Source organism: Equus caballus, chromosome 22, assembly GCF_041296265.1.
Source record: "Equus caballus isolate H_3958 breed thoroughbred chromosome 22, TB-T2T, whole genome shotgun sequence".
Taxonomy (NCBI): domain Eukaryota; kingdom Metazoa; phylum Chordata; class Mammalia; order Perissodactyla; family Equidae; genus Equus; species Equus caballus.
Genome location: NC_091705.1, coordinates 44,749,489 through 44,817,737, shown reverse-complemented (window position 1 = coordinate 44,817,737; position 68,249 = coordinate 44,749,489). Strand labels below are relative to the sequence as shown.

The 68,249-nt window shown below is 55.4% G+C and overlaps 2 long non-coding RNA genes across 2 annotated transcripts; one reads left to right on the top strand and one right to left on the bottom strand.

Moving 5' to 3' along the window:
• Positions 1 to 15,249: 15,249 nt before the first annotated feature.
• LOC138920156 (uncharacterized) lies at positions 15,250 to 17,949 on the bottom strand. The gene is made up of 2 exons (XR_011430874.1): positions 17,564 to 17,949; positions 15,250 to 16,878 (listed from the first exon to the last, which is right to left on the bottom strand). It is a non-coding gene; the product is annotated as an uncharacterized lncRNA (long non-coding RNA).
• Positions 17,950 to 18,028: 79 nt separating this feature from the next.
• Positions 18,029 to 20,377, top strand: LOC111770042 (uncharacterized). Its single transcript, XR_002802957.2, has 3 exons — positions 18,029 to 18,596; positions 19,805 to 19,960; positions 20,094 to 20,377. It is a non-coding gene; the product is annotated as an uncharacterized lncRNA (long non-coding RNA).
• Positions 20,378 to 68,249: the final 47,872 nt, after the last annotated feature.

Below are 68,249 nucleotides of genomic sequence, written 5' to 3'. Positions count from 1 at the left end.
CTGAGGTCGGAGTCACAGGAACCCCCGACTTACTGCCAGGTGCTCAGAGGGACAGGTGTCGAGCTGGGACTCGGGACTGGCGTCTGCAGTGGGGCAGACTTGTGGGCTGAGCCCCTAACCCGCGGGGTCTGCACTACCTCCAGGCAGTTAGTGTCGGAACCGAACTTGATTGTAGGACGTCCAGCTGCTGTCTGGAGATTTGGAGAACTGGCTTGTGTTGGGGAGAAACCCACACATTTGGCGTCAGAAGTGTTGTGACTGAAAACAGTTGATACAAAGTAAGATATGTCACCTTTTCTTTGTTTGTTTGTTTGTTTTGAGGAAGATTAGCCCTGAGCTAACATCTGCCAATCCTCCTGTTTTTGCTGAGGAAGACTGGCCCTGAGCTAACATCCGTGCCCATCTTCCTCTACGTTATACGTGGGATACCTACCACAGCATGGCTTGCCAAGTGGTTCCATGTCCGCACCCGGAATCTGAACCGGCAAACCCCGGGCCGCTGAGAAGCAGAACGTGCGAACTTAACCACTGTGCCACCAGGCCGGCCCCTATGTCACCTTCTGTAACATAACATGTTCAAGGTTCCAGGGTTAGGATATGGACATCTTTGAGGGCCTTCCGCACCTGCACCCTTTCTCTCCCCTCACATACTCTGCTCCAGCTGCACCACTCTCCTTGCTGTTTCCACACCCCAGCTGCTCTTCTGCCTCAGGGCCTTTGCACTGGCTCTGCCCCAGGCCAGGAACGCTGTTCCTCCAGACAGCTGCAGGCTGTCCCTTAAGCTCCTTCAGATCTCTGCCCCAAGTCACCTTGTGTGTGAGCCTCCTCTCACCCCTGATGGTTATGCACTCTCCCCACCGCCCCACCCTGCCAACCTCCTCCTTGCCTCTTCTGTCCATAATACTCATTGCCACCTGGCAAAACAAATGTTTTACTTATGTATGTGGCTGTTGTCTATCCCCCCCCGGGGGGCAAGGGCTGCTGTCTGTCTGGGTCACTATGGTCCCCAGTGTCCAGTCCAGGGCTTGGTACAAGGCAGAGCTCCCTTGACACGTTTTGATGGTAAATGTCGCGATTGTTGCTAACAGGCCTGGATCAGGAGGCTGGGGGCCTGCTTCAGAGCTCATGAACTTGGAGGGGCTCCACCCGGCCCTCTGGGTGTCTCCTCTCAGACCGAGGACAGAGGGGGGCTCTCGGTCGGTTCCAGCTCCGTGGATGGGCTCGCTGGGTGGCGGGAGAGCGTCAGGTTCCTGGGTACGTGGTCTCCTCAGGGTGCCCAGGAGGGAGCCCCACGGAGCGGCGGACCAACCCGCTGGCTCTCACCCCGAACCCTGGAGCTGTCTTTGCCCCCTTTCCCGCTCCAGGAAAGGAAGTGGCTGGGGAATTAGGAGTCATGAATCTGACCGTAGGTCCGTGTTCTCCCAAACTCGCGTCAGTATTTAAGACCACAAGCCAGCTGCCGAGTAACAGACTGCATAATTCCCAGGAGAAGCGTGTGTATGTGTGTTGGGTTGCGGGCGACAGTGGGGGTGAAGGCGGAGGTGGGCGGGGGGCCGACACGTTAGCCAGTTTGCTCAGAGGCCGCGCCCCTGTGCTTGACCCTCGGTGGGGCACATCCAACTTCATTAAGTTACAGACATGCTGCATAAAAGTGGCTCCAATTGCTGAAGCCAACAGAGAAATTGCGTGTTTGAGCCCTGACCCTTTCTAACCGAATCCAGACCCAGAATCCCTCTATTTAGGAAGTTTTAGCAGAAATCATCTTGTGCATTCTGTGCAGCCCAGAGTTGGAGACACTGGCCTCGCTGCCCTGCCGCCCCGGCACTGCCCCTGGGCCTGCGGGTGGGCGCGTCACCCAGAGGTGCTATGAGGGGGATGGAAACAGTTGCTCCGAGCGGATTCCTTCCCCAGCTGCCTTTGGGGAGGAGGATTTTCCGCTCAGTGGAGCCTCTCCAGCCCCTAAACGGGCGCTGGTCTTTGTTCCGCCGTCGTTTAGCGTGTCGATGAAGGAAAGGATGACAGATGATCTGGGCTCCCTCCCGTCCTGTCCTCTGAGTGGTGCCTAAAATAATGCCATCAGTGGGGCCAAGTGGAAGCTCCTTATCTTCGGAGCGGGCCTGCTGATAATGCTGAGCGGGTGCTCGTGGAAGCCCAGGGCCCAGACAGGGTGGCGGCCGTGCACTTGGTGCGTTACAAGGGTCTGAGCTTCCCAGCCAGCCTGGTGACATTCCAGAGGTATAAATAGTCCAGTGGGCTCTGAGCCTGACTGCGCAGGCGTGACGTCGCGGTGGGGCCTGGCCATGACAGCCACCGAGAGTTGTGTGGGCACAGAGAGATGCCGCTGCTTTGCCCACGTGTCCTCAGCCAGAACAGGGCCTGTGAGCACCGGGCATGTGGGGTGGACTCATCCTGGACGGCCTTCCTCCCAGCCTCTGCCCAGCTGTCACCTCCTGTCCCCACCATCGGCTGTGGGTGCTCACTGTCACCGTCCTGCCTGGCACCTTGGTCTGGCTGCCTGGGGCTCATTATCTGAATGCCCCTTTGGTCAACACTGATTATTCCTGACCCTGGAGGTGGCAATAAACAACAGCCCCCAGGAAAAGGTAAAAAAAATCACTCACAAATCAACTTTCTCCTCTCACTGGATGTAAAACACTGCTCACATTTCTACAACTCTGTCCTGCTGACAAATGTCTGAATGGTCCATTCAACATCCAGCGCTTACGAGGACGTCCTCAGCTCCGACTCCACGCCAGGCACTGTCCTAGAAACAGGATGTGCAGCAGGGAGAGAGGGGGACAGGACCCCACCTTCCACGCTTGCAGGCTGGGAGGCAGACAGAAAAGAAACAACCAACCACTGGAACCAAACAAGTGAGTGACAACCCACCGACCCGAGCAAGTGGCCCACAAAAGAAACAGCGGCCAGAGAAGGGCAGAGTTTCTGGGCTGTGGGGGTACCCATGGCTGGTCAGGACAGGTTTTCAGAGATGGCTCCTCTGAAAAGGTGACGTTTCAGCTGAGACACGGTAACAAGGGGAGTCACCCAGTCCCCATAACCCCCTGAACAAGGGAAACACTGTGAAGAGTGTGTGATTGCATTTATTTTTAGTTTTCTACTGAAGTGTGATATCCATGCAGAAAAGGGCATCAACTTGTCAGAGTGAATATTCACAAAGTGAACAGAGTGACGGGCTCTGCACCTGCAGGAAATCAAGAACCAGCGTCCCAGTCCCCGGAGTCCCCTTCTAGCCATCGCCCTGCCCCCAGGGAAGCCACTGCCCTGAATTCTCACTCCGTGGATCAGTTTGGCCTGTTTTAGAAAGTTATGCAAACAAAATAGTATAACCCATATTTGTTCCTGTGTGTCTGGCCTCTTTCTCTCAACATTATGTTTATAAGATTTACCCAGTGTGTCGTGTTTGTAGCTGTTCATTTTCATTGCTGTGTAATATTCCATATGTGAATGTAGCATATTTGTTTATCTGTTCTGCTATTGATGGGCACATGGTAGTTTCCACTTTCTGGCTGATAAGAAAATGCCTCTGTGAACATTCTCCGTCTGTCTCTTGTGAACACATGCATGAGCCTCTGTGAGTCTAGTCCCAGGAAGGGAAGAACAGAGGTGGGTCACAGGATTTGCAAACCGTCTGCTCTAGTCAATTCTGCCAAACTGCCCTCCAGGGCGGCCACCGCCGCATCCTCGCCAGCAGCACAGGACGGTCCCGTTTGCTCGACATCCTCACCAACACTCGATATGTCCGTCTTTTTCATTTTACGTATTCTGGGGAATTACTCCCTTGAATTTTGAATTTTCTGCTCTGAATTAATTTTTTCGAGGGGGATTCACAACCTCACAAAACTATTTAGGGGCAGGACCAGAAGAGAGGAAAGCTCTCTGCTAGTTGCTGCTCCAGCATTGAAACCTCCTGCGGGCCTGCTGCCGGTCTGGGCATTTCCCCCCATCGTCCCAGTCCAGCTGGTCAGGGAGATGCTGTGCTTGGCTCCCCAAGCTGTGCAGAGGGCCACATCCACCCAAAGGCGCCTTCTTCTCTGCTCACACAAAGGCGCTGGGCAGGCCCAGAAACAGCCCCGGAGAAAAGGAGTTTGGCCCAGAGAGTCAGTAACTTGCCCCCTTCACACAGCCGGGAGCAGGGCTTTGAACCCAGGTCTGTCCCACTCCAGACCGGGTTCCTCTCCCCATCGCTATTCCCCCCATCAAGGTGCTCCCCCTGCTGAGTGAGGGAGACCAGGACGACTCTGCTCCCACAGACCAACGATTGTTTCTTGGTTCTCTTGTCATCTGCCCCCAGCCTTGAACGTCCCAAGCGTGGAGACCACCATCTGAGAACTTGAACTGGAATCCAGGAAAACAGCTTCTTGCTCAAACCTGTATGTGGATGCATTGAAACAAAAACTAGGGACCTCACTGGTCATCTAGTGAGCACAGCCAAAGAGGGGACTTGGCAATCATTCTGCTCACTGACCACTCAGATGAGCAAACCCCACAATTCAGGCTGAAGAATTCTCCGGTCTCCGACGGTCCCAGCCCATCAGGAAGCCGGGCAGGTCCACTGTGGACGCCGCTCTGGTCAGGACAGCTGTGGAAAGGAGAGTGATGCATTTAATTATTTAGGACTTGTAGATGGACTGCTTCCCAAAAAAGGTTTTGTGGGAGGCCTCACAAAAAACTTAAACACATGAAAAATAGGAAGATCAAATAAAATTGGAGTAAGAGGTTTTTAAAAATGAGCAGTGGGGTTAATGGAGGTGGGACCTGAGATGGGAGGACCACACGGATGTTCCAGGGGCCACCTTGTGGGATCTGAACATGAGGCTGACCCATGGAAGGCAGATCAGAGAGAGAAAAACTGGACCCTTGCTAGGGTGGCCAGCCATCCTGATTTGTCTGGGACTGAGGTTTCCTCAGGGTGTTGGAATTTCTGGGCTAAAACTGAGAGTCCTGGCAACCTGAGTCGAGGTGGCCCCCTAGCCCTTGGTGACATCACTTGAGCTGCTGAATCCAGCTGTTCCTGAAAGCCGGCTACTTCCCTGCCTTGCAGATGTGTATACCAACGAATTCCTGTTGTTGCTTTCTTTTTCCCCATAGAAAATTGTCCTTTTGCTACTTTTAAACTTTACTTCTATTTGTGCAGAGGCAAATAAAGGTTAGACTTGACACATCCTTTACAGGGAGGAGCTGTGCTCCCTCCCCCTCCAGCACTGGCTCCTACTCCCAGTGAGGACACAGACTGGTACCCATCGTTCTGAAATTTATTGTACTGAGCACTCAATGCACTTTAAACCTGGACATTAGTGCCTTCTAGAAGAAACCACTTTTACTTTTTTAGCTCTTTCTTCTCATATATCCCTCTATATGGCTAAATAATATGCTCAGACTGTTCTTTCTTGGTTTCCTATTTCAGACATTATCCATTGAATTCTCATATGGAAAATGAGGTTTGAAAACCTTACAACACCTCCATGTATAGACTTCTCCTCCTGCACCCTCTTGATCTTTTGATCCACATTTTTGGTTAAATGAATATTTGGTATTTACGTGATTATGGCCTTATAAATATCGTTCACCTCTACGTCATGTAGTAGATGATGGCATCGTTTCCTTTCTTGTATGACCATTTGTTTTTCCTGGAGTTTATAATCGCCTCTAGAAAATAATTTGCTTAGTATTCCGTGTATCCATCATTATGTCTTTCTCCACTTCCCCAAAAGAATTCTGCAGTTTTTCTCAGCACAAATACAGCAGGTGGTCTATTGGGCGAGTTCCTTTCTGTTGTGGCTTTTCAGTTATTCCTCCTGGTTCCCTCTCAGTGGCTTCCAGGTCTGCTGCCCTGCTGGGACCCCCTTCGCAGCACCCCGGGACTCGCCCTCACCTCCCCCCTGCAAGGGGCCCCCGTTCCTGGACACCGCACCTTCCTCCTCCCTGGTCTACACTGTCGTGTGGTTGAAACGCTCTCCAGGAGCTGCCTGGGGTGACACACGGGAAGCAAGTTTTTCAAACTTCTAATATCTGAAAACACCGTTATCCTATCTCACACTTTGATGGTTTAGCCCAATATAACATTCTTGTTTGAGAATAATTTTCTTCCAGACATTTGAAGGCTAATGAGGTTTGGCTCCACACTCTTCAAAGCCACAGTATTTCCAGTATTGCTATTAAACAGTTCGGGGCTGTTCTGATCCGGCTCATTTGTGCGTGAACTTTCCCCCGCTTTCTCTTTGAAAACTTGAAGAGTTTTTTATCTCCAGGTTTCTGAAAATTTTTAATGCTACGCTAATTTCGTTCTATTTCCTCTTTCTAAAACTGGAAGTCAGGCTCCAGGATGGAACTTCTTATCTCTTACTTCTGGTTTTCCATCTCCATGTTTTATGCCAGGTTTTGGGGTATTTCTTCACTTTTATCTCTCAATTATTCTGTTGACTCTCTTATTACAGTTTTACAAGAATGCATTCTTGTTTCTCTGAAAGTTCTTATTTTCTAAAAATAAAAGTAGCAATTTCTTCCCGTTTCATGAGTCTGATCTTTGACCTCTGTGAGGATATTGGCCATGTTTCTGGGTTTTTCCTCTAGTGTGTTTCTTCTCTGCATAGTCTGTGTTTCCTCTGCGTTCTGTTGTTTGCTGCCACCGGTTTTGGTGTCTGGTTTTGCTGTGGGGCGTCCCTAGGACGGGAGAAGGGCGAGGTCACCATTTCCCAGGCTCACGTGCGCATGGGCGTCCCTTTTCACGTCAGGGCCGCCATCCCTGCCGTGCTGGCGTCGCTGGTTGTGGAGTCTCAGCTTTGACCTCTCTGCAGGGTAGCCCTCCCGTGTCCTTCGGGAGAGAGGCCCGACTACGGAGCCTGACGTCTGGGCCTCCTGCTCTTGTCCATCTGCGCTTCCTAGAGCTCAGCCTTCCTGCTGGTCCTGGGGGATTGTCCCCACCCATCTGACTTCCACTTTAGAACATTGTGCGGGTATCCTTCCTTTGCTCTTGCCCCCCCTTCTGTCCTGTCTTTCTAGCTATCCTATTGTTCTTCAGGTTTATGTTAAACATTTATTTGTTGCCCTTTTAGAAAGGTCTCTAGATGGAGCAAGGAAAAATGTTTCCATCTCCTGGGTTCACCAGGAACAGGGTGACCAGGGGGTCCTGGTTTGTCCAGGACTTTCTTGCGTTTAAAACTGAAAGTCCTGCATCCCAGGAAACCCCTCGCTCCTGAGAAAACTCTTTTTCTCCAGCTGCAGCTTCAGAGTCTCCTTCGCCCCATCGATTGTCTGAACCCTGAGGTTAATGTTCCCTAAACAGCCGCTGAATGTGTCCCAGCTCATCCGGGGCGTGAGTCCTCACGGCCTCAGAGGGCAATGCAGACGGAATCGCTCGTATCACAGACACGCATGAGTGTCTGGAAAAGTCCCTGTATTTCTGGAAACCCCAAAGATAAACGGCCGGCATGACTATCATTACTGAAATTGCTGGCTGCAGCAGAGACATGCAAGTCCGACGGCCTCCCGCCGCAGCCCCCGCCCGCTCGCCCTCTGTAATTATGAGAGTCCAAACAAGACCTGGAAGGGCAGAGAGCAGGCTGGTGGTTAGGGCTGGAGGCTCACGGCCGCCATGGAAGGGCCTGGAAGGACTTAGTCACGGCCCAGGGCAGGGCTGGAGGTGACGTTCTCACCGTCTCTGCTGCAGCGGGGTTTGCAGATGGAAGGGGAGCCAGCAGCTCTTCGTCAGCAGCCCACGGGAGTGCGTAGATGGGAGGGGCCCTTTTACCTTGTTGATGTTTCTCTACATTCCACCAATTAAGCACGCGTTTGGATGAACTAGCACTTAAAATAAAAAGCCAAATATTTTTATGATGAGTTGAGCTTAGCAGTCACTCACACATTAGAGTAAATTAGTTTACACAAAGAGGGAGGGAATCCCAGCGCAAGACAGTGGCGGAAGGGCGGCAGCAGAGGAGGGGATGCTGGAGTGTGGACCAAGGTGTGTGCCTTGATGGGGACCCCTGTGGTTAAGTCCCAGCTCCACTCACTTGTTCACTGTGTTATTTGGCCTCCCTGAGCCTCAGTTTCCTTAACTGCAAAATGGATGTAATTATAGCACCTACTTCATAGGGTTGTTTGAAGAATAAAAAGAAAAATAAATATCCCGTGCTTAGCATATTATGATAACATGGAAGATAATAAGTGCGCAATGACTGGTGTTATTATTGCTGTTATTAAAATGATCAGGCTTGTTTGGCCATTCTTCAAGGGACCCACCTGACTCTGCCAGCGGAAATGATCCCCATCTTGCCGTATGTCGCCACCTCCTGACGTGGAAGGCACGGGAAAGAGCAGAACTTTAGCCAGTCTTCAGCTAAGCGAGACCACTACTAATTGGAACTCAACTAACCAGCCTGCCCATTTAACGAGATCCTACTTCCTCCAGCACTGACACGTCTACACCCCATGACAGGTGGGGAACAAACGAGGACTTTCCCAGCAGGTCCCAGAAGAGGGCGGAGCCCAGCCAGTCTCCTAGAAGCATCCCCACCCGCCTCCATCACTTGAGGCGATGCTCCAGGCTTTGTCAGAGCACAGGTGCTAAAGGGAGGGCCAGTCGAGTTCAGGGGCCCCGACCGTGGAGGAGAATGGGACCAGGCAGCAGGACGCCAGCATCAAGGGGTCATGGAGAAAGCTGAGCAGGAAGCTTCATTATCTCTGTCTCCTCCAGCCCAGAGGTTTCTGATTCACTGAGCTGTTCCCAGCCAGGGCCTCCCCGGGAAGCGTCATGGCACAGGGCCTGCACTCCTTCATTTGTCTGACAAGCATGCGGCACCCCAGACCCCGACCCTAGAGGGCCTCAAGGAGTCACGGTCACATGTGGGAGAGCGACACGTACAAGGCAATCACATGACAGCCTGATGAGCGAGAGAATGAATAATGAATGAACTGAAACACTGATACGGCTGAGCGAATTCAGGTTGGGCAGAGGCCCACAGGGCTGGAGGACTAGAACCACACGACATCCAAGACTCTACAAACGAGCCAGCCCCTCCTTCTCTCCCTCCTGTGCCTCCTGCCTCACCTGTCCCTCTGCCCCAATTAAATCGCTCTCACAAAAGCACAGGAACAACCTGGGCTGTATCAGAGTACGGGAAAGGAGAGAAAACCGAGCAAGAAGAACATAGCCTCTTTAGTGGTGGTGACTCTGGGGTGCTTAGGGAAAAGAAGGCGCATTCAAACATTTATTGACTTGTGTCGCTGTCACAGATATCTGGAAAAAATATTTTGAGGCATTGATTAGTATTCCTTCTGCATTTCCCTCCTGCCTGGAATATGGGCATGATGTCTGGAGGCATAGCCACCATCTTGCAACCATGAAGTGATAAACATGAGGATGAAAGGAGAAACGGGGAGAGTTAGGAAGAGAATCAGAGGATCAGAGAGGAACACACACACAACCTCTGGGGGGCAGAGGGGAGGAAGGAAAGAGAGAGAGGGAGAGGACTCCACATGAATCGCCACAACTTTATTTAAATGTTGACTGCTCTGGGGAGCCCCCCATCTGGGCAACACCGTCCTGAGCCCTCTGTCATCTGCAGCCCAAACCAAGGCGAGAAAGCTCTTTCCCGACTGGCAAGGTCAGAAAGCTGTCCCTGCCCTGGGGAAGGTCCAGAGGGTCCCCAGCACGTGTTGTCCCACCAGGGCTCCTCCTGACCTCTGTTTCTGCTCTGGAGCGCAGGACGGAGTAGCCAGCGGGAGGAGGCATTCCTCCCGCAGTGTGTTTATTCGGGGCCTCTCCCCAGAGGACTTGGCAGCAGATGCGTTTTCCCAAAGATGAAGAACAAACACAGAGAATCCAGCAGGGGCGTGGTGCAGGTCTGGCACACAGGCGGCCAGGACCACGAGTGTGACTGTGTGTGTGCCTTGAGAGTGTGCACAGGGGCGTGAGTGTGTGCATGTGTGCACATGTGTGAACATGCATGTGGAAGCAGGAGTGTGTGTGCATGGCTGTGCGTGCACATGTGTGCATGTGGGTGTGAGTGTGTGCACGTGTGTGGAGGTGTGAATGTGTTGCACGTGAGTACATGGGGTGTGCGTGTGAGCACATGTGTGAATATGCATGTGGAGATGTGAGTGTGTGTGCATGGGGGTGTGAGTGCGTGCATGCGGAGATGTGAATGTGTTGCATGTGAGTACATGGGGTGTGCGTGTGAGCACATGTGTGTGGGCAGGGGCACTGGGCTGTGATCATCATGACGGCCATCATCTAGCACTGTGGAATTTGCACAGCACCTTTTCAAAAATATAACATCCACAGAACTCACCCACTTATAGTGTACAAGGCGATATTTTTAGCTCGCTCACAGAGCTGTGCAACTATCAGCACAACCTCTTTTAGAACATTTTCATCACCACAAAGACAAAACTCAGACTCAGTAGCCGTCACTTCCATTTCTCCCCTCCTACCCCCAGGCCCTGGCGATCACTGATCTACTTTCTGTGTCTACAGAGTTCCCTCTTCTAGACACGTCTTAGCAGCGGAGTCATCACGATGTGGTCAGTGTCTAGCTAATCTTATTCAGTGCACTGTTCTCAGGGTTCAGCCACACTGTAGCGCATTTCAGCCCCTCCTCCATTTTCACGGCTGCGTAATATTCCAGTGAGTGGACAGACCACATTTGGTTTATCATTCATCAGTCGATGGGCATTTGGGGTGTTTCCACTTTGGGCTCTCATGAATAATGCTGTTGTAAATATTCATGTGCAAGCTTTTGTGTGGACATGTGTTTTCATTTTGCTCGGTTATATAATGAGTGGAACTGCTGGGTCATAGAGTAACTCCATGTTTTAGTTACTGAGGGACTGAGAGTGTTTTCCAAAGCGGGTGCCCCAGTTCACGTTCCCCGCAGCAGTGCAGAAGGATTCTGCTTCCTCCACACCCTCGCCAGCGCTTGTGACCATCTGTCTTTGTGAGTCTAGCCCAGAGTGGGTGTGAAGTGCTGTGTTACTGTGGTTTGGAAGTGCATTTCCCTGATGACCAACCATGTGGCGCATCTTTTCATGTGCCGATTGGCCATTCGTCCACCTTCTTTGGAGAAATGCCTACTCAGACCCTTGCCAGTGTTTTAATCGGTTATTAGTCGTTTTGTTAGCAAAGCACCTTAATAGGCACACACTCCTCTGCATGTCACGCTGCCGGGCGAGATTTACGGTGTTGTCGTCCGCCTTACAGACGAGGAAGCTGAGGCCCAGAGACGTCTCCCCAAAACGGCTGCATAATTTGCGAGGCCCAGAGCACAACGAGAATTTGGGGCCCTCTGTTCAAAAATTCCTAAGAATTTCAAGACAGCGACAGCAGAACATTAACCGGGACGAGGGGCCCTGTGTGACGGCACAGATCTCTCAGCATAAAGCTGCCCTGGGTCTGACTGTCACAGGAACAGCTAACGTTTGTCACCTGGTTACTATGCCCCAGGGTCTATGCCAGAGACCCGACTACCGCACACATGGAGTCTTGACAACTAACCTATGGGGGGGCTGCCGGTAGGATCTGACTTTTACAGATGAGAAACAGAGGCTCAGAGACACGGCATGGCTTGTCCGAAGCCTCAGCGCACAAGCGGCCGAGCGGGACTTGAGCTGAGGCCTGAGTCATGGCAGGCAGAGCCGGCGCTGTCAGCCAGGGTGATGTCAACCACGGGGTTCTTCCCGAAGCCGCCCCCAGCAACGGGAGACTGAGCCATGAGGGGTGGGAGGCAGGTGGGTGGGGAGTCAAAAGTGGGGAGAGGCCGCCAAGCAAGGGACAGCTCGTGGCTGTGGCAGGTGAGCCTCAGTAGAGCTGGGGGCTCCAGGGGACAGTGTGGAGCATGCACGTCAGAGGCAAGGATGTGGGACATTTAACCACCAGCTCTGCCCACCGTAGCCATGGGCCACCCCTGGGGGTAACTCCCGAGGGCTCGGTGTGGGCCACACTCAGTGCTAACACATTCTATCCTTCCGATGCCCCGTAAGGTGGGTACTACTATTCCCATTTTATAGATGGGGAAACTGAGGCCCAGAGAGGCTAGGTGACCCTCGTAAGGTTACAGTCCTCATGGTCGGCCGAGGTGGGATCTGAAGCAAGGCCATCTGGGTCCTAACCTCTGCAGGGCACGGCCCCTCACTGGCACTGATGGAGCCGCGACCCTGCAGGGGCCCCACTGACTGATGAGCCCCAGTTCTCCACTCCAAGAGGTGGGGAGCCCAACTGCTCAGTGCCACCCTGCACCCGGGCCTGCTCGGGCCACCATCCCTGCTGCCCCTTGCTGGCCCGGGCTCCGTGCTGCTGGCAGTTGTGGCTCCATGGGGACCGGGTTTGATCTCTGTGCTGCACACTTCCTTGGTCCCCTCCCGCTCCGGCCTGGTACCCGCCCCTTTGATGTGGTTCCTGCTTCCCGTCCTGCATCTGGCCTGCACATGGAGGGGCAGGCGTCTGAGCCTGTCCCCTGTGTCCCCTCTGCCGCTTATCTGCAGCTGCTCAGGACCCCAACGTCTTCCAGAGCCTGGCTTCCCACTTGGAGCTCTGTGTTTGGAGGGGCTTGGGGGCCCAGGGGCTGGCAGCAGTTCCAGGCACATGTAGGAAACCCTGGCACCAGCCCGCTCTCCAGGGAGAAGGACAGGGCTGACGTCCCCTGTGACTGCAGAGAAAGGTCAGAAAAGAGGGTGGCTTTGAGCCTCTGAGCACCCCTCCCACTGCCCTGGACTCTCCCTCACGGCCCCTGGCCCAGCATCTAAAGGGGCAGCACCGGCACGGTGGGACCCCCGCACCCCACTCCAACTGTCTGTTATGAAATATTTTGAAAAGCACCTTGCAAGAGTTGGGGCAGGGTGGCAGGCGTGAGTCTTTAGGGACAACACAGGGCCACACTGTGCATCCACAGATCACAGCCACCAGCCACAGGCCCTCGTGCCATTTCATGGGGCCCATGGTGAAGGCGCTCGGAACTCTGGCAGGTGGTCTGGCTGTGCGACCACTGGTCATGGAATGCGCCCAGGTGGCTGCATTCTGGAGGCCCCGACATCTGGGTTTGAATGCCAGCTCCTACTCTCAGCACTGTGTGACCGAAGCCGAGCAACTGGACCCCTCTTAGCCTTCAATTCTGCCTCTGAATATGCCCACGGCAGCACGACTCTCGCACGGCTGCTGAAAGACAAGGTTAAACGATAGACTCAAGTGCTTGCCTTAGCGCCCAGCAGTCAGCCCTCCAAAAAGGCAGCATTACACATAAACTTAAAATAAACGGGGGCGTCTGTGCCAATTTGTGATCTACTTTTTAGGCTGCGCTCATGGAGTTTTCCACACCGGTGGATGCAGTTCTAGGCGCGATCTTAAGCACAGGCTCCAGAGCTGCCCGGATTGGCAGTTGGGAGCTGAGTGGCCTCAGGCAAGTTGTTAACCTTTCTGTGCCTCAGTTTCCACATCTGTGAAATGGAAACAAAAACAGTACCTTGATCGAAGGGCTGTTGTGAGAATTAATACATAGAAAGTGTTTTATCCAGTTTGTGGCACAAAATAACCTCTTTGGACGAGTTGGCTATTTCTTTATTATTTCTCCACGGAATAGATATGCCTTAATTTATTTCATTTAACTTCTCCTTAAGCAACTAGCCCAGAGGAGGGATTTGAAGCCAAGGCCTGTGTGTAAGTTACAGAGCCCAGCCAGCTAACCAGGGTGGGAGCCTGGAAGCCTTAAGCATCCGGCTGGAAAGCCAAAAAGAAACGCATTTCATCAACACCAGCATTGCTGGCGAACGGCTTCTTGTAGGCAAAGGGCCTCGGACCTGACGTCTGAGTTCCAGCCCGGCTCCATCTGTAGCCAGGTGATGTCGGCTGGATCTCTCCCCGTCTCTGAGCCGCAGTTTCCCTGTCTACAAACTGGGGACAAGGAAGGCTCCGCTTGTAGGATCGCGACAGAACGTAGAGGCAGAGAGTGTACAGTAAATAAACCTCTCTGGCTGCAAGGTCAGAGAAGCTGGACTGGACGCCCAGACCAGCCGCTTCCTTGCTACCTGGGAAGTCACTTCACCTGTCGAAGCCTCAGTTTCCTCATCTAAAAAATGGGAGGGAAAAACAGCAGTTTTCCTGGGAATCAGACATAGGTCAGACGGTGCTGCCCTAACCCGGGAGCTGATGCTGTTGGCTCCGGGTCCCATTGCTGCCGGCCAAGCCTCAGTGGCTGCGGAGAGCACAGAAGCTTCCCGAGATGGCTCAGCTCAGGGCCTCTGAAGCCCCTCACTCCCGTTGGTGGGAACAGTGGAGCCCTTGGCCGCTGAGGACCTGTCCCTCCTTCCCAAAGTTAAAGTGACTAAAACCTGAGCATCGCGCTGTCGGCATGTTGTGCCATCGCTGCACTTACTGCTGAGGAAAATAACCTCAAAAGTAAGAACCGCTTAAAGCATGTGGACCATTAATCGTGTACATTTTAATATACTTGCTTTTAAAGATCATCTGGCACGCTGCAATGAGCACACATTACTTTTATAATGAAAGAAAATTAAACCAAGAAAATAATATAAAAGTTAAAATAAATAAACAAGGGTTTGTGTCATATGATCCATCAGCATTTTCTCCCAAGCCTCATTCATGGCCAGCAGGGGACACAGGGGTCTGGGTTCGAGCCCGAGCTCTAACGCTTACTACTGCGTGATCCCAGCCAGTTGACACCGGGACTCGGATTCCTCAGCTGTATAAGAATATCTTACACAGAGTCACCATGTGACCCAGAAATCCTACTCATAAATAATAAATGCAAGAGAACTGAGAGCAAGTGTACACACAAAAGCTTGTACACGAGTGTCCATCGCAGCGCTGTTACAAGAGCCAAACAGTGACAACAACCCCAACACCCACCAACAGATGAACGGAGAAACAAAATGTGGTGTGCCCGTATAATGGAATATTATTCAGCCACAAAAAAGAGGGAAGTATTGATGCCTGCTACAACACGGATGAACCTTGAAAACAAGATGCTGAGTGAAAGAAGCCAGACACAAACGGCCATACCTTGTGCGATTCTATTTATAGGAAATGTCCTAAACCGGCAAATCCATCAAGCCGGGAAGATTAGTGGTTGCCAGGGCCTGGGGGAGGGGAAAGGGGGAGTGGGTGCTTAATGGAGAGGAGGTTTCTGTTTGGAGTGAGGAAGATGGCGTGGAATTAGTGGTGATGTTCTCACAAAGCCGTGAATGCATTAGACGCTACCGGATTGCACACGTTAAAATGGTTAAAGTTTTGAATTTTTTATTCATGTAACAAAAATTCATATTTTACCTCAATAAAAAACACAAACAATCTCTACGCCCAAAGAGTTGGGTCGAAGATGAAATAACACGTGCGATGTATTCGCACAGTGACCGGCAGGTGATCGGAACCAGCTGAACCCGGCTCCCTGGAAATGGACGTGAAGACCTGCACAGTCTAGCCCCGCCCCCGTTCACGCCGTCCAGCCTGAAACTCTCGCTCCAACAAGCCGACGAGCTGTCCTGGGCCTGGGAAGGCGGACAGAAACCCTCTCATGAACTCCTCCAATCTAGATTACACGGCACTCGAGGACTCAAGGGAAATTCAGGCCAAACAGGGAAATTGCAGGGGAAGAAGCTGCAGTAACGTGGAATAACCCAGAACAGTGTTGTATCCTCTTTCTTCCTAAAGCCCAGCTCAAGAAAATACAAGTCTTATGCGTGGCATTTTTTTCCCATTTAATAAGGAAAATCATTAAAGTGTGTCCCATAGAAAACATAAAATCTTACAATTTAGGCTCCACACTGTTGTGAATAACAGTGAGTGGAGAGCGCAGGCTCAGAACCGGACGCCTGGGGACACATCCTGCCTCTGGGGTCTGGGCTGTGGAGCCTCAAGCAAGTGGCTTCAGCTCTCTGTGCCTCAGTTTCCTTTTCTGTACCCACCTGATGGGGTGGCTGTGAGGATTACAGGCAAAGTCGTTGGGCCAGCGTCTGGCACAACATATGGGCTCTGTAAATGTTAGCTCTTATTAAAGACATCACTATCTGATAGCTATTCCTGAGAAAACACGCCCTATTTTTTTAGCCAACAAAATCTTAATTTCTGGGCAAACTTCAAGACTGCAACAGACAGGCAGAATTTTGTGTTTTTTTTGAGGAAGATTCGCCCTGAGCTATCATCTGCTGCCAATCCTCCTCTTTTTGCTGGGGAAGACTGGCCCTGAGCTAACATCCGTGCCCACCTTCCTCTACTTTATATGTGGGACACCTGCCACAGGATGGCTTGATGAGCAGTGTGTAGGTCCACACCTGGGACCCGAACCAGGGAACCCTAGGCTGCCGAAGCAGATTTCTGATCCTTCAGTCTGAGATTTAATTTTGTGAGTGAGATGGGTCATCTTATGGAGCAGGGTTCTCCACTCTGGCACTACTGACATCTGAGGCTGGATCCTTCTTTGTTGTGGGGGCGTCCTGTGCATTGTAGGATGGTAAGTAGCATCCCTGGCCTCCACCCACCACATGCCCACCCCACCCCCACCTCCATTGGTGACAACCAAAAGTGTCTCCAGACATTGCCAAATGTCCCCTGGGAGCCAAATACCCCCCTGCTTAGAACCCCTGCTATAGAAGGAAAAATGAGGACAAAGTGAAAATCAACATTTTTTCTCGTATTTTCTCTGCTTCCAGAGAAGTCTTGAGAAACACCATATTGGGGTGAATTTGGAAAAATCACATTTTAGGGTGACAGATGACTGCTCAGCTTGGTGGCGATGACAAGACTTTTGAACCAAGAGTTTAAAAAATCCAGCATTCTGGCCTGGCTCTTCATCACCATATGTGTGACTTGAGATATATTTCTCGTTGCTCTCCCTCCATTTCATCACCCGTCACCTGGAGACAATGGCACACATCAAATGGATTCTCCAGAATAAATGGCCAAAAACTGAGCAAGTGTTCCCCAAATTTCAGTCCCTCACCTCCAGGATTTTTACTTGTACCCATAAAATACCTATATTATTATTATTCAACATTTTGTATAAATCAACCCCACTCCCTCCTCTTACTTTCTCATTTAAATACCCACTTTAGCTTCCACTTAAGCGATTATCTCTAAGTCATGTGTTCGAGGTGCTTGCTATATTTTTTCCAATATAATTAAAAGTAAATAGGTTAAATAAAAAAAGTTGTCTGTGTCCTACCTAAACCATGTCAGTGCCACCAGGGTGTTCATCACAGCCTTTGTGAAACATGGAAATAAACTCATACAAGTGAAAATCCTTTGCAATATAAAAAAACCATTTTTATATTATATATTTTATTATTGTCAGTAATATATATTTTTAATATTTATTATATTATACATGTACGATATGACTGTGATTAACTCGAACCACTATGTGATGACAGCACGATCTGGAACATTGGGAAGGAGACTGGCTGCTTCCTGTCCTGCTCTGCCACCGCCCCTCACCCCAACTTTCCCGCCACAGGGAGGGGCTGTGATGGAATTTCTGCCGTGGGCGGGGACACCGGCGACCGCCCTCCACGCAGGGCTACCTGGGGCCTGGAAACTCACCTCCGCACAGGGAGCTGGGCCGGCCTGGAGGTCTTCCCTGAAGGTCCCCGGCTCTCCAGGAAGCCCCTCGTTTGTTCGGGCGGACAGAGCAAATTCGATGAACCCGAAACATCCCCGGGTGCTCCGGAGGCCCCGACGCGGTCCGAGGCAGGAAGGGGCGCGTGCTCCTCCAGGAAGACGGCTGCGGGGGCTGCTCGGAGCTTCTTGGAGGGCCCTTGCCCTGCGGACAGGGCTTCAGGGGACTCCCCAGCCTTCTCTCAGCCCTCATCTCCAGCTCCCCAGAAGCAGGGGACATTGTTGTAACCCCAGCCATCCGGAGTCCACACCGCTTTCCAGAGAAGCACTGCGACCACGAGGGTGGCTGGGGGCCGCCATGCTGGTGCCGCAGAGCCCGCCGGGCCAAGGCCGCTGATTGGCTCAGGGCTGCCACGTGACCTACGCGGACCAATCAGAGGCGCCGTCTGCGGCGTTCGCGCGGGGAGACCCAGGTGTGCCGGGCTGAGGGTGGGAACGTCCCCAGGGGCCGTCCTGGGTGTCTGTCTTCTCCCGGCTGTACCCTGGAGCCCAGGCGGGCCCAGCAGGCCAGGCTGCCACGAAGTCACCCACCAATGGAAGTAGGAGCGTGGAGGTCCACAGACATGCTCACCGAGGCCTGGCTGCAGACGGGTTCTCAGCCAGGTTGACAGTTGGACCTGCCAGGGGGCACGGGGCCGCATCCCGGAGGTTGTCAGGGCTGGTCTGGGGTGGGGCCCGAGCATCTGAACAACCTGACGCTCCCCAGGTGATAGTCACGTGTGGCCCGTGCGGTGCCAGCTTCCGCTCAGGTTCCCGGAGATGCAGAGGTTCCCACGCCCACGTCTCCCCTCCGCCTGGGCCGGGAGGTGGGTCCTGTTGCCACAGCCCCGAGACTCCTGAGAAGGTGGCTGTAAAGGTTTCGCTCTTCTCCACTTCAGTAAACCTGGGTGGGCTGGGGAGAATGGGAAGGTTCCAGAAGCCACCTTGCACCTTGCACCTGTCTGCCCCTGGTGGCCAGGTAAGCTTTTTCATATTGTACGGCAAAGAAGGACAGTGATGACAGCGATTGCTCACATTTGCTGACTGCTCTGTCTGGGGTGGAATTAGGGTGGGGGGCAAAATGCACGGGGGCGCCAAAACCTCAGTCATCCAGATCACCCGGATTTCAGTGCAATGTTTTAAGAAACCAAAGGTAATGTAAAAACAATCTGTGGTGGCCAACATACCAAAACTCTAAAATACAGACAGGATCAGTCACAGTGCTGTGCTGACTGTACTGGAACCTAAGGCCAAAGGAAAAATCAGTAAGACGGATCGGGTCTATTCATCTTGACTCCGGAGATTTTCAGCATCTCCCTCTCCAACCTTAGAATTTGCACGTGTGGTGAGGGCTTGGCTTGCCTCACTGGTTCCAGCTGGGCTTAGGGTGTGCCGGCCCTGGATGGGCCCTTAGTCCTCCTCCCGGCCTGGACAGCTCCAACAGCTTCTGCCCCCTCTCCCGGGCTCCACAGCCCCCACCCCCACAATCTGTTCTGCAGTTGGAGCCAGGGAGATTCTTTAAATGAAGATCAATCTCCTTCCTGTCCCATTCAGACACTTCTAACGGAGCCTTCCCTCTCAGCACAACAACCAGACTCTTTGCTCCAGAGCCTTACGCATTGTTGTCCCTGTTTCTCTAGCCTCTTCTGTCATTCTCCTCCCTCCCTTAGTTCCAGCACGTGGGCCACCTTGCTGTAGCTGAACACCCTGAAGCCTAGTCCTACCTCAGGGCCTTTGCATGGGCTTCGGCCTCTGCTGGAACATTTGGCCCTGGAGTATTTGCCTGGCTCACTCCATCCTCACTTCATTCAGGGCTCAACTCTAGTGTCACCTCTTCCAAGAGGCCTTCCCTGACCAACCATCTTGGTCCCTTTTGGGTACATCTCACCCTGTTCTCTTCATAGTATCATCATGGCCTGGAATTTTCTTATTTGTTAATCTATTGTCCCCTTATTGGTTAAAGTGTTTTTGTTGAGAATGTAACATCTATGAAGGTAGGGACCTGGTCTCTTCCCCACTGGATGCCCCGTGCCCAGCCTCTTTAAGCATAGTATTTTCAGAATGAAGCCCATTTTTCAGATGAAGAAACTGATCCCCAACTCTCCCCAAAGCTCTGAAGGAGTTTGCTCTGAACTCTAACCCGGGATCCCCTTTTTCCAGTCAGTCACTGGGGTTTTCTATTTGCAGCTTCCTGTCTCCCCATCATTTGGGCTCCCGCACCCTCAATCTGGCTCTGATTACCGGTTGCTGCCACCCACCCGCAGACTAACAAACATGGACCAGCTGTGCCGCAGGAAATCGCCTCCAACTCAGCCCGATGCGGCAGGGATGTCTTTAGTTAACGTAAATAGGCTTTTAACATTCATTTTTTTCTCTTTGTGCAAAATACCTATCATTAATTCTGACTCGCCAGATCAAACAGTTAACAACGTGTTGATCCCAGCTTACTTTCAAGTGATGTATTGTATCATTTCAGAGAGTTATGGAGGCTCGATACTTTCTTTGACAAACACGTCCAAGTCCAGAGAGAGGGGAGAGGGGAGAGGGGCTCACCAGCGGCCGGGGAGGAAGCAATTAACAGCTCCGCCCGAGGTTCCCGGCACCGTTGCGTCATCCCTCCACGTTTTATTGAACACTGGCTTTTTCTTTTGCATTCTGTTCTTTTTTTTTTTTTTTCAACCAAAGGAAATGAGCTTTTCTAATCCATCACTTTGAGCAACATCAGAGGTAGAGTGGAAAATAAAAAGGCTTCATTGAGCACTGTTGGGGCTTTTTCCTCCCTCCGTGGCTCTGCCAGCTCTTTTGTGAATGAACTTTTTCTTTCTTGTTGTTGTGGCCCTCTCTGTCTTACCAGGGAGGGCTCCATGGCTTTTCAGCATTTTGTACCCCAAATACCAATAGTTCCAAGACAAGGACACATACTCAATGCCTCTAGGATCCAAATGAGTATATAAGCCGGTGACATAGTTTAGGTATAAGACATTAGAGAGTGGTGGGGACTGTGGCAAACTACAGAACTCATGCCCCACCTGAAGGGGCTGCCATTACTCAGAGCCACATGATGGCTATTTGGGGCCCATATTTCATGAGGACCTGAAAGTCTGGATTTTTTTGGTAAAAACTTAAAAACACTACACAGGCCAAACAAAAACAGACAGAGGACCAGAGGCCTCCCGTTTACAAGATCTGCTCCCTGGCTGAGCTTACGCTGGAGCCTGCTCAGCCTCTGGGTACCAGTCAGTGGGTGAAGGAGTTGGAGAAGCCCCAGAGGAAACGAGATACATCCTCTGGGAAAATTTATTTTATTAGAAGGTTTTTTGGGAGGAAAGTTTGTGGAATTTCCGATAGACAACTGATAGACAACTAAAAACATCACTTTTATATCAAAACAAACTGAGATGGATTATAGAGCCGAGTGTAAAAATCAAATCAAAAAGCTCCAGAACTTCAAAGAAATTTTATTGCTCCTTTTCATCTGGTATTGAGCATTTTGATGGGAAAGTTGAGAAACCCAAGAGACTTGATTTTCCCATCCGTGAATCAGGTGTAATAACAGGACCTGCTTGTGGGGTCGTTTCGAGGGATCAAAGAGATAATGTGAATGAAGTTCCTGGCCTCCCCGAGCAGCCAGCCTTCCTGCTGGTGCTCCCTCCCAAATCCTTGTCTTGGATTTGATCTTCTGTCTCCCTGAGAAATCCGTGAATTTTAACCGGCCCCAGAACAGACAGGGGCATGGCCTGTACTCACAACCTTCGTAGTGGCTCTCCCGGGTTCCTGAACATCCTCTTCTCCTGCTAGCTCTTGGAATTTTCGCTTCCTCTGGGATGTCGAGCCACGTGTTGGACACAGCTCCTCTCAGTTCCACTGCTGGGTGTAGGCAGACACACAGTAGGAGCACATTGAAATTTGGTGGAGACAAAAGCTTGCAAATTAGTTTCCCAAACAGGCCATCTGCTTTAGTGAAAATCATTTCTGGCAGAATTTTGATGAGATTCGAGCATGTTGAGTGATTTATGGAGCTGTTAAACATACACTAAATCAATCTTGCTCTTTTTTTTTTTTAAGGGTGGGAGTGGAGAAGTGACATCCTTAAGGGAAAAGTAAAGTCTCTGAGATAGAATTTGCAACCTGGGGCCTGACATTGCAGGGAAAATGGCCACTGACTGTAATACGAACCCAGCCAGTCAATTTGAGTATGATAGTTTTAATGTTCCCCAAATCTTGCAAAATGTGTATCCAATTAACCACTACTGAAGGGCCTTATTTATAAAATAATACTTTTGTGGTCAGGTTGCACTTTTTCCATTCATTTCTGGTGCACGGGGCTCAAGTTGCAGATTCCGCCTGTGATTAATAGAGACAAACAGATTTCTGCGGGCATCCAGGCGCTGGGTGGAGTCCGGCAAGCAGCTTTCCATGTGGAGCTCCAGCCCGGAGCCCTCTCATTTCGGCCTCTCCCGCGGACGCTGGGGTGAGGGAGGGTTGTAAGACGTGTGTGGGGTGGGGGTGGGGTTTGGCAGGGGGCCATGCAAGCAGTAAGAGGAAAAGTCCTTTTTCTAGGACATGAGTGGGTACAGATGCCTTGCGATCCGGGCAGGCCCCGACATCCCCTTGGCTAGTTGGAGGGGAGTCTGAAGAATTGTGTGGTACGTGGGCAGTTGCTCCCTGGCCCACTCGAGGGGTGAGTCCCTTTTGTAAATCCAGTTTGGGTCCTGCTAATGCTGTGTGTGTCCTTCTCGGGTGCTCACTGCGTTGCCGTAGTGGAGGCCCGTTCATAAGGTGGGGATTAGGGTTTGGAGCGGATAAGAAAGTCAGCGACGATCCCGTGCAGGGGTTGACAAGCGTTTTCAGCAAAGAGCCAGAGAATAAGTATTTTCAGCTTCGCAGGCCAGACCATCTCCCTCGCATCTTTCAGTCCCGCCGTGGTAGCCAAGCACGGGATGTGAGCAGATGGGCGTGCTGTCCCAATAATGCTTTATTGACAACAGCAGGCGCTGGCTGGATCTGGCCCACGGGCCCTGGTTTGCCATCCCTGGTTTAGCCCAGTGGGAGCAGAGACACACGGAACCGGAGCAAGCTGACCTCCTCATCCAGGGCCGGAGGAAGCTCGCGTCCGCAGTGGGTGTGAGTTTCTGTCTGCTGTCTGTGCGCAAGGGCCATAACCCTGACTGAAGTTCCTTTCTCTTTCCAGCCCCTGTGCAGGCACCTACTTTTAGGGGTTTGGGCTGCTCCCCTCCCTGGAGTGTTGCTTAGGGGCCCGTATAGCTGCAGGGGGTCAAGTGGCATCTGGGCCAGGCTGTGCCCAGGTGCCCTATGCCCTGGTCCTCAGTTCTCACTGGTGCCTCTGTGTCCCGAGAGCAGAACGTCTCCGGGGAAGCCTTCTGTGCATATGGCGGGGCTTGCACAGAGGAAACTCCGTGGATCTCCCCAGCACACCAGACCCATGTTCCTTACACAGCTGCCCCTTCGTGCGTCTGGGCTGGCCAGTCCCCGCATCCTCTTCCACAAGTGGGTGGCATAGGTTCTCTGTGCTCTTGGATCCCCGGAGTATCAGGAGGCTCCTCACCCACCTCTGCCTGACTTCGGGAGTCCTGGGGAGAGGGGGAGGGTGCAGACTTCCGGCAAGTCCATCCTCATGTTAGTCAGCTCTTGACACAGTGGCGCCGTGTAACGCGCTGTCCCTGAGCTTGGTGGCTTGCAGCAACAAGGTGGGTCGATTGTGGCTCGGCCGACCCAGGCTGGGCTCTGTGCTTCAGGCTGATGGTCTGCTGGGCTGGGTCACAAGGCACGGGTGGGCTCACTCAGCTCCATGTGTGTTTGCTCTGGGGCCCAGGCTGAGGGGGCAGCGGCTGATCACAGGCATGTTCTTCTCGTGTCAGATCACTGGGGCACAAGAGCCAAGCCGAAGCAGGCAACATGTTAAAGGCCACTGTTTGTTTCACATCCACTGATGTTCACTGGTCAAAGCAAGTCACATGGCCAAGTCCATGGTCAACAGGGTTGGGAGGGATATTCTGCCCATACTGCGAAGGAGAGGGGAGTCACTATTTGCTGAACAATAATCCAAAACTAACACTATCACTATCACAACCATTACACATATCTGTTAGGAATGCTTTCGTTAGCAAAGAACAGAACACTCAGTCAACATAGCTTAAATTATGGATTTAGTAATCTCACCAGTCTTCTGGAGACAGATGGTGCCAGGATTGGTTTGATGCCTTAACATCAGCAGTGGCCTCCTCCTGGCCTGCCATCCCTGTGCTTGGTGCTGTCTCATGGTGGCAAAATGGCTGCCACGTTTCCAAGTCAAGCATCCCTAAGATGACAGCTTTCCAAGCAGGAGAACAAGGCAGGCTCTTTTCCTCCCACACCTTGCTCTTGTCAGGGAGGGAAATCTTTGCTTTCAATTCCATGCAGGCCTGACTCCTCTGCCTCCTGATGTCCTTTGTCTCAGGTCTACCAGCACAGTCCCTGAGCAAAGAATCCACAAAGAATCTTTGAGATGAGAAGGGAGACTGGGAATTGCATCAGCTTTTGTTTGTGATACAGCAATGCTGAGGGCAGAATGGCCCCCCAAAGATGCCCACACCCTCACCCCTGGAACCTGTGAGTGTGGTGTGGTCCATGGCAGACGGGACTCTGCCGACCTGATCAAGGTGATGGGCCTTAAGGCAGGGGATTATCCTGGATTTTCCAGTTAGGCTCACTTTAATCTCATGAGCCCTCAAAAGCAGAGAACTTTCCCTGGCTGGACTCAGAGATGTGGGGATGGGAAGACAGATTTGAAGCACGGTTGCTGGAGGGGCCACGTGGCAGGCACGAGAAGGAATGCGGGCAGCCTCAAGGAGCACAGACCTGCCCCCGGCCGTCAGCCAGCGGGGACTGGGGACCACGGTCCTACAGCCACAAGGAGCCGAATCTGACCAGCAACCCAAACGAGCCTGGAAGCGGATTCCTCCCCAGAGCCTCCAGGACAGAGGGCAGCCCTGCTGACCTGGACTTTGGCCTTGCGGGACCGAGCAGAGGACCAGATCCTGTCTGACTGCTGACCTGCAGAGGGGGCAGCGAGCTGTCAACGAGTGGTGGTTGTTTCAGCTATGGAGTTGGTGGTGGTTCATTTGGGGAGCAATAGTAAACTAACACAAATGGCATTTCTCCTTCCCGTGTCCTGGGTGGCCAAGGGAGATGACGGGTGTGACCTTGGCCCCGTGAGCTTCCAGCTGCAAACCCCTGCTTTCTTTACCCCTAGGTCCTGCCTGGCAGTGACTGAGTTGGGAGTTGATCCCAGGGTGGATTAGCTGGGTGGACAGAGTGAGAAGTTTCCTATGGTGGGCAGCTGGGGCCTCCGGGGACAGTGTCCGACCTGCCCGCGAGTTATCCCATGAGGGAGCCAGACCACTTACCACCTGCCCCTGTCAGTCATTGCCCGAGGGCCGCTCGCTCCCACGAGGATGTCACCCCTGGCGCATCTGCGAAGTGGCTGCAGGCAGGCGCTGCATTGGAAGCTGTCAGGTCAGAGGCCCAGGAAGCGTGGAGGCTGAGGGGATCTGGGTGGGGTCCCGGCAGCATTTGCCAGAGTCCTCCCCATAATTCCTCTGCCACTTCCGGTTGCACATGAAACAAGTGTCTTTCCAGGTCGGTGAGTGTGCTGTCGTCACATCCACCTCCCAGGCTGCAGACCATGGCTCCACAAAGCTGCCATTCTGCATTCACCTGTCTCGGGGTTCCCTTCACAAAGAGACTTGCAATAATAGCTTTTTTGAGAGCTCCATCCTACAGATTTCTGAAAGCTCCTTGTCCGTTCAAAGTTCCCTTCTCTCGGTGGGTGGGTGAGGCTGAGCGCACACAGCCCCGCCGCCTGCTGGTCCTGCGGGTGAAGCCAGACGAGGAGGCGTGCACACTGGGCGCGGTGCGGCCGGGAGAGGCCTGTGCTCAGTGGAGGCAGCGGGCGGGTCCCAGAGGGATGAGGAGCCGCCTGGCCCGGGAACGGCCTCGACTGCCAGAGGGAGGCATCCATGTATGGAACGAGACAGATTTCCCAAAATGCAATGCAGTGTGTTTGTTTTATTTCCTGGTGGGAGTAAGATTGACCCCATAAAACCAATGGTTTATCTGCAGGCCCTGGAATACACACCAGCCTATGGGGGGCGATCAGAGAGCGTGCGAGGGAAATACGAGGCCTTTGGGTCGCAGGGTAGCAGGGGGCCTTGCTTTGGGTGATGGAACTGAGAGTCCTTCCACGAGCGAGTGGAGCCAACGTCGCCCTGGGAACACTCAGCCTGCGAGTGCTCCGCCTGGAACCTTCCACTGCAAAATCCGGGCCTCCCGCCCCCTCGCTGCCCTCCCTCCCACCACCCCTCTGCCCTGCCGGAGGGGCCGCTCCCCGTCCCATTCCAGGGAGGGGGCTGACAGCCCTCCAAGTTCTGCAGGCGCCCTTGTTACCAATGGGGCCACCCCTGCTGCCTTGCATCATGCTGAACGTCCAGGAGGCCATCGCTGGGGGTCCTGGGATCCCAATCCGGGTAGAAGTTGTTCTGCCAGTTCATTTATTTATCTCATCACCAAACAGTTATTTGTTGAGTGTCTGCATGTGCCGCCCTCTGGCCAGCTGTGGGGCCCCGAGGGGAGCAGAGACAGACCCTGCATCGTGCTGGTGGCTCCGAGACAGCACAGGCAAAAAACGCCAATGAGCAAAGCAGGGACGTCTGCGTGATAGTAAGAGCTGTGCGGTAAGTAAGTAGAATGAGGGGGTCGTGAGTGACCGGGGCAGGGGACAGGTTCTCAGTGAGGAGGGAGGGTCCGTCGAGGAATGGGGGGACCAGGCGTCCACACCCCGAAGGTGCTGGGTGAGGACACGGTGACACTGCGGGCAAGAAGGAGAGCGATGAGAAGTGAGGCCACCTGGTGGGCACAGCGGATGACCAGAAGCCTCGACCTGTAGGGGGAAGAGGCCAGTGAAACGGGGCCCGGGTGACGCACCTGCTGCGAGCCTTAGCAGAGAGGAGCAGGCTGTGTCGCGACTGTGGCCGACACACTCACTGCTCACTCGATCCAGAAGTTACTGAGCAGCCGCTCTGTGCCTGGCACTCTCTTAGCTGCAGGGGTCGGAGCAAGGCCCCTGACAGAAAGGCCCTGTTGTTACAGGGCTTGTGTTCCGGAATGGCGTCTCTCAACCCCCACACCACTGACATTCGGATGACCCTCTGCTGTGGGGCTGGCCTGTACCTTGAACAGCGTCCAGCAGCGTCCCTGGACTTCGCCCACTGATGCCAGCAGCATCCTACCCTGAGCTGTGACAGCCCTGTGCCTGCAAACGTTGCCAGCTGTGCGCGGGGATGCTCACCCCCAGTGAGAGCCCTGCTCTGAATGCTGCCAGCCTGGCTCGTGTTTGGAGCACGTCCTGGATTTCTGAGAGCGAGATCTGCCTGCGGGCGTTTGGTTGGGGGAAGGGCCCTGGGATAACGTGTGGGGACTGAGGGCAGCAGGCTGGGCAGGGGCCTCAAATGGTGATGTGGTGGCCACGGGGGCTTCACCGGTCCCACGGGGGCTCTGGAGCTTGGTGCTGCTGCCGTTGTCCCACCTCAATCGAGGGGCCCAGCCTCTAAGCCCCCATTAACCTGCCCATGAGGCACAAGGCTGGTGTCCCGGGCTGGGGGTGTGAGGTTGGGGATACGGCCCTCTTCAGCAGGGCAAGTCCCGGGGAGAGACTCAGCCGAGAGCCGTGGCTGCCAGCTCCACGTGGCAGCTGGGGCAATGAAGGCCGGGGCCCTGGACAGAGGGGACGGTGTCTGGACAGCCAGTGACTGTCCTTGCAATGGCTGTCGGTGCCGTGGGGGCCTCGGGTTAGCACAGGAAGGCCTTTCACGTGCAGGCAAAGCAGTTGGGAACGTCCCATTTAATTTCAGGACTCCTGGGGAGCATCCTGGCCTCAACACAGGTCCTGAGGTTTCTACAAGGGGAGTTGATGTACTTTTTACAAATTGAGGTAAAATTCACGTAACACAAAATGAACCGTTTTACAGTGTACGATTCAGCGGCATTTAGTATGTGCACAAGGCCGTGCAACCATCCCCTCTGTCTGGTTCCAAACATTTGCATCGCCCCAAAAGGAAGGCCCGTACTCATGAAGCAGTCTTCCCCTTTCTCTCCGCCCAGCCCAGGCAGCCGCGAATCTGCGTCTGTCTCTGCGGATTTACTGTTCTGGGTGTTTCATATACAGGGGGTCACACACCACGTGGCCGTTTGTGCCTGGCTGCTTTCTCTTGGCCTTGTGTTTTCGAGGCTTGAGCTCAGGTTTACAATGTAGACGCCCCTGGGCGTGGTAACACCGTGTCTTAAGTGACTGGTGTTGGTCCTTTCTTGAGCGTGGGCATTGGTTTCCTGACGCCCTTCTTTTGCACTGAGCAGTAGAAATCCAGCTGCAGAATCATCACACATGGAGGGCCCCCCTCCCCCGGGGGGTGCCCAGCATCTGCAATTTTAAAAGGTCAACGCCCACTTCTGAGGATGCCCCCAGGCTCCGAACCTCTGGGAAATGATTTTGCTTTGTGCCCCATCATCTAATTTAACACTGAGACCTGTATAATAATATTGCCTAGAAAATAATATATTCACAATTGCAACAATAATTGTCCTCCCCTCACCATTTAATAGTTGAGGACACAGCAGGTCAGAGAGGCTCAGTGCATTGCTCATGGTTACTGAACAGCAGGCTGGGAGCAGAGCCACATTTTCTTGACTCTCAAGGGCCTAAAGAATTAGGGGAGAGGGGCTGGCCTGATGGTGTAGTGGTTAAGTTCTCATGTTCCGCTTCAGCAGTCCGGGGTTCACTAGTTCGGATCCCAGGTGCGGACCTACGCACCGCTCATCAAGCCATGCTGTGGTAGGCATCCCACATAAAATCAAGGAAGATGGGCACGATGTTAGCTCAGGGCCAGTCTTCCTCAGCAAAAAGAGGAGGATTGGCAGCAGATGTTAGCTCAGGGCTAATCTTCCTTAAAAAAAAAAAAAAAAGAATCAGGGGTGGGGCGGTTGGCAAGGAGGGGAAAGGAGATGAGCGAGTCCAGAGACAGTGCTTCGTGTTCAGCAGACCCTTCTGACTTTCCTCCTGGGCTCCCAGGAGTGACTTGCAGCTCAGGGCTGCGGTGTGACCCGTTTGCCCAGTGCAGGGTGCGAGCAGGGCACCTCCACGCCAGGCCTCCTGTAGGACGTCCACCCCCACCCTCTCTCTCTGTGCATTGGTCAGCTGCAGCCCCTCCTGATGGGAAGGTCCTGGAGGCCTGGTCACAACTGGAAGGAAAACCATCTCCCGTCACAGACTGAGATGAGCACAGGAAGGAAACTCTTACCGTGCAGGTCGGTTTCCAGTGGCTGCTGTAACAAATTATCCAGAACTCAGTGGCTTAAAGCAGCACAGATTTATTGCTTTACAGCTCTGGAGGTCAGAGATCCTAAAATCGAGGTGTTGGCTCATCTTCACTCCTTCTGGAGCCTCTAGGAGAATCCATCTCCTTGTCTTTCCCGCCTCTAGAGCCGCCTGCATTCCTTGGCTCCTTCCTCCATCTGCAGAGCCAGGAACGGAGCATCTTCAAGTCTCTCTCCTCTGCCGTCTCCTTCTCTGACTCTGACCCTCGCGCCTCCCTCTTTTAAGGGCTCTTGGGCCCACCCTGGTCATCTAGGGTAACCCCCTCACCTCTGACCTTGACCCTCGCGACTCCCTCTTTTAAGGGCTCTTGGGCCCACCCTGGTCATCTAGGGTAATCCCCTCACCTCAGGATCTTTAATCACATGTACAAAACCCCTTTTGCCATGTGAGGTGTCGTACTCACAGGCTCTGGAAATTAGGACGTGATCACCTCCAGGGGGCCCCCGTTCAGCCTGCCGTGCTGTGTAAGCCACTGTGGTTTGGGGACCATTTGTCACAGCAGCACACAAGCGTCACTTCTCCTGTTGCCTGGGGGGATGTTGCCCACCAGCATCAAACGTCTCCATCTTCCGCTTGTGCCGCGCTCAGACCCGAGTGCAGATGGGGGAACAGTGAGATGGGTGTCCTTGGAAGGACAGCCACTCCTCTTTGAGTGGAGTGTGGATGCCCATCAGGAATTGCTCTGTTCAAAGTTCCAGCTGCGTCTCAGATGCTAATGGTAAAAGGAAGACTGGGCTAGAACTCAGGAGCACTGACCTCTGGTGCCCACTCAGTGACCAGAAGGCTCAGAGCAATTTGCTTTCCCTCCGGGAGCCTCACTCACCTCCTCTGCCAAGCGAAGGGCTTTGCCACGTTCAGGGTCAGGAAGCACGGCCCACGGGCTTCCCTGCACTGTGCTGTGCCCACAGGAGACACCACCGACCACGCAGCAGCAGAGTGCCTGGCTTGTTAAGTTCGGCCTCCGAGTTGCACACCTGCGCAGGGTGGTGCCCCAGCGGCCGTCGCCCCCGGGGTGAGACCCAGCTGAATTCTGAGGCCTACGTGGTCTCGAAGGTCTATTTTATTTTTTTGCATTCTGTGAAACCATGATTTTCTGAGCAACCTAATCCCAGCAGGAGGAGGGTCGACCAGGTTGTGGAATTCCAGAAAGTTCCTCCCAACGGTTAGAGCTGCTGGGCTCAAGAAGGCCCCGGGCAGCCTCCTCTGGGGAGCCAGGCCCTCCCTGTAGCCCAGCTTCTAAATTACATGTTTCAAATTTCCCTTCCGCTGGCTTGGGGTGGGGGAGGGTTATTCGCTTGACAAGCATGGGATACAAATAATATTTCTCTTGGAGAATTCTCTCGTTCCCAGGCCGTTTCCCTGGGCTGTCAGAGTCTGAGGCTCTGCAGGGTGTTGTTGAGTTTCTGAAACCCACGGAGCCCCCGTCAAGGTCACTCAGGCCCCCGGGCTGGAGCTTTATTCTTGCTGATCACAGGCGCACCCCCACCCCACCCCAAGCCGCTCTACCCCCCATATGTCCCCTTGCTCCGTCTCTCATCATCCCGGGAACCCGGACTTCTGGGCCTGGGCTGGGCTTTCCTTGCCGGGCAGGACCGCTGATGCTGTGAAAACTGGCCTTTCCTCTCCTTCATGTCTCTGTGTGTGTTATTTAAACATTTTTGCCTAAGTTTTCCTGCGTTTGCTACAATCCTTAGAGTGTTTTACAAAGTGTTGATATTTTAATGTTCAGGATTTGTTTGAATATTATGTTTTAGCAAACAGGTTTGCCGATCATCAGATCCTACTTACGTAATAGGCATTTATGAAGTCCAATTAAATCGAATTATAGGATAGAGGTTATTACAGGCACAGGCTCTGGGGCCAGGCTGTCAGCTGAGTGACCTTGCGTAAGTTATTTAATCTTCCTGAGTCTCAATTTCATCCAAAAATGAGGATAATAATAGTACCTGTTTGTGGTAAAATCTGCTAATTATCTCTCACTACACTTCTCCCTTAGCAAGTAAACGCTGATTCTTACCTGAACCTGTAAACAGCTGGAATAAAAACTATATTTTGCAGCTTTTCTTACACTGAAGTTACACGACTGAATTCTGTCAAAAGGGGCATCAGCTGGTATGCTAGAAAGTGTCCTGAGGGAGGGAGTGTGCCCTTCTTTGTGGCTTCTTCCTTCTTGTTGGCTGGAGTTGTATGTAATGGCTGGATCTCCAGCAGCCTTCTTGGACCATGGGAGTGACCTTCGGAATGGAGGCCACACGTGGTAGAACAAGAGGGAAGGCTGGGGGTCCTCCAGTCTGAGCCTTGCATTGCTTACTCTGGATTTTTTAATTTTCTTCAAACCACTGGTAATTTGGATTTTCGGTCACTTACTTATATTGGACTTGATGCTAACTGATACATTGACCTCAAAAGGTTGTTTTGAAGATTAAATGAGTTAAGAGATGGGTTAAGAGCTTTAAAATGCTTAGTGCATAGTCCAGGACAGAGTTAGCCCTCAGTGTGCGGTGGTTGTTACTTTTATTACTTTTATTATTCTTGTTAGCAAAAATAAGGTCACATTTGAGTTGTTATATTTCTCACAAGAGAAACCCAAGCTGACTTCCATGTAGGATTTGAGTCTCTGATGCCCTGAGGGTGTGCCACGGCCCCCAACTCATTCGGATCTAGAGCGTAGTCCGTACTCTGCCATCCTGCTGGGGTTCCAGATGAAACACGGAATACCCGTCAGATCTGAACTCCAGGTCAACAACAAACAATGAATATGTCTCAAATATTTCGTGGGACATATTTATACTAAAACATTATTTATTATTGATCTGAAATTCACATTTAACTGGGAATCCTGTATTTTTGTTTGCTAAATCTGGCAACGCTGGCCCCCACCCCTCTCTCACTGCCTGAGGAGGGCCTGTGACAGGTGGGGCTCCTCGGGAAGCAGACCCTGAGACAAACGGCTGTGCAGGAGCTCGCCGGGAGCGCGATGAGCGTGTGGGTGGAGGAGGAGTTGGGCGGTGGGGCTGTCAAAACAGAGGCCTCCGCCGACCCCATGGGGGGCTCTGGAGTGGGGATGCCCTGCAGAGTGGTCATGAGCTGGGCAGCGGGCCTGGGCCTTTCGCCCTGGCTTTGGATGCACGCCACCCAAGAAGGGGCCTGACCGTGCAGGTGGTGGATGTCAGAGGCTGAAGGCAGCCCTTGGAGGGTCTCAGCACCAGCCAGCGACACTCCCAACAGCCGTGAGGGGAGGACCTCAGTGGCACACCGTCTACTTCAGGCCTAGAGCATTATCTCAGAAGATGCCCTCGGTGGCCTGGCTGGGACACTGTGCCCACCAGGGATGTACGGTGCTGTTGGTGGTGGCCAGACAGTCAGGTCATCTCTCCCGGGAGCTCAAAGGAGAAAGAGTCAGCGGCTGACTCGCAGTGACAACCCCCAGAGGAGGGACGTGACAAGCCCACTTCCACGTGGGAAATGGTGTCGCTGGGACCCTAGAGTTATCTAGAGCCCTGAATAAGCTTCTTACTCTGTGATGCCTGGCTCTTCGGATTGCTCTCTCCATTTCTTACTGAAGCCGGGCGCTGAGACGTACTGTGGATGTTCATTAAGAACAGGATTGCCTTCTGACCTTGTTCCCGACACACATGTGGAAGAATCTTGTCAATTTGCAGTTTTCCTGTTGAACTTGAGGGCTGACCCAGGTCTTGAGGGTTGGGGAGCTAGTTCTGCAGGAGAAAGAGAATGCCCTCCGGGAGGTCGTGATCACTGAATGGCCATCCCCAGCAGGTGAAGCCCCAGTCAGCCTGCCCAGGGGCTTGTCGGGAGGGACCCTTTTGTCTCCCCGAAGCTCCTCCCACCAAGCCCCTTCGCTCCATAAACCCTCGGCTTTCTGTTCTTGGCGGGGAGGATTTGAGCAAACCCAGGCTTCCGCCTTCTCCTTTGGGCCGATTCAAACCAAACTTCCTCCATCTCCAAGCACGGCCGTCTTGGTGTTTGGCTTCCTGCAAGTCAGGCACCTGAGCCTGAGGTTGAGGGTCGGTGTCATTGCTCCCTGGAGTATCCTGAACACAGACCTCCGTCCTCTGAGGTAACACGATGGACCCTAAAAGGAGTCAGCAGTGTACCCTGAGAACAGCCGGGCCCCTGTGGCCCAGGCGCAGAACAGAGTCTCGTATAAAGAAGCAGAGTCCAGACCAGAAGTTGCTGAAAAGCAGCTAGATCATTTTCAACTGATTTGGGGAGGTCAGGGTGCAGCTGGGGCCGAATGATCCCCACATTAATAAATCTTACTCTCACCACGATGATGGCTTTTTAAAAAAATCCGGCCATTTATTGAGCGCAGGCCCCATGTCGGGCAGTGACCTCAGTGTTTGCCTCTGACCGTTTGCTCCTCCCCTCGGACCCCTGAGTTGTGGAGAGAAGTGGGTCGGAGCCCACGCCCTGCACTCTGACGTCCACCCTCCAGGAAGAAACGCTGTGACGGTGGACTGGCAGGTCGTTCCTCTGCACTGCTGTGAGGTCGTCCCAGGCCCCGCCCTCCTCTCTCTGTGGACACGCAGCACGGTGCAACCCCAAATAAGCGAGCCAGAACCAAAGACCCCCCGAATCCTGGCCACATCCTGGCATCCCTTTTAGAGGAGAAGAGGCTGCTGCCTGAAGTAGATTTTGTCAGAGCGCTAATCAACGGGAGACTGTCATTTCAGAGGCAGATTCCAGAGCATCCTTCTCCTGTGGGCAGATGCACGGGGGTTTGGGATAAATATTTCAGCTCCTTGTCGCTGTTTTGTCTCCCGCTTGTCAGGAGATGTTCTTCAAAGCCCGGCGTGATAGCCTCCCTTGCTGGGAAGCAGGACTCCCGGGCAGGTGAGGGCACTGGAATAATCTCGGAATCTCGGAAAAAGCAGTTCTCTTCCCAGGAATGTTTCCAGTTCCTCGCTGAGAGGGCCTCTGGGACCAGGTAACCTCTTATTGCTCATTCTGAGGCTGGGAGGGTCCCGCGAGGTGGGCAGTGTCCTGGGTGTGGTGGCCGTCTGATACTTGGTTAGCCCCCTTCCATTAGCCCTCCTTCTCGTTTCTGTTTCTTACTTTCCTTCTGCAGAACCCCGCTCCCCCAGGCCCCGTTCTCAGGGTTTGAGCAGAGCTGGTTCTCCGCCCCGCCTCCCTGCAAGGCCGAGCACAGCTGAGCCTTCAGATGCTCCTCACCAACATGGGGTGGCTGTGGGACGTGGATGTGGCCCACTAGAGCCAGTGATCCAGGGGCTCTGCTCCACTGGAAGTGAGAGCCTGAGGGGGATGTAAGAGCTAGAGTTGCTGGCAGCCATTTTGTTACTATGAGGGAAGAGCCTGAGAAGAGAGCCAACATGACAGAGAGTGGGACAATAAGATAAAGAGAGAGAAAAAATGGATCTTGTTGAGTTATGTGAGCTCCTGATCCAGGCTTTGCCGGATCTACCCCTCAGCTTTTCAATCACATGAGCCAATAGTCTTTCCTCAAGCCAGACCAAGGTCCTTGTCACCTATAACCGAGGACATTCCAACTGATACAAAATAGAAGGGAACAGAAAATCCTTGGCACGTGAGAAGCCATCTGGGAGGAGCTGTCAGCTTCATCTTGACCACCGTCAAATGATGCTTCCAGATTGCAGATTCCTTCTGGGGATATGTTCTGAAGGAAGGCGTGACGGGATCTGCTAATTGGACGTGGGGCGCAGAGAAAGAGACGTCAGGACGACTTCAGGGGTTTGGTCCGAGCAGGCGCAGCTGTGGGGCAGCAGCTCACGGAGGAGCAGCGCTGGGTCACTGCTCACTAGACAGACGCAGCCACAAGGACTTGTACAGAGCGTCAGCACGTCGGGTTTGTTTTTCAAGCACGGATTCAGACCGATGGTGAGTTTCCAGCAGCTCAGTCAAACGTCCTTTTATCTTGTCCTGGGAAAACAGGGCCGTGCCTGGGTCCCCATGCGCGGCAGCGGCTCAGGCTTTTCCTTCTTGGTTGTAAAGCGGTTTTCACCTGGTTAGGGGTTCCTCACTTTACTGACTGGCCTTCTAAAATGTCGGCGATAAATGGAATCATTTCCAGGCGTTCTCTGAGACATAAGTTCTTTAAAGTTTTCATCCCATCAGAATTCAAGGTATAAGGTCTATGCTGCGAATGAACCCGTGTCCTTGTTCCTCTGTGGAGGAGGTGAGGGTCCCTGGGCCGGGAGAGCAAGGGGGAGGGTTGCTCAGTGGGCAGCTCCCTCAGAAAACACTGGAATGGTGAAGGCTGCCTCTGCAGCACCTCACACAGCAGGTGCTCGGTGAACTGGCTGCTCGCCTTCTGCCCCTTGACTTTAGCTCCCCCCTGCCTTGCCTTCCCAGCTTCCCCACCGCTCAGGGTGAAAGGCGTGTGAGCGGGGTGTGGGAGCCCCCTGCCCCGGGCGGTGATGGAGCCCAGCTGGACGGGAGGCAGGGAGCAGCTGGGCCTCGCCGCCAGCAGCCCCCCTCCTGACAGCTGGCCTTTTGCTCCTTGGTCTTCAGGCCCCTCCTCCGGGCCAGATCACACTTACATTATGATGGCAGGTGCTGGGGGCTCCAGGGAGCAAGGCTGGGAGGGGGCGGTGTGGGGGCAGACGCCCGGGAGGGTCCCCCGGGAGAGCTCCTGTTTACGTGCAGCTGTGGAGGAGGCCTGGGAGGGAGCCAAGAACCCAGGAGCCCTGGGACTTAACCTCCGGGCTGCCAGCGCCCGCCTCTCCCCTTCACACGTGGAGCAGTCCCTTCCCAGGCAGAGATGAAAACTGAGCCTCCCAGAGCCCCCGGGTCAGGCAGGAGTGACTCAAGAGGGTCACCTGCTGGGGGGGATTCCTGGCTGGGAGTGAAGGGGTCAGAACCCCAAACTCTCCTCGCCGGGAGTGAACAGCTAAGTCAAACACTGGAGCCAGTTTGTAGCCCTCGGCTGATGCTTGCCTTTCCGTGGGCCCAGGGGAGCGTCCACGGTTAAAGAAAGCCCTGGAGATAACGGGGCCAGCACGCAGATGGTATAAAACACCAGTGTGGTGGGACTCAGAAGAGAGCCAAACTGAAAATACCATCAGTGCCCAGTAATAGGGGACACTGGAAAACAAACGAGCATAGTCACACAATGGAATACTAGCCAGTCATTGAGAACTAGTGATGTGTTTGGTTAAACACTACGATATTGCCATTCTTGTAGGTCAAAACAGCTGAAGGTTGGCGATGCCACGTGGTTCAAACTCAGCCTGGCATCTGCACAGAGGTCAACAATGACGTAAGGGAAAAGGCAGGTTATCAAACAGCCAGCAACGCAGGACCACAGTTTTGGACAAGAAATGTATTTATACGTGTGTATCCACATGTATTATAAAAAAATTATAAATAGGTAGAGAAGAGGGAGAGAGAGACAAAATACGTGGCAAACATAGGCAATTTAAAATTGCTTTTATACCATTTAGTATTTGATTAAACTGCTTTGACAGAGTAAATGTATAATTCTTATAGCCAGAGACTAATAGTTTATTTTTAGCAGTAAAGATGCAGCAGAAGCCCGGGTGTCTGCGAGCCCATCCCCCAGTCTGGGGGGAATGCCCCTCCCCCACTGCCCTCGCCGTCACAGCTCCGGAGAGCTGCGCTCACACCACCTGACCTCCTCCTGCCTCTCTGACCCCTGATTGGTCGAGGGTGGGCACTGACCCCCACTGGGCCAATCAGAGTCTCTTCCCTGAGATTCTGAACTTGGGACCGGGCAGAGGTTGTGGGTGGTGGCTTTGAACTGTAATTTGGGGGTTGTGTGAGGACCACCACAAATAGCACCCCCCCCCCCCACGCCACACTCCCACCAGCACCACCACGACAGTGACAGCAAACAGTGAAGGACAGAGACGTAGCTCAAGTGGACGGAGCCCTTCCTGTGTCCCATATACTTCGTGCTTTTTGTGTCCAAACTCATTCAATCTTCCCCGTTTTAAAGACGAGGAAACTGATCCGCGAGGTTCGTCACTTGGCCCGGCTCAGTTCACGGGCACTGGTGTTACCGAAACCACGGTGAGCTCCCTCCCGGCGACTTAAATCGGACTCTCCACCAGGAGCAGTTGTCTCACAAAGTAAAGTGTATTCACGGCAGATAGGAGACCGGGAGGGATCATTTCCAGAGTCGTGGCGCCCCAGATAAACGGAAGCGGGGACATTTATTTGGGACGGGGAATGAATATTCAAAGGGGAGAGGTGGGTATTGGCTTGTGCAGCCTCAGCTGGAAAACAAGCATCTACACACACTGCAGGTTACCGTAATAAGGCCCAAGCTCCTCCTGGAGAGACCTCAGCATTAAAACAAGGCAAAGGTCATGGGTGTGGCTCTCGTGGAGGCTTGATCTGGTTCAGGGAGGTTGGTGATCTCCTTAACATAACAAAAGGAAAAAGAGCAATTTGGAAAAGCAGTTAAAATATCCAAACCCATTCCTGAGTTCCTCAGTAACCAGTTGGTGCCACTGGTGCCACTGGGATGCACCCAGCTCATCTCTTTAAAGGGAGACCACACGCCGGCTACAGAAAGCTTGACTGATGAGCTCGCCTTTGGGGGACCATCTGCGCCCCACCCCGGAGAAGCTGGGCCGCTCAGGAACAGAGTTCCCCCTCCACTCCCCCTCGGCCGTGTTCGTGGAGATGCATGGGGTAAGGACGCAGGACGAGGCGGTGTGCGGTGAGGGCGCAGGACGCGTGGTGCGGGGCCCCTTGTGGTTCCTGGGCTCAGACCGGGAATTGTCTTTGACACGTCTGCCTCCCTGTCATGCGGGGATCAGTGAGGGCTCTTGGCTTCCCGTCTAAGAGAGATCTTGGATCTGGCCACCTTGCTTCGAGTCCCCCGTAGCAGCCTGGTTCCGGCCACCACCCCTTCTCCCGGACGACCCCGGCAGTCTGCCCTCTGGTCTCCCTGCCTCCAGCCTTGCCAGATGGGCTTTTTAAGATGCAGCGTGCCCCCACTGCCCTGCACGAACCCTCCGAGAGCTGACTCTGCCCCTGAGGGAATGTCCCTTGCACAGTCCATGATCCATCGCCGGCCCCATCCCCATCTCAGGCCCTGCCTCCCCTCCCTGCCCCTGCTCCCCGTGCTCCCTGGATCCGCAGGGATCACCGACCGGACCAGACAACAATCATTTGTGCGGCATTTACCATGTGCCAGTGCCATTCTAAGCAGTTGACATTTATTATCTCATTAAGTCCTCGCAATGGCTCCATCATCACCGGCGTGTATTTCAGGAAGCTGAGGATTAGGGTGGCTCCTAAGTGGTGGAGCTGATGGCAACCCAGGCAGCCTGGCTCCAGAACCCATACTCCAGCCACTGCGCCCCCGCCTTCCAGCCCACCCAGAGTTCTTTCTCCAAATCTGCATCTCCACCGGGGGAGGGCGAGGGGCAAGTGCGTTGCAGGCTGCACCCCGGAAAGAATGTAACCGGCATGTCGTGCAGTGGAAGGGGCCGAGGGTCGAGGGCCTGGGTGGGTCTGGGTCCTCGCTGGAGGACCTGGAGCCGGTGACGTAGCTTCTTTTAGCCTCAGTTTCCCCTTCGGTAAAACAGGAGTTAAGAACAGTACCTCACAGCCACAGCTGAGGTGGAGAGAAAGTGGGATAAAGCCGCTAGAGCACGTAATGCCCAGCGGATGCTAGGTGGCGCTGTCTGCAGACCGTAGCCGTTACCGTTGTTGTTTCTGTTACTATTATTGTTATCATTATGTGTGAGCGGAAGCAGCCTGATGGACGGCGGCCAGTTGGACGCTGTCTTCAGGAGCTGTCTTGTTCTCTCTGGGGGCCTGCTTTGGCTCCGTGGGTCCCCCAGATTGGAGCTGCCGTTTTCTGAAGATTCTTTCTGGATTGGGAGCAGGGATGGTTTGCAGGAGCAGAGCAGCCCGACCCCCAGAGTCCCCACTTGCCTCGTCGTCCGAGTGCTCTGCACCTAGTCACGTAATTACATCATTACAGACTTGGAGAGCCGGGGCGGGGCGGGCGTTCCCCGCGGGGCCCCACCTCCCCATGGGTGAAGGCAGAGATGGTGGGGGGGCGAGGGACACGGGACGATGCAGCTGGAGCGTGCAGCCCGGAGCCCGGCCTTGGGGGCGGTCGCGGGTGCGGTGGGTCCTGTGTGATTAGGCACGGCCTCTGGGTGGGTGGCCTCGGGCACAGCCGGGGCCCCTCCTGGCCTGTCCTCCTCATCGATAGGGGCGATGAGTCCTCTTTTCCAGGGTGTGCCTGCCGCTTCTCTCAGCGCCAGTGCTGGAACTGGAACGCTGCTTTCTCATCCCTGGGCTGGGCGTGCTCCTTCACAGCGCCTTCCAAGGCTCTGAGGTATGCCCGGGCCGCAGGGACAATTGGAGCATGCCCGGTGTCTCTGCTTCCTGCTCCCAGTGGCCTGGGCACCGGGTCTTAGCCCCTTCCTGCGGTCGACCCTGTGCCTTTGGAGAGGTCAAGCCACGTGCTCAGACCGCAGAGCTGGCGAGTGGCAGGCGGTGAGCTTGGGGGTCCGACACTGCAGCGCCCCTGCTGGCAGCCACAGGGCCCTGCACCAGCCGACATAGCTCCGAGACCCTCGGCCACGGAGCCTCCCAGCGTCCCAGCCCGGCAGGGTGTGCTCCCGGCTCTCAGCGTTTCCACCTCCCACCTTCCAGAAGAGCGCGGTCTGCTTCCCAAACTGCCGCCCCGCAGCCGTCCCCACTGGCTCTGTGGGGACTGGGAGGGGGCGCTGAGATCACAGGGAAGGGCCGGCCCCAAGGGGGGGCCTCGCCCCAGAGCGTCTCCAGGGACGCACGGGCCTTTGTCAGCCTCACGTACTCGTTAAGCCGGGTTGAACCGAAGGTCAGATTTTACTACAAATCTAGAGATCCTCGCTAATCAGGCCAGCCCAGCACGCAGCTCTGGGAAAGGAGTGGGGGCTTTGCTGGCCGTTTCCACGGCCGCCTTTAGGATTTGGTGGGTGGGAGAGTGAGAGGCGAGCCAGAAGCCTCCAGCACGGGGGATGCATGAGCTTGGCGGGGCCCTCATGGGTCTTTTCTTGGCTCCGCAGAGGCAGGTCTGAGCAGCCGAGGGGACCTGGGCTGGAATGAGAGGAGGAGGAAGCAGAAGCCAGGTTAGGAGGCCTTCCCAGCGTGGCCAGCCCCGGGACGCGTGATGCTGGAAGCTGTCCTGGGACGAGAGGCGCAGAGAGAAACAGAAACACCCGGGCGGCTCCTGCTTTCATCCTCCTTGTGGTAGGCTTTCTAAGTGGCTGCATTCTCCACCCCTCCCTGCAGCCTCACCCTGCGCCTGGTGACTGTCGCGCTTCCCACCAACAGGTGGGGTCTGACCCACCCTCCCAGAGTCTGGGCTGGCCTGTGACCTGCTTTGGACAATAACGTGGTGGAAGAGATGCTGTCCCAGCTCCAAGCCTAGGCCATGAGAGGCCAACACGCAGCCACCCAATCTCTGGGGCCCCCACAGCTGCTGGGTAAACAGCCCTGGCTGGCTGCCCGGTCACCGCCCACACCAGCCACCAGCATTCGTGTGAACGAGGTCATTTTAGACTAGTGAGCCCTCAACCTATCTCTCCAGCTGACTGCAGACACAGGTTCACGCCCAGCCTTGATCAGTGGAGACTGTCCCAGATCAGCAGAACTTTCCAGCTGCCCCATATACTTGTGAGAAATAATAGTGTTTTTTGTTTTTTTGGTGAAGAAGACTGGCCCTGAGCTAACAGCTGATGCCAATTTTCCTCTTTTTGCTTGAGGAAGATTGTTGCTGAGCTGACATCTGTGCCAGTCTCCCTCTGTTTTGTATGCTTTATGCTGTATGTTTTGCACAGCTTGATGAGCAGTGTGTAGGTCCATGCCCGGGATCTGAACCTGTGAACCCCGGGCTGGTGAAGCAGAGCACATGAACTTAACCACTATGCCACCAGGCCAGCCCCCTGGTTGTTGTTTTAAGTCACTAAGTTTTGGGATGGTTTGTCACACAGCAGTGGGTAACCGACACATACCACCTCTCCCCTTTCTTTTTGCCAGCATGCCCATTCTGGGCTGGTCCCTCTTCCAGCCAGTCACATTCGAGTGCACGCTCTGTGGAGCAGGGACCTGCTCTGTCCAGTTCACTAGGGCTTAGCACAGGGCTGGTATGTCTCAGGCCTTTAGTAAGTATTGGTTGACTTGATTAATTAACAAATTAGTGCTTAGTTGGCTCAGTGTTTACATCCCACCCTGGACTGGAAGCTCCACGAGGGGGCCCATCTGTCTTCATCTCCATCACACCCTCAGGGTCAAGTTCAGTGCCTAGCACGCAGCAGACGCTTCGTAGATGTTCCCTGAATGAATGAATGAATTCCTGTGCGTGCCGCCCACGGTAGGCGACCTGGAGAAGATGGAGAGAAGGGCGAGAGTGTATGTGTGAGTGAGTGAGTGTGTGTGTGTGTGAGAGTGTCTGTGTGTGTGTGTGTGAGTGTGCGTGTGGGTGTGTATGTGTCTGAGTGTGTGTGCCTGTGTGTGCGTGCATGTGTGTGAGAGTGTGTGTATATGAGGGTCTGTGTGTGTGAGTGTGCATGTGGGTGTGTATGTGAGTGCGTGTGCATGTGTGAGTGTGTGCATGCGAGAGTGTGCGTGTGTCTGAGCATGCAGGGGTTCCACTTTGCTCTGCCCGCGGCCAGTCCCAGTCTGTAACACACAGCAAATCTTCACAGGCGCGTCTGGACCAAGGGCCGGGCGGCAGGGGTGTGAGTGGCGTGACCTCTGGTCGGCAGAACGATGACCTCCAAGAGGTCCACATGCTAATGTCCGGGACCTGCGAACATGTGACCGTGCGTGGAGATGGGATGAACTTAGGGATCCTGAGATGGCAAGATTATCCTGGGTCATCCGAAGTGGGGCTCCGCGTCATCTCCAGGGTCCACAGGAGAGGCAGGAGGCTCAGAGGCAGGAGAGAGATTGGAAGATGCTGCGCTGCTGGCTTTGAAGGCGGAGAAAGGGACGACGAGCCCGGGAATGCAGGAGGCCCCTAGAAGTGGGAAAGGCAAGGAAACGGGGTCTCCCCGAGCCTCGGAAAGAAACACAGCCAGCTAACACCTCAATTTCACCCAGGGAGACCCATTTCAGACCTCTGATCTCCAGAACTTGAAGACATGAATTCGCGTTGTTTTCAGCCGCGCGTTGGCGGTGGTTTGTCACAGCTGCACAGGCTCCTGCAGCCTTTAACCATCTTCCTCGTAGGAGTTACTTAGGTGTCTCCCGGGTTCCTCCGAGGGCTGGTGTGGCCCTGGGGACCATGAGAGGGGCCTCGTTTCCCTGCCTCTTGGGAGGAAGCAAACCTGGCAGGCTTCCCTGGGGCGGGGAGGTCCGAGGGATGGTTTTCCAGATGAGAATACTGCAGTAGAGAGAGGGGACGTGAATCCACGCTATGCGGCAGCGTCGGTGCGGCCAGTGCCCGGCTGGCTTTGGGGACTGGTGACTCCCAGTGCCCCGGGCAGTTTCTCCGGACCCACCAGAGAGACACAGTTTTGCAGAAGGCCAGCCTCCTCGATGGTTATCGTACGGGTGCAATTCAGACGCGGCAATGGGTTTTTTAAATGTTTCCTGTCCTGCACCTGTTCCTCTCATTCTGGAAACATCCCTAGGTTTTTCTCTGGGAACCCGCTCTTCCCTGGGTCCCAGTCCAGGTACCATGGGTTGATGTCACCGCCCCTCAGACCCAGGCTCAGCCAATCCAAGGATTCCACCCCTTTGACCACAGGGATTGGTTGAAGGGTGAGCATCTGACCCAGGCTCACCCAATCAGAGCCAACATGGACCTTTCCCTGAGCTCTGGGGTGGAGGGAATTGCTCCTCCTGCTGGGGCTCTGGGAGGGCAGGACGGAAGCCTGTGGCTGCTGGCGGCCATCCTGCCATCTGAGGGGAGAGTCTGCATGAGGATGGAGCCGACACACAGGAGAGCAGAGCTGAGAGGTGGAGGGGGAAACAGTGGAGAGAGAGAGAGAGGTAGAAAGAGATGGAATCCAGATGACATCGTCAGAGCCTCTGGATTGAGCCATACCTGAATCAGAATTCTTCCCGACTCCTCCATTAGCCAGGAAAATCCTCCCTTGTTCTCTCTGACCCAGTGTGAGTGGGGCTTTCTGTCACTTGCAGCCGAGGAAGTCCTCACTAATACAGAACCAGAATGGCAGGGTGGCAAGGGCTCTTTCACTCCATTAGGTTTAAGCCCTTCATTTTGTAGTTGGCAAAAAAAAAGCCCAGAGATGCCAGGATACTTGGTTGAGATCACACAGTGAGTTGTGCCAAAATCAGGCCTGGACCTGGATGCAGAGCCCCAGTTTAGGATTCCCTCCTCTACCCTGTTGGGGGAGGTCCGTTGGCCTCGGTCCCGCCCTCCAGGCGTCCTTCACGTGACCGTCCGGGAAGCTGAGGAGCAACAGGAGGCAGAGGTCAGGGCGTCCACGGAGCTGGGCTGGTTTTGCCTGGGGCCATGCAAGCCCCCCACCCAGGCAGGCCTCAGCGCCCCCCATGGAGGACTCTGGATCTGAGAGCCACTGACTGGGGTGGGGCCGGTGGGGCCGTTGGGGCCAACAACAGACCCTCGGTGGCGCCCTGGACCTGTCTCCTACTTGGCGGGACTCACGCTCTCGGACCCACCTTCCCTCGTCTGTAACTGGTCCTGTCAGTGACGCCAGCGTCGTCCGTCCAGTTGTCTGACCGAGGCGTCTCGAGTGGCTGCTGTCTGCCCGGCACAGCGGGACCAGGGTCTGCAAGCGCCCGGCCCAGGCTGCCGTCGGGGCCTCACAGGGGTGACCTGAGGACTGAATAGGACGACGTGCCACCGAGGGGGCTTGCGTGGGGCTGACTCTGCGTCTCGATTGCGGGGCCGGCTACCCGGCTGCAGGTGTCGGTCTAACCCTCAGAACTACGTGAGCTGTGTCAGTTCCAGCTCAGTACGTAAGAGACTCAATTTCACAAAGAAGTTAGAGAACGTCTTTTCTTCCCGCTGTGGGAGTTGGGTCAAGAAGAAAAGCTTAGCAGACAACGGCAGAGACTCATTAAAAGGAAAGGTTACTTCGGAAGAGACGAGAGAGGGTGTCAAATGCTCTGGGGGTCCGTCCCGCCCGGGATGGGGACAGTGGCCCGCACCAGCCATTGTTATCAGCGGTCTGCCGGGTTCCCAGCTGTTTTGGATTATTTGTGTCCTGACTCCCCTCCCTGAGCTGAGGTCACCGAGGAGGGACCGCAGCTCGGAGCCCACGCCCGTGAGCTTCCAAATGCAGAGCTGACAGATGGGGTGGCCCGGGACTCATTAACAGGAGGGAGGTCAGCGCGGGCGGCCTGCCAGCACCCCAGCGCGACCCGGGCCTCTTGGCAAACGCGGGCTGCAGGTGGGGGAACAGGCCGGCTCCCCATCCTCGCCTGCGGGCCCTCACAGCCCAGGGGCTGGGACGTGCTCCCGCGCAGGAGCTCCGAGAGGGCAGGGACCAGGGCTGGGTCCACCCTGTATCGTCATTGTCCCTCTGCTTGCCTGAATCCTCCAGTGCGGCCAGAGTGATGTCAGTCAAAGTGTGGAGCCCACACGCCTGAGTGGGGAGAGAGAGAATGAAGAACAAACCCTGTGAAATGAAGCTGTAAAGAGAGAAGAGAGATGAGAGCGCCTCGGAGGCCTCTCAGAGGAGAGGGCATTCTTGAGCAAGAGCTAGAAGAGTTGGGGTCAGTCACGTGGATATTTGGGCAAACAAAATCCCAGGTGGAGGGAGCGGCTGTGCAAAGGCCCTGGGGTGGAAGCGTGCCCACCGTGTTCCAGACACAGCAGCGGCTGGGTGAAGGGAGCTGGGAGATGGGTCAGAGACACAGCAGGAAAGCCAGATCCTGAGGACGCTGGCCCGACAGTAGGACTTTGGCGTTTACTCAGAGCAGGATGCGGGGCTCAGCCCTCAAGAGTGAGAGCTCCGAGGCTGGCCCTGCACCCCCACAGGCTCTGCTCAGAGTGGGAGGCTCGGGGCCGCGTGTCACACTCAGTCGTGCACCCCAGGCCGGGGCTTGTTTCTAAACAGAAGCTCAGCCCCGTGTCGGAGTCGTCTGGCTTGCCGCCGCCTCCAGGCTTCCTCCCTGGTGTTGGAAAGGATGCCAGGGCCGCGTCCTGAGGTTTGTCTCCTTTTTCCTAACAACGTGGGAAGCGGGCAGTGAGGCTGGCCTGTCTCCTGCGCCGGGACCCGCGTCGGTCCGTGCGGATCTTTGCAGGATCATGAGCCGGGCGCCCACATCAGACAGGCGTCCCCCAGGCTGTCAGCGCCATCCGTGTCCGTACTCGCCAAGTTAGCAAACCGACGTGTCCTGAGATCCAGGATTTGCCCGGTGCCGTCTTGCCGGTGTCGCCTTTCTCCTCCTCTCCGGCCCAGGGATCCTCTGAAGTTCCGCACAGAACAAAGAGCTCCCTGTTGGCGGTTCACCCTCAGAGGGCGAGCTTTGTTCGAGACTAAAAACCCCACTGAGCCGCGTGGGGAGGCGCTGGCATTTCCAGCCGGACTGGGCGGCCGCGTCTCAGAGCTGAAGCCACTTCTCTCCCCTGCCAGGAGCGCCGGCTGTCACACGGCGCATTCGTGGAGCAGGCATGGAAGGAGTCACGTGGCACTGGGACGCGGGCCAGGAGCCAGAGCGCAGGGGGGGCTCTCTGGATGTTTGGGGGGAATTTCTTGGGGAATGGGGGCCCGAGGACGGTGGGCTCCCCCTGGCTCGGTGGGTCCATGAGCCGATTCCCTTTAGTATTCGTTTTCAATGCTGCGAAACAAACTGCCACAAATTCAGTGGCTTAAATCCCCCTCATCTCTGTAGGATGGACGTTTGGGCACAGGATGACGGGGGCCTCTGCTTGAGGTCTCACGAGGCTGAAACCAGGGTGTCGGCCGGCCTGGGTTCTCCTCTGGAGCTCTAGCTTTCCTTCCAAGCACACGGGGCTGTGGCAGAGTTCAGTCCCTGTGGTGGTAGGACTCACATCCTGTTTCCTCGCTGGCTGTCAGCCAGGGGTCACTCTCAACTCCTATTGGCCAGCCTTGTTCCTTGCTACATGGCCCCTTCCATTTTCAAAGCCAGCAACAGAGACTCTCCCTCACCTTACATCTCTTCTATGCCTTGAATCTCTTGTTCCAGGAAAAGCCTCATCCCTTTTCAGGGCTCACCTGATTAGGTCAGGCCCACCAAGGGTCATCTCCTTTCTTAAAGTCAGTGGTGTCATATAACTACCTACAAGTCCCTCTCACCCTCGTTATGCAGAGGATCATACAAGGATGTGGACCATTGAGGGGTCATCATAGAATTCTGCCTGCCGCACCTCTCTGGTATGAGCTCATGGTCACGAGCAGGCAATCAGAGCCACTTGCCAATGCCCAGCCTCGGAAGCATCAGCTGAGGGCCCAAGAAAGCCCCAGACTCCCCATTAGGCCAGGTGCTGGGGGCTGAGGCCTGGGAGACCGACAGACTTGGGTGTGGCTCTCAGCTCGTGTCCCCGTGACAGTGTCGGTCAGGATGGGCTGGATGCTACTGTGGTGACAAACAGTCCTGACGTCTCTTTGCTTCGACAGCAAAGGTGCACTTCTCCCCCCATCCCATGCCCATCGCAGGTCGGCAGGGGGACACTCGCCGCGGTCACTCAGGGACCCAGGCGGACACAGAGGCTGCCGTCTCAGATGTGACCAGTGTCCAGACCAGTGGGGGAAAGAGAATGTGGCCAAAGCCCATGGCAGGGCCACTCCCGGCTCCAGGGAGGCGGGGTGGGGCCTCAGGGTGGGAGGGCTGCGGGGTCTTGAACAGCCTCCTGAAATGGAGTGATCTTTGGTGAGCCCCCCGCCCTGCCTGGGCCTCAGTTTCCTCATCTGTAAAATGGACACGAGGGTGCATCTACAGCGGTGCCTGTGGCGAGTGCTGGATCAACGGGAACTGGGCTTGGCAGGCATGAGGCCGCGTGGGGGCCCGTCTGCTCCGACAGCGCCCACCGTGGGGACGGGTTCTAGGCGTCCAGCCGTTGGGAGGGGTTCTGAGTGTCCACAGGTCGGGGTGGGTTCCGGGATGACTTCCATTTTACAGAGGACCAAACTGAGGCCCAGAGGAACAAAGGTCGTGCAGGAGGCCAGCGGCAGGATTCGAGTCCAGGTCGGCCTGGAGCCCGGTGCCTGGAGCCTCTTCTCCTGCTTTCAGCCCCTCCTGGCTTCTGGGGTCAGCTCGGCCCGGGGGTCCCGCCTGACCTCCGGCATCCTCCCATGCCGAGATCTGGTGAACCGCCACGGCCGGCCTGAGGCCGCTTGGCTTTTAGGTCCGAACAGCTGGGCCCGAAGGGACTCACTTTAGAACCCACTGGCAGGTCGGGACGGCTGCACTGACCCTGGAAATCGTCGGGGCCAGTGGCTGTTTCTATCAGGAATGGCGGGCGTGTCCACCGCCCATCAGCCGTCCTCAGTCCCTCAAACGCACAGCAGGAACTGCACACTGTCCACTGCGACGTTGACACCATTTCAGTGTGAAGTCGCACCCAGGGCTGGCTGGGAGGGAGGACGGGGAGTGACTGCTAGTGGGTCTGGGGGTTGTGTCGGGGGTGATGAGAATGTTCTGGAGTCAAGACAGTGGTGATGGTTGCACAGCCTTGTCCACATGTCAGAAACTGGGGACCGTACACTTTGAAACGCTACAGGTCACAGGATATGAATTATATCTCAGTTAAGAGATGCCCACCCCCCGCTTGGTTTCACAGCCCCCTCGGGCCTGTTTTGGGCTTGGTGGAGTCAGATGTCTGTTCTTCTTGTGTGCCAGTGCCTGTCTCCCTGTTTTTCTCATAATGGTGCCCCATTTCTCCTCTGAGAATGCCCTTCCACGCCTCTCTCTGGCCCCAGTTGGCTTGTCCCTGAACCTTGACACCCCCCTTTCTCCAGGTCAGGAATGGGCAGGCATCCCGGTCCTGTCCCCAACCAACCAGAATCCCGCCTGGGACGGGCAGAGGGCGTGGGAGGAGCAGCTGCCCTCGCTGCAGCGCTGTGAGCCGGGGCCTCTTCTCTGGCCTCGCGGAGGAGGCTCATCTGCAGGAAAAGGTGATGAGGTTAACAGAGAAGGACCGAGCTGAGGGACGGAGAGACAGACTCAACCTTGAAGACGGGATCTTGGTCAGGGGTCCTGATGAGGGTGTTTCTGCCCTGCAGAGGACGCATGGCGGTGTCTGGGGATGTTTTTGGTTGTCGAACCTGGGGCGAGGGGTGCCACTGGCATCTGGTGGGCAGAAGCCAGGGATGCTGCGAGGCACCCCACAGTGCACATGACAGCCCCACATCAAAGGCTCATGCAGTCCCCAAATGTCGACAGTGCCCATGTGGAGAAAGCCTGATGTCAGCCCTTGCCTCCAGCCATGCGCCCACTCCCTCAACTTCCCAATGACATGAGCTAATAAAGCCCCGTTTTTACTTAAGCCACCACTGTGAATTGGGTACTATCCTCTGCAATCAGAAGGATGGTTGCTGCATCTGTGGGAGTGCTGAGAGGCAGGTTATAGGTCAGGTGGGCTAGCATGCTGTTCCAAGGATCAGAAGCCCCAACTTAGAGGGACTTTCTCCTATAAGAAGAAGGCTGGAGGAAGGTAGCTGCCACCAATGCTCACTGATGTCAGATGCTGATGCCTCTGTGATTCTCTTAGCCTTTTCCTCAAGGTCACAAGATGGCTGCTGCTGCACCAGGCATCACATCAGTGGGCAAGGCAGGAAGAAAGGAAGACAGCGTGATGTCAGTGTCATCTCTCCCTTTTAGCAGGAAGTCAAAAGTTTTCCCATGGATCCAGCAGGCTTCCCATTATATTTCATCAGCCAAGTCTGTAGCATGTGGCTGCAGAGGACTCTGGGAAAGTGAAGAGTTAGCTCTTCCATCCCTCGGCGTGGAAGGGGAGAGGAACAGAGTTGGGTCCACCATCGGAGAGGAAGGGGCAAGATACTGAACTTCATGCGCTCATCCTGCTTCTCTCATTCAGAACCACCTGACCTGCCAAGAAGGTTTTGATGATGAGAGGTGGGAAGTGGACTGTTGAACAGGAACTGAGAACCTGCCTTCAAGACATGGGATCCAGGAAGCAAGAAAAATAGTAATAAAAGGGCTTTTGAAAGCGAAATGCCCACGTTACAGGTGAGAAAACTTAGGCCAACCGACCGCTCCCTTGTCGCTCAAGCTGAGCTGGAGGCGTGGAGAGAATCCTGCCCGGCTCGTCTGGGGCCCGGGTCCAGCTCCCCTCAGTCAGTCGCCACTTGGATCTCTCTGGTCTCAGTTCCTCAGACTCCAGATGGCCTCGGAGGTCTGGTTTCTGACCTTCGGAGCCCGGCTCCCCGTGTTCCCAGCCTGCGGTTGTGACTCCGACTCTGAAGTCGGCCATCAGCCCAACCAGCACTGAAGTGCTCGCCGCGGCGACTGCCCTCTTTTCTCTGACTGCAGCTCCAGGCGGCCGCCCGGGACCAGCATCTTCACAGCTGCCGTTGTTTGGGACTCGTGTGGTCACAATTTTGTGATGGCTCAGAAACTAAACTTCAGAGTCTAAAGAATTGTCCAGAACACGTGTTGTCAACTCAGAGAATAACAGGAAAAGAGTGAACTGCTCAAAAAGGACCCTGTTAAAAAATAAATAAACAAAACCGATGAACAGCCCGAAGGGACCCAAAGAAAGTGTCAACGGGCATCTCGACACGAACGCGACGTGTTCTGTCCTGGGATTCTCCAAATGGGTTTTCTCATGTGACAAGCAGATTGAAAGGAACCTGGGTGACTCTCCGTAGACTCTGCAAATGCTCATTCCATTTCTCGGCTTCGGGTGCAGCGTCTGCACCACCTGTAAAGCCGTGAACCCCACTTCTCCCCATCTCCGACTCCCAGCTGCCCAGGGCCACCAAGGAGTGACACGTGACCATGTGACATCCCCGCGGCACAGACACGAGCTCACAGAGCCCGGGTCCTGCAGGTCGGGGCTGGGGCTGGCGGGAGCTCATCAGGAAGATTTAGAAAATGCATTTCTGTGATTTTCACCAGGCGAGGGTTCATATTTTTTTATTGAGGTGAAATTCACAGAACATAAAATTAACCGTTTTAAAGTGAACAATTCGGTGTATTCACAGTGCTGTGCCGCCAACGCCTCTGTCTGGTTCCAAAGCATCTTTACCGCCCCAAAAGGAAGCCTCGTCCCCGTTAAGCACTTGCTCCTCCTGCTCCCCAGCCCCTGGCCCCCGTCCGCTGTCTCTGTGGATTTACCTGTTCCGGACATTCCAGGTAAGTGGGATCGCACGGGGAGCGGCCTTCGCGTCTGGTTTCTCTCGCTGGCCTCCTGTTCTGAAGGTTCATCCGCGCGCAGCGTGCGTCTGACTCCGCTCCTGCTTGTGACTGAGTCACCCTCCACCGTGTCCACCGACCTCGTCCTGTTGTCTGTCATCAGTTGGGGGACATTTGGCTGTTGCCGCCCGTGGACTCCTGTGGTCGGTGCTGCTGTGGACGTGCGTGGACGTGGTCTGTCGGAGTCCCCGTTACAGTTCTTTGGGGCCGTGCTGAGTCCCGGGCGACTCCTGAGGAACGGGCACACTGCTCTCCACGGCGGCTGCAGCCCTCCGGCGCCCACCAGCCCTGCACACGTCTCGCCTGCATCCTCGCCAACACTTGCTATTTTCCAATTGTTAACATTGTAGCCATATTCGTGGATAGCGTTTTGCGGTTTGGTTTGCTTTTCCCCGACGACTACTGATGTGGAGCGTCCTTTCACGTGTGTGTTGTCCTTTCACGTGCGTGTTGGCATCTGCAGGTTTTCTTTGGAGAAACGTCAGGTCCTCTGTTCATTTTTAAATTGGGGTGTTGGTCTTCTCGTTGTTGAGTTGTAGGAGTTCTTTATATGTTCTGGACACTAGATCTTTATTCATACTCAGGGGTTAACTTTTGAAGTTGGTAAACCAATGTTTACATTTAGAACTGATTCGGGAAAATCTGAACACCTGCTCCTAAGGTCAGACGGTCGTCCAGGCACGATGTGAAAACACAGGCTCGAGTCCTAAAGGCGTCACCCACGTCTGGTCACCCAGCCGCCCCAGGCTGACGGCAGGACACTTGTTGATCAGGTCCGTGGCCCACACCTCTATCTTTTTTATAAAACTTCAGTTACCAATGCTGTGAATGTCTGTGTTCCTGACGTCGTGTGCTGCCCTCTTGGTCTCAGATTTGTTTGAAAAAGGAAACAGCAGGAGCACCAGAGCCTCCCTAACCGAGTGCCCAGGTGCCTCCGGGACTGACTGCCATTTGCAGCCGCCCCTGGGGGATCTGGGCCACATGTCCGTCCGGGAGGCGCAGACAGTTACACTGAGTCGCGTCTACAGCCTCGAGGGGAGCGCAGCAGGCGACGCCCTTGCTGGAGGCCACCTTCTTGCTCCTGGCCTTTGAGACGTCGCCTGAATTCTGTCACCGTCAAGGCACCGTGTCCCCCATCCTGCTTGGCAGAGCATGGGGGTGGCCAGGACCTCACCTCTGTGGGGTGGGAAGGAGGTGGCCTCGGCTCGGGACAGCCTCTTCATGGCCGAGCCACTCAGACAGCCCTGCAGGGCCCTGCGCTCGGAAGGTCCCCGTGCTTGGTTTAACGCTCCCTGTCGCCATCTCGTAATTCTTAATAATTGTGCAGCCAGTCCTGCCCATCTAGGGTCACCAGATTTAACGTGAAAATGGAGGACTCCCGGTTAAATTCGATTTTCAGGTAAACAGCGAATGCTTGTTTTATATAAGTAGATCCCATGCAATATGTGGGACATACACCAAAACGTATTTGTCGTGTTTCTGAAATCCACACCTAACGGTGCCTCCTGCGTTTCATCTGGCCGGCCCTGCCTATCACCTCAGGGTGACGGGGGACGTGGTAGGGACTCTGGGCCTGGCACCTTGAGGTTCTGGGTTCGAGGGCAGCAGAGGAGAGACGAAGCTGTGTCTTTCCTGTGATGTCGCTTCTGAGGGAAACAGGTGCAGTGGCTGCACGTGGGAGGGACCGGCCGTCCATTCGACCCCGAGCTGACTCTGCTTGCAGCCCGGAGGCAGACGCCCCAGCCTCTGCGACTCAGCCCTCCGATCTCGGTCCTCCCTCGCCGTGGTTTTGGGGTTCCAGGCAGCCATTCCTTGTGAGAGAAGCCGGGGGTGCGGGAGGTGGAGGAGAGGAGGGGAACAATGAGGTGTAGAGAAAACACACGTCTATTCAGCACTCACGTGCCAGGCTCTGAGCTGAGGTGCTGGGTTCCAAAGACGAACAAGAAAAATCATACTGGGGGCCAGCCTGGTGGCTTAGTGGTTGGGTTCACGGGCTCTGCTTCGGCAGCCCAGGGTTTGTGGGTTCAGATCCTGGGCACAGACCTACACACTGCTCATCAAGCCATGCTGCGCCAGCATCCCACACACAAAATAGAGGAAGAGTGGCACAGATGTTGGCTCAGGACCAATCTTCCTCACCAAAAGATAAAAAGAAAGAAAGAAAGAAAATTGTATTGTCCAGAGTGCTTCCCAAACTGTGAAGTGCCCATGAATCATGGGTCCTGTTAAAATGCAGAGTCTGACGCTGCACAGCGTGGCCTGGCCTGAGATTCTGTGGCTCTAGGGGGCTCTGGGGCGGCCGGTGCTGCTGGCCCTGGCCCACCGTGAGGGGCAGGGGCCGGACCAGGCAGGAGATGACCGGGCGAAAGGGGGGTCTTGGGGGCAAAAAGCATCTCGCCTTGTTAGGTCTGGAGCACAGATGTGCGTGTGGTGTAGACAGTTACACGGTGTCCAGGTGGCATTCAGCTTTTATGGGGGATGATTAAGAAAATGTCTACACAGCCTCCCGGGGGCGTGTGGATTTAAAAGGTTGAGAAGCGCTGGGTTGGAGGAGGGGACTAGCCATAAACAAGCTAGCGGGTCTGTCTAAATAGATCTGAATAAGTCAGTCTGTCAGTCAGTGAAGCGGTGCCACTGTGCTCAGTGCAGCAAAAAATTAAACAGGGTGATGCAACCATGGGGCAGGGGCTGCTTTGACCAGGCGGTCAGGGAAGGCTTCCTGGAGGAGGTCACGTTTAAGTGAGTCCTGAAAGATGGAAGCCTAATGCAGATAGCCAGGGGGAAAGGCATTCCAGGCAGAGGGAATGGCAAGCACAAAGGCCCAGAGGCAGAGAGCAGCCTAGTGTGTTCTAGAAAGCAATTCTCTCTATTTCGATTACACTCTGGTCTTTATTACAGTTTTGTGGGAGGTTGTTGCTCCCATTTCACGGCCAAGGAAACAGGTTGAATAACTCACCCAGAGCCCCAAACCCGTCAGGGTCCAACCAGAGCAGCGGAAGCAGTGGGAGATGCATAATAAGGCTTTACTGCAAGGCGGGGGCTTGGGCGGCTGTGGGGCTGGCTCGGCAGGTGCGGAACCTGGGCTTCGTCAGGAAGGGCAGAGTCCTGGGTGCTGCCGAGGCCGCTGCCCACCCGCAGCATCTCTTCTTCAGGAAGGCTGCAGCCCTGCTCTTAGGGCTGTCGACTGATTGGACCAGGCCCACTCAGACCGTCGAGGACAGTCTCCCTTACTTCAGGTCACCTGCTTTGGGACTTTAATCACATCTACAACACACCCCCACACTCAGAGTGCCTAGGTGAGTGATCAACTGAATAACTGGGACCGTGCTTCACCAGCTTACACATCCAACTGACCATCACAGCCCCCAACGAGTAAGGGATGGAGCTGAGATGTGAGCTGAGGCCTGACCTTGAGCTGATTTTGATTATCGTGACCGTTAATTAATCCTTACAGCAGCCCCAGGAGGCAGGTAATACCCCCACTTCATAAATGAGGGAAACGAGGCTCAGAGAAGCCAGGTCACCAGCCCAGGCTCACACATCAGCTCTTAGCACTCAAGAAACACTTTTTTGAATGAATGAATGTGTTTAGCCAAGATCCACGGCCTATTCTGCCAGACTGTGGCACATGCTCGCTGCCCCCATTCTCCCCTCCAGCCTGTCGTGCCCTCCTGATCAGGAGCTCCCACTTGATCTGAGAAGTAGGGACTTTTATTCTGGTGAGGGGAGTGGGAGAAACTTTTATGGAGGGAAATGAGGGGTTGCAGCCCAGACCAGGGTGCTGACTGAGCTTGGTGAGGTTGATGGGGTCTGTGGTGGAGAGTCATGGTGGGCAGAGGTCCTGAGTCTGCGTCCACTTGTCTCCAAGATCACTAATGGGGACCCTGCTGGGAGGGCCACACTCCCGCAGATAGCAATGTGGACAGCACGTTGTCACTCTGCACCTGGCCTCCACAAGCAGAGGAAAGGTGCCCTCGGGCCCTGGCGGTCCCTGCCTGACTACCCTCCAGGATGGGCTGGGCGGGGGGTGACCTCTTTGATGCTGGGGCTGCTGTCAGCAGTCCCCCGATGACCAGCTCGTGAAATCGAATATGAGGGATTGGAAGACGTTTATGGGGGGCTTTTCTGCTTCCAGCAAATTCCAGGGCACGGTTTTACAGTCCCCTGGTTCCAGCCTCCCTTTGTCCCCTGCTCCCTCTCGTCTGAAGGGAAGGGCAGGGCTTCCACGGGGCGGCAGGTCAGGGGGCCAGGGGGAAGTGGCCGGCTGAGGGCCCGGGGAGGGAGCGGAAGGCCGGGCGGGGTCCCTGAGACCAGGGCCGAGCCCTCCAGCGGGGTCTCGGGTCAGGAGACTCCCGACCGTGTCCTCGGGGCCACGCTGGGCCCCCCGCGGGTGAGCGTGTGAACGTGTGTGCGGGCGAGTATGGGGGCCGCCGGCACAGCACCCTCTGGTGGGGGCAGCTGCCTCCCCAGGACCTGCCGTCCTGCGCTCGGTCTCTGCGGGCCTTGTTCAATGCCACGCTTGTTCAGGAACTTACCGCCCACAGATAACAGTAGTAAAACAACAACGGCAGCATGGCCCCCGTGCACCCAGCAAGCCTCCGCACACCCCTCACTCACTCGTTCCCCGGCAGCGTGTGTTGAGCCCTGCTGTGACACCACAGGAGGACCAGCATCACCCCTACTGCACCCGGGAGGAAGCAGACTGGCCGTGCAGGGACCGCCCAGGGCTGTAGCTGGCGAGGGGCCGGGCCAGGTGTGTGCCCCTGGCCTGTGCTCTGGCCCCGGCCACTCCTTGGGGCCCTTCCCTGAGCCTCCTGCCCCATGCCCCCACCCCGGACCACCATCGCCACTGCCCGGAGCCCACTGCAGATGCTCACACATTGCCTCCGCCCCGAGGCTGGAATCCCAGAGGCATCACTGGATCCCCAGCTCCCGGCCCACGTGCCATGTGCTTTGATGTGGTTATTGAATGACTGGATGAGAACAAGATCTCCCCTCTCCCCTTTGACCGGCTGTCCTGCTCCTCCTCCTTGAGACGCCCCCTCCTCCAGGAAGCCCTCCAGGATGTCCCTCCCGCGTCCCGGGCTCTCAGGGCTCCCCGGCCCCTGAGCTCAGCCCATCCTACTGCCCGTGGCTGCCTCCCCGCCATGTGTGCTGCCTGGCACACAGTAGGTGATTAGTGATGCGTATTCGTGAGGATGGCGGCACGTGGAGGGAGTGAACGAATGGATGGGTGAGTGCGTGAGTGCACAGAGGCTGGGGAGGAGGTGTGGGAATGGGGGAAGTGCCAAGGGAGGGGTTAAGAACTTTGACCAACAGGGACCACGAGGACAATCCTGGTGACCTCCCTTGTGTCACCCTGCTGAGGTCAAGGAGCAGCAACCTGGGCCAGCCTTTCCAAGCCAGCAGAGGCCCCACGGGACTCAGAGCCAGCGGCCCGGGTTCAAGCCCCCACCTGAGCCCTCACCACCGTGGGGGGAGGGACCTGGGGGTATTCGTCCCCTTTTGCTGCTGTAACGAATCAACACAAACTTGGTGACTCAAAACAACACAGTTTCTCTCTTACGGCGCTGGAGGTCGGGGGTCTGAGGAGGGTCTCCCTGACCTGAAATCAGGGTGTCGGCGCAGCTGTGCCCCCCTGGGGGCTGTAGGGAGCATCCGTGTCCTTGCCTTGTCGAGCTTCTAGAGGCCGCCGCGTTCCCTGGTTTTGGCCCCGTCCCCACTGCCGAAGCCAGCACCGGCCGGGGAAGTCCCTCTCACGCTGCAGCTCTCCAACCTCTGCTGTCAAGGTCACGCCGCCCTCTCTGACGGACCCTCCTTATAGGGACCCTTGGGTGACCTTGGCCGGCCCAGATAATCCAGGACCGTCTCCCCATCCCAGGAACCTTAACTTAATCCCACCGCACAGTCCCTTTTGAGGTGCAGGTGACGTAGTGGCAGGGTCCAGGGGTGAGGCCGTGGACCTCGTGGGGGCCGTGACGCTGCCCACCACGCTGGGTAAAGCGCCCCCCGCTCCAGACCTGCACCTCCGTGTCCCCCGAGATGAGCAGGAAGGGGGCCGCCTCAAGGGACGTTGCTCCTGCGGCTTCGTGTGCCTGCCCCGTCTCTGCCCGCGGAGCTGGCCGGCAGCGCGAGGGGCCCCAGGTGGGCGGTGGTTAGGGTGCGGGCCCTGCCACCCGCCCACCGTGGGACCGGACGCCCTCGTGCAGGGCCATCGTCCTCACGGCGCCTGCTCCAGAGGGAGGGCCGGCTGGTGGCGACCATGCAGAGCCCTCAGCCTGGCCCCTGGACGAGGTCACAAGGGTCCACACTGCCGTCACGCTGTCAGGGCACAGACAAGGGGCGTCTGGCAGGGTCCGGCGCTGGCCTCTCCCCGGCCTCCTCTGCGCCAGGGCACCCTCCCTTACAGGTGCGCTTGCTGCCCTCTGCTGGCCCAGAGCAGGACGCCAGGCCCCTGCGGCTCCCGGGCCGCCTTGCCGGGTTCTCCCGCTGGGTGGGGGATTCCTCAGGGCCCCTGTGGGGCGGGCTCAGGCAGGTGCCCCTACTGTCAGCGTGTAAGGGGTGGAAGGCCATTTCCCAGCATGAGGTGGCCCGGACGCAAGCAACCCCAGCTCTTTCCTTTGGACAAGAATGACCACAGCTCAGTGAGGTCTCCTCGTCTCCACCCAGTGGTTCTGTGGCCTGGTGTCCACTTGCTGGCACTCTGGAGCCACTCAGACCCAGGAGCGAACCCTTGCTCTGCCACTTCCTGGCTGTGTGATTTTGGAAAAATTACTTAACCTTTCTGAGTCTCCCTCTCCTCTTCTGAAAATAAGATTACTATCTACCTTGCGGTGGTGGAGCCCCATATGTCAGAAAATCTAGTATCTAATATTTTGGAGCGTATACTGTGAACCAGAGACCCTGTGCCAGACGCTTTATCATCATATTAAACCTTAATTGGTCTTATCAAATCTTCTCAAGGACCTCAGGAAGGAGGCACAGTTGTGGTCTCCATTTCACAGATGAGGAAACTGAGTCTCAGAGGGGCGAAGCCTCCTGCCCAGGTGTAGGCAGCCGGAGGGGGAGAAGCAGGAGGCAGATCGGGTCTGTCTAAACCCGCAGCCCGTGCTCCTGCCTGCTGTGCCCGGGTCTCTGGGCCCAACAGAAGTGCAGACCGGCCCACACACATGTTCCTGATTGGTTTTTTTAAAAATGCAGGAAAGTAAATTAGTTAATGAAGGCGTTCTGTCTGGCAGTCATTTCCTTTCGAAACATGGGTGGCTGTGTTTTAGAAAAGGTTCCCGGAGGCGCAGAGTTGGGACCCCAGCCTTCGATCTTGTCGTCGTGGCTCCCTCTGCGTTGCCTCTCGTCCAGCCCCTGACTCAGCCTGCAACCCGCAGCAGAGGTCCCAGACAGCGCCACCCCTGGGTCCCCACCGCCTCCCCCCGCCACTGTCACCAGGTCGCGCAACTCTCCTTGAGGGTTTTCATTGTCGGCGCTTTCTGATTTTACGAACGCTCCTAAAACCAATCCTGGTTTAGGCGGTTGACTTTTGTGACAACAGAAGCAGTGTTTTGAGTCTCATTAGTGAACCACAAGTCCCTCCGGTGGCTTCTCCTTTGTGGTGTGTCCAGCAGCATAAAATCCATTAGGACATTCTCGAAAGGAACATGACACCCTGGAGTCTGCTTTGTGCCAGGCGCTTTCCGTCTGTCCCCTGGTGTAGCTCCTGCAGCAGCAGCAGGAGCTTCTCCGTCTCACCGACGGGACCTGAGCCCCAGCCTGCTCGCGAGCGCCCCAGAGTCACACGGCTCCTCTGGGGCAAAGCTGGGTTTGAACCAGACTCCACTGGGTTCCTACCCAACTGTTGCACCCTCCTCTCCACCCCTCTCTCACTGGACAAGCTCTGTGCTCTGGGACGGCCCCTTCTCTTCCAGCATCATTTTTTTGTCAGTCTGAACCAGGGGGCGGCAAACTTTTTCTGTAAAGGACCATCCAGTAACTAGTTCAGGCCGGTGATCTCTGACATCGCGGTGGGAAAGCAGCCAGAGGCAATGTGTCCTTGAAAGGGGTGGCTACTGACACAAGTGGCCTCCAGGCTGTAAGTTGCCAGCCCCTCATCTTGGTCCCTCAGGGAGATCAGTCCCCCGACCAAGCATTGCTAGGAAGGGGTTGGGCTGTGGTTCTGGCTCGTAAGCGCTGAAGGGATCCTGGGAGCAGGTTTCCTTAGTCTTCAAAAGAGACACTGGATGGAAACTTTCCTTCTCTGCATCTGGATGTGGCTGGTGAGGTGATGGTAGGAGCTGGTGCAGCCTTCTTGTGCCCCCAGGTGATGAGCCCAGGACCAAAGCTGACCTGTGGAAAGTAGAAGAATCCTGTGGATATCACCAAGTCCCTGAGGGAGCAGTCCCCTACTGCCACCCCTCCTCTGGACTTTCCACATGGAAGCATAAAGATCTGTATTATTTAAAGCTTCTCTGGTAGAAGTTTCTTTCTTTATAGCTAAAAGTCTCCTAACCGATTAGTCCAAAGTCTATTCTTTCCCTGCTTCCCACGGGTCTCCTGCTTACCCGGGTTTATTTTATCCAGCTCCGAGTGGAAGAAATTGCAGTCTGAGAGCTGGCCTAGAGGGTGCAAAACCGTAGGTGCTGACGTGGGTGGAAATGGATGGCTTCCCACAGAATTTTCCTCTATGTGCTTTGCCCTTTAAGCCAGTTGCGGAAGCCGGCGCATTTGAGTCTCCAGCCCAGAGAGCGCAGGCGTGTTTCTGAGTAAGGAGCGGGGTGTGGGGGGTGCCCTCTGCGGTCGCCTGATGGGCAGGTAGGTGGCCGAGCGCTGGTAGGGACAGCCCAGCGGGCGTGGGCGTTTCCAGAAGGGCGGCGGGAGCCCGCGCGGTGGTGCCCGCCTGGCTCATGCGCACGGAAACTTACCCAGGCGGGGAGGACAGGCGGCCGTGGGAGCACCGAGGCTGAGACCAGCAACGCGCCCCTGGAGGAAGAGACCCCTCCACCAGGCCCCGCCAGGCCCCGCCAGGTTGGGGGCGGGGGCGCAGAGAGAGTAGCTTGTGCAAAGGCCCTGTGTGCGGTAAGGCGGCGCGTGATTTCTTCGGGATGTTCTCTTCTGATGCCAATATTTGCATTGTGTTAACACAGTCTTTGAAAATCTCCTCCAGTGTCCAACAGGAAAAGCGTCCGCAGATCTGCGTTCTCAGCCTCGGGCGGCAGATCCCTGAGCCGGGGCCGGGGCTCCGGGTGGGCCCCCTCCACCCTCACACGGTTCCTCGCCCTGGGGGCGCTCCCTTGCGCGCAGAGCTTCAGCAGCGGCCCGGCCTCTCTGCGCCAGATGCCAGCCGCAGCGCCCCCTCCCCCCGAGTCATGAAAGCCAAAACCATCTCCAGACGTTGCCAGATGTCCCCTGCGGGCAAAACTGTACCCAGTTAAATACCCCGAGCCGGACTCACATCGGGCAGGTCTGTGTGCCAGAAGGACGGTCCGGCAGGCAGACCCGCCTCCCTGGAAAACACCACTGGTCGGGGGTGGGGCGGCGGAGATGCGCCGCCCACGCCAGGGTTGCTCCTGGGCTGGTCCCTGCCGAGAATCCAGACGCCGGCACCCGGGAAGAGAGGCCTTTATTCGAGGGTTAAACAGGACGGTGGCGGCTGCACCGCGACTGGGCCCCCGCGTCGGCTCTCCCTCCTTCCCTCCAGCGGTCCCCGTGCAGCCCAGGGGCCACCTCTCAGGCAGCTGACCCCGTCCGGGGCTCAGGTCCACGTAAATTAATCATTGATGGCCCCCTCGATGGCGATGGGTTAGGGCTGGGTGTGTGACCAGTTCAGGGCAATGAGGGGTGAGAAGTGTGATGGGGGCTTCCGAGAGAAGTTTCCTCACTGAAGAGAAGCCCGGGCCCTTTTTCCCGCCCTGTGGAGTTGCAGCAGCCATGCAGAGACCACGAGGAAGCCAGTGTGGGGCAGCAGAGTGGAAAGAGGGGCCTCCTGACTTCTCCCGGCTGTGGCAGTGACCAGCGCTGGGGCTGCCTGCGTGGCTGTCTCGGGATGGGGGGGTACCACATCCTGATCATTTCGGCTTCTGGAGTGGGGGTTGCTGTTACTTGAAACGGAAAGCATCCTGATTGATGCAAGACTTTGCCGGGACCCGGGTGCCTGCAGTAGCTGCTCAATAAATACGTGTCATTCTTCGAAGTGGAGTCTGAACGGATGGAGGTGCCTGCTCGCTCTCTCTCAGGCTTCTTCTGTTGGGGCCACTGAGCGCTAACACTTGGTGTCGCTCCTGAGCTCCGGGGTCTCATCTCGGGGTGAGGGTGGGGGCAAAGCCCCTGTGACGACACTGTCCACTCTTGGTGCCTGGCTGAGCGGGCCCCTGGCGCCGGACATTGCCCCCCTGGCTGGATGCACCGTGCTTTGGGATGGATGCCAACAATAAACCCAGGATTTTTCCATCCTGGCTGCCCCAGAGGCTCTGTCAATTCTTCTTCATGGCACAAAAGAAGCACTTCCCACAGTTCATTAAGATTCTTTATGTTCCTTTTTTATTAAAATGAAAAAGAAACTAAGTAAAGGAGACTGAAGGAAGAAAGGGCCTCTCCCTCGCTGAAGCCACACAAGGTCCCCAGTACAGCTGAGGCCGCCGGGGTTGATGGAGCCCTCGGCCCCCGGGGCAGAGTCTTCGCATGGATTGGAGCATAAGGTGCAAAATGAATCCAGGCTTTGCCCAGCTGAGATGGCGTCCCCGAGTGCCCCCTTCCTGGGCACGGTGCCCTGGGAAACCTGGTCCCCCTGTGGGCCACAGCAGCCCTGCAACGCCCCCTCTCCTCCCACCAGCTTCCTTCTGCGGCAATGGGAGAGCCTGTCATGAGGTTCCAGCTCTGCCCCCCATCATTGCCAGCAGGCAGCATGACCCCTCATGGCCTCCCAGGCAGGTGGCATGGACCTGAATTGGGGTGGCCCTGCCCCCTCCCCAGTTCTGAGGCCTGCGGGGCCAGCCCAGCTAACACCCAGCACATGTTCCCAGTGTTGGGGGAGCTGGCCCCTTGTCTCCCAAGGGCCACCCAAATGCCCGTGGCACCCCTGCCTGCCCCTGGCTGAGGCTGGAAGCACTTGCATGTCCCCAGAGGCCTTGACATATCTTGGGCTGTGGCTCCTGCCCCCAGAATGGGGAGGGGGCCTTCTCCGGGCCAGTTTCCTCACTCCACTGGCCACTTGTTCCCCCTCATGGCCCCCCTCCCGAGGTTCACTCCTCAAATGGAGAAGGACCCTTCCCCCACCCCTTAAAGACCCCAGACTGAAAGACGGATGGCATCAGAGCGTGTGAGTTGGACTGTGTTTGCTGTCGGTCCACATATAATCATCAGCTCTGTGAGAGACATTGTGGGGAGCACGACCACAGAGCTGATCTTTGAGAGGAAAAGGAAGTCATATTAGTTTCCTGGGCTGCGAAGTACCATGACTTAAAACACAGAAATTCACCCTTTCACAGTTCTCGAGTCCGGAGTCTGAGACGAGGCGGCAGCGGGCCCTGCTCCCTCCACAGCTTAGGGGAGCATCTTTCTCAGTCTCGTCCAGCTTCTGGTGGCGCCCGGCCTTCCTTGGCTTGTGGCTGTGTCCCTCCAGTCTCTGCTCGGTCTTCACGGGGCCCCCTCCTCTGTGTGTCTCTCATAAGGACACTTGTCGTTGGGTTTAGGCCCCACATGGATAATCCAGGATAATCCTTAACTTAATACATGTTACACATGAGACACATGCGAGCCAGACGCTGCCCAGCCACTGTGTCCCCTGCCTGTCCTCCTCCAAAATGCCAGTGTCACCAAAGACAAGGGAAGCTGCAGGGTCAACAGACAAAGGAGGCCCAGGAGACGTGACAAGAGAGGCATCGCCCGAGCCCGGGTGGGACGCCGGGCGGGAAGAGCTGCCATGGGAGCGTTGCTGGCACAGCAGGCGGAACCGGGACGAGGCCGGTAGACAGTGTTATGTCCAGGTTATATTTTCTGAGTTGGTAACTGTGCTGTAAGACAATGTCTCTGCTCTTAGGAAATTTGCACTGAAGTGTTAGGGTGAGGGGGTGTGAAACAGGCACGCGTCGCTTAACGGCAGGGATGCGTTCTGAGAAACGCGGCGTTAGTTGATTTCGTCGTTGTGCGCACATCACAGAGTGCACGTCCACAAACCTCGATGGTGCAGCCTCCTGCACACCGAGGGTCCGTGGCGCTGATCTTAGGGGGCCACCATTGTATACGCGGTCCATCGCTGACCGAAACATCGTTAGGCGGCACATGAGTGTAGCTGCAGTTTATTCTTCAGCGGTTCATAATAAAGAGCGTGAGTGTGTGGACGGAGATGGAGAGAGACAGACAGACAGGAGAACACAGTGTCAGCACGGTGGGTCTGGGAAGGCATTCCAGGAGCTTTTTGCTTTGCCCGGACTCTCATGAAACCGCACTCGGGCTTCACTTAGAGTGAGCAGAGGGACAGCCGGTGCGTGTTCACAGGTGTGACCTCATGTGACCTCCCAGCAGCCGTGGGCAGAGGGCTCCATGCCCTGGTGTTTCCAGCAGAGGAAACGCACCCTCTTCGGGGAGGCGAAGGGCCTCCCTGGGACCTGAAGACGAGACAGGAACCGCCCGGCCGTAGGCCGCCCAGCCTGGGACCGCAGGTAGGAGCGCCATGCCTTCGAACACGTGCATTCCAGGCCCCGCCCTAGGATGTCGTATTTAGTAAATCCTGGCTCGTTGCAACTGTTTAAAATGCACCAGAGTTGGCCCCAAGTATCTAGGTTTCCTGAAACTGAAGTTCCAGGGCGGGGGGGGGGCAGCTGCCTCCCCATCGTTGCTCCTGGACAAGGACCCGACGCCCGCTGTGTGGGATGGACGGGACGTGCCATGTCCGGGCTGCTGCTGGGGTGCTGTGGCTTTGCGGCGTGTGGTGCACGTCCCAGGCTGGAATCGTCGGCGCCCACATCTGAGAAGAAGGGACTGAGGCCCAGGGCGGGGAGGATGGTGCCCAGCATCTCCCAGGCAGGAAGTGGTGGGCAGGGATCTGCACTCAGGTCTGGCTGACCCCGGACCCCATGGTGACCTTTGTGCCAAGAGTTCTCATAGTTTGTGGAAGTCTTGGCAATTACAGGGCTTCTAAGTGGGACATGCTGAGGGCTCTGACTCAGCCTGGGAGATCAACGAATGCTTCCTGGAGGAGGCAACACCTAAACTGAGATCTGCAGGTGGAGGGGGTGCAGGTTGTGGGAAGTGTGTCCTGGGCAGGAGGAACAGCATATGCAAAGGCCCAGAGGTGAGTGTGTTGGAGGTTTCATTAGAGATCTGACGACAATGCTGCCCCGGGATGCTTGGCGTTGCGTTTCACCAGGGGAAGGAAAGCCCTCTGGGGAGGCAGCGAGTGGAGGCTCGCCTGCAGGTGCCCTGTGGGATGTCTTCTCTTTTCGCCTCCGCACTCAGGAAGCGTCTGCCAGCCTCTGAGCCAGCCTCTTGGGTCGTGCAGATCTTTAGTCTCTGGGAAGCTCCTGACCAGGCTTGGTAAACCTGGCCAGGTGACTCATATCCAACCTGGCACATTTCATGGAATGACAGAGGGAGAGGACCCCCGTGTGGCCGGAGTTCTGGAACTTTCAGGAGTCCCTCCTCTTGGAGCAGCCGGAAGGTGGAGCTGAGAGATTAGACCACGTGGAGTGACCGGTCGGCAGGCTGCTGAAGCCGAGGCGTTGGTCCTTCAACTCCTCCATTCATTGATTGATTGATTGAGTCGTTCATTCCCTTGACAATCGCTTCCTCACCTGTGCTGATTTCAAAGCATATGATAAAGCTACAGTAATCAAAACAGCCGCTTAGACCAGCGGAACAGAATAGAACGTCCAGAAGCCAACCCTCACGTATATGGTCAAATGATCTCTGAGGAGGACACCAAGACCCCTCGAAGGAGAAATGACAGTCTCTTCAACAAATGGTGTTGAGAAAACTAGATATCCACACGCAAAAGAGTGACGTCAGATCTTCATCTCACAACACAGACACAAATTATCTCAAAATGGAGTAAAGACCTAAACTAAGATCCCGAACTAAAAACCTCCCAGAAGACAACCGAGAGAAAAAGCTTCGTGACGTCAGACTTGGCAATGATTTCTTATGTGTGACACCTAAAGCATAGACCAGGAAAGAAAAAATAGACAAAGGGGACTGCATCCAAAACTTCAAAGCTTTTGTTCATCAAAGGATGCAGTCACGAGTGAAAAGGCAACCCACAGAATAGGAGAAAATATGAGCAAATCATACAGCTGATAAGGGGTGAATATCCAGAATATATAAAGAACTCTTACGACTCAACAACAAAAGGTAAAATAACCTGGTTAAAAAATGGGCAAAGGACTTGAGTAGACATTTCTCCAAAGATGATAGGCAAATCGCCAACAAGCATTTGAAGAGATGCTCACCATCACTAGTCATCAGAGAAATGTGAATTGTAACCACGACGAGACATCGGCTCGCACTCGTTGGAATGGCTGCATCAAAAAAACAGAAAATGACCAGTGTTGGTGGGGTGTGGAGAAGCTGGAACCCTGCACGCTGGTCGTGGGGTTGTGCAAGGGCATGGCCTCTGTGGAAAACAGTATGGAAGCTCCTCAAAAAAGTAAAGGTATAACTACCACATGACCCAGCGATCTCGCTTTTGGGTGTGTATCTGAAAGAGTTGAAATTGGGGTCTCAGAGATGTTTGCTGGCCCGAGTTCACAGCAACACCACGCACAATAGCCGAGAAGTGGAGTCAACCCAGACGTCCACTGCCTGCTGCCGGCCACCTGCATTCCTACTCATTCTTCCTCCAAAATAGATCCTGCATCAGCTACTTTTCCCCTCGCCACCACCGCCCCTCCCCTCGATGGTTGCACTGGCTGCCTTGCTGGTCCCTCTCTGGTCCATTCTGGTTTTCACACGGGAGTCAGAGTGGCCACTGCTTAAAATCCTCCGATGGATTCTCATTGTCTTAGGACAAACCCCAAACTCCGTCCCCAGGCTTCGAAGCCCTGCATCATTTGGCCTCTGCCCTCTCCAGCATCATCTCCCTTAGTGGCCCTGGGCCCCCTCAGCCAGCCACACAGACCTACCAGGGCTCAACTCACCCACCTTCCTTCCACCACGGGGCCGTGGCACTTGCAGCCCCTCTGCCTGGAATGCTTTTCTTCCAGATGGCCACATGCCTGTCTCCTTCTTGTTATTGAGAGCTCACGACCTAAATCATTGCCTCCAGGAAGCCTACCCTGACCTCCCCGTCCACACCGCCCCCTTCCCAGCCCCTCTCTTCCACAGCCCCTGGCTTTGTTGTCTTCACAGCCCTTATTGAAATGTGGAACTGTCCTGTTTGCTCGTTTCCTGTCTCCCTCAGCTCTGGTGCAAGCTCCATGGGAGCAGAGTTTGATGGGAACGCTCCGTGGGATGGGGCTGGGAGCAGAGATGGACAAGATGCTCAGCCGTCCTCGTAGATCTCACCAGGCAGACAGCCTCCATGAGGCCAGCTCCCTGGGCCCACCATTCCTTTCATGGACCGAGGAGATCCGCTCCCTCTTAGATTTAAGAGAGGCCGACCAGCCGGACACTCCTAACCGCCTGAGCTGACATTTAGCCTGTGACTCGCAGCACAGAACGAGCGTTCAATTTCAGTTGCCCGGGTTCGCGGTGAAGGCCTGGACCGTGGGAACCCAAAGAGCTGGAGCGGGGTCTAGACAGGCAGCTGGGCCGCAATCCCTGGGGAGGGGCGAGGGCGCGACCTCCTCACCCTGATTAGCGGGGTGGGTCTGGGAGGGTCTGCAAAGCCAGCGAGAAGCCGGCGCACCTGCTCCCTTGAGGCCGCCTGGGCCCGGCCGGCGATTGGTGAATCAACACGTAGCGACTCTGCCCGATCCTGGAATCTGGCACTGAATTTGGCACAGCATAGGCGTTGGCAGGAGAGGGAACACTGCCCGAGGAGTCGGGAGCCCCAGATGAGAAGTCAGAAAGATTTCCCAACGTTTTGAAGTTTCCACAAGTTGGGAAGCAGCAGGAGGAATCCAGAACTTAGGGTGAAAACAGCCTGCCATTTGCAGGCAGCGACGGGGCAGGCCTGTCAAACCTCAGCACCTTCATCTCGCAGGGACGTCCCGAAGATGCAGACATGACGTGAGGAAAGTGCCCTGTGGACTCAAGTCCAGACCGTAAGCGCCATCAGGCAGGAGGTCTGAATGCAACTGGAATGGAAACCCTTGGAGGCCAGCCTGGACCTTCCCCGGCTGCCCAGCACGTGGTGGGTGCCACGCACAGCTCGTGGGTGAACGTGGACCAGCGCTGTGTTCGTCAGGCCTCTTGGTCTTGAGTGATAGAGACCAACCAGACCAGCTTCAGATGCCAGGGGCTCTGACAGAGGGCTGCCGGGGCGGCGTGCGGCCGGGCCTGGGAACCCCAGAGCCAGGGCTCAAGCATCTCACCTCTGCACGGCCGCCTCGTTCTCCTCTTTTTAGAAAGACTAGCTTCCTCGGCTTCTCGGGGCCGTGTGGAAGAAAACATGGCTGTTGACATCTCCCAAGGTTAACCTTTGACCACCCAGGTTTACAAAGAGCCCCCCGGGGAGGGACTCAGATTGGCTCAGCTTGGATGCTGTGCTGATTTCTGAATCAATCAAAGTATATCTCAGTAGAGCCGTTATTTAAAAAAAGCAGCAGAACTGTTGAGAAGCTGTTTTAAGAACTTGGACCCAAGTCCTTCCCCTGGCCAGCACTGTGCCATGGGAGCCGCACCCGTCCTGCCGGGCCCTTCCCTTCTCTCCCGGCGCTCGCTCTGCTCTGGCCACACAGCCTCTCCCCTGTTCCCCAGCTTCTGCCTCAGGGCCTTTGCACCTGAGCGCTCCTCTCCCAGACACCCCCTGGCTCCCTCGCCTTCTCTCGGTGAGGCCTCCCCGTTGCCCTGGCCAGCTTCGTTTCCTTCCTTCCCGCTTGGATTAGTGTCCTGGGGCGGCTGTGGCAAAGGACCAACGCAGGGTGGCTAAAAACAGCAGACGTCTATCTCTCACAGTTCTGGAGCCAATCAGGGTGCTGTGGGGCTGGTTCCTACTGGAGACCCTAAGGGAGAAGCTGGTCCACGCAGCTCTCCTGGCCTCTGGTGGTTCCCGGCCATCCTCGCCTTGTAGACATGTCACTCTGCCTCTACCGTCACGTGGCTTTCTCCCTGTGTGTCTGTCTCTGTGTCTCTTCTTATAAGGAAACCTCTCATATTGGATTTGGGCCCACCCCGATCCAGTATGACCTCATTTTAACTTGATGACATCTGCGAAAACCCTGTTTCCGAATAAGGTCACAGTCATGGGCCCTCTCTCCCCAGCCAGCATATACATGTTCCAGCATCTTCTGTAAGCCCAGCTGCTGCCAAGTCCTGTCCTGAGCCTGGAAACCCCCTCGGAGGTTGGCGGAGTGAAGACTGCCGCGGTTACAGGTGAATCTTGGAGAGGATGACGTGCCCAGGATGCAGCCGTTAGTGCCAGATCAGGGCGGGCGGCCCAGGGCGCCACCACTAGACCCAGCTTCCAGCCACTCATGTTCACCGTGGATGGTTCCCAAGAAAAGACCTCTCGCGTCGGGCATGGAGGGGTTGGGTGTGTTCACAGAAAGCCACCTGCTGACCTCACTGGGTTGATCCCCCTCAGTACCGCATCGCCTACCAGCCTGGCCCCCTCCAGGCCTTTGCTTACGCTCTCCCTCCATCCTGCAATGCCTCTTCTTGGCCCCACACAACCGGACTCATCCTCCAGCCTCAGGGCTAGTTCCTCTCCTGTGACATCTGCCCTGGTGCCCACTCCTGCCTGGGCTTGCCCCACCTGTGCCTGCTCCCTTTCCCCTCCCCGCCCGGGACAGTGCCGGGCGCGTCCTC